Raw genomic sequence first — 72,089 nt, forward strand, 5'->3', positions numbered from 1 at the left:
ACGTCTTTTTTTCCATTTAGCCAGTGGGAACTTGATTTATACACCAAAGCCCAACATTGGGAAAGGTGAGTTAGGTAAAATAATAGGAAACCAATATGGGATGTGACTTAGGAATAAACGCATAAAACATGGTCCTAGGCATAGGCCATCTGACCCATAATTCAAATGAGTTGGTAGATATTCTCTATGATTGTAATCACACATAGGAATATGATTCTAGGTTACCCTAGCCTCTGCATCAACCAAAAGCGATAGTGAAATAGTAGAACTCAAATCCCAAGAAAAGTCAGGAATTGGGCCTGGTGCATTTTCCCAACATAGTGTGTTTTCAATGTTTTGCATCAAAACTAAGGTAGGAGACAAGGAGGTTGAGTTTCATTAAATTGCTTGTTAGTTAAAACCCCAAACGACAACATTTCATCACATTTTTCTTCCTGAATCACAATTGCATCTTTGAACCGTTCACTTCTTAAAAATTGTTTTAAAAAGCAACAAGTCCCTGAGGATTCGACCTTGGATTACTTCTGAGTATTACTTGTGATCGCGTGTGCTTGCACGAGTCTCTAATATTTTTAAAGGTAGAGAAAGTCCCAACAGGGTACGAGAAAGAGAGAGAGAGCTTGGTAATAAGAATGCACCTTGGTCCCCATTTGAGCTCAGCTTGGTGAAAAGTTAGACTGCATAATGCTTTGCTCAAATAAATCATGCTTTTTATTACTTTTTAGAAAGGAAGAATTACAAATACATTTCCTTTAGAGAAAGGGATTTTAAATTTAGTGGTAGTAAAATCTTAAGTGTTCTGTATTCCACGGTGGGGTAGTAGCTTGCCTTCTAAATCGGCCAACATGTACGTGCTTGGGCGTATGACGTCCTTTATTTGGTAGCGACCTACCTTAGGTTGGCTCGAGGGCACTGACATGTTGTAGAATCTTCCAAAGGACTAGGTCGTCTATCTTGAAACTACGTAATTTAACTTTGAAATTGTAGTATTGAGATACACTGTTTTGATATTCAACTAGCTGGAGTTGTGAAGCTTCTTTTCTTTCTTCCAGTAAGTCAAGGTTGAGCTGAAGAGCGTAATCATTTGCCTCTACATTGAATTCTTCAACTTGAGCAGTGGGCATGCTGACCTCAATTGGCACAACGACCTCCAAGCCAAGGATAACGAGAAAGACGTCTAGTCAGTTGAGTCTCAAGCTGTGGTTCGATAAGACCAAAGAACCTTAGGTAGATCTTCAGTCCATCGGCCTTTGCGATCTTCAATCTTAAACTTTAGCCCTTGTTTAATCATCTTGTTGACGACTTTAACCTAACCATTATCTTGTAGATGTGTAGGAAACTGAGTTGAAATGCTTGATATCGAGCTTGGCAAAAAATTCGTTGAACTTTGCATTATTTAACTGCTTTCTATTGTCTGTGATGATCATTGTTGGTCCAGAGAAAGTTGGTGACCTTGGCTTTTGTCACCATGGCTATTGGCTCGGCTTCTGCCCACTGAGTGAAGTAGTTAGTTGCAACCACGACAAACTTGGTTTAACCTCGACCTTGGGGCAATGGACCGATCAGTGTTGAATCCCCAATGAGCAAAAGGCCAAAGGCTGGAAATATGTGTCAGCAGCTCGGGCGGCATTTGCTCTCAGGAACTCGATGAGGTCGTTCTTGTTAGTGGCCTTCAACTTGGTGCCAATGCTCACTTGTCGCTTAGGGTTGAGCATTAAAACCAGTTTGAGTTCTTCAGCCACGTGCCTCTTTTGACTATAAAGTCATCTACTTCTAGCTTAGACAGCTCAGGGATGGCCGCACATGTTGATGATCATTTGAGGGCAGTAGCATAACATTTCCTAAGATCTCTACTCTTCTAGAACTGTTCCAACCCCTTTCGAGGTCGGATACTTCAGGACTTGGTGGCCAGTTCAGGGGATGACTTGCAGATAATGAAGAATTTGTTGGCCAAAATGGCATTGTAGGTCGACCTGCCGTCAATGACCTCGAACTCCACAACTTGGGTAATCTGAGTATCACCTTCGTTGAGCATGATAGAGAGCTCGATGAAACCTTCAAGAATGGTGCTATCTCCTACAAAGCCGCCAAAAGGTATTAGGCTATTTTTTATCTAAGTTTTGCCCCATCCAAGAGTTGTGTAGGTGGATATAGAAAGACATTTGGCAGAGGCCCCACCGTCGACTAGAACACTCCGAACAATGGCGTGGTCGATCTAAGGAGCTATGACCAGGGCGTCATTATGAGGGTGATGAATGTTCTGGAGGTAAGCATCTGATAAGGTAACTGGGTTAGCTTTCTAGCTTGGTTTGTAGGACACAGATCTCCTCCGAGCTTCGCGAGTCACCTTATTTTGCTTGTGGTCAGATTGGCCCCCACTCGGTCCTCCGTGGATCGTGTTTCACTGTGAGGTCTGTCTTCACGTTTGGGAGGGTCCTCGACCTCTCACTTTTCTCTTCTCTTTTGCTTCCTGAACCCTTCGAGCTACTACCTTAGTCTTTCTTACCCACATACTTCTTGAAGTAGCCTTATTGGATAAAGCCATCAATCTTTCAGGTTGTAACAGTTGGAGGTATGGTGACCTAGTCTTGGTGGAAGCGGCAATATTTCGACCTATCACGTTTGTTTGGATCCTTGCATAGGGGGTTTGGATCCTTCCTCGAGCTTGGAGTCTTAGATGTTTGCCAAGATCTTGGCAATTGAGACATTGAGAGGTGTGAACTTGTTGTACCTCTCAAGTCGCTCTAATCTCTGCTCGTTATATTGATCATTGTCTGGTCGGCGAAAAGAGCTGGACCTGTTGTCCTTTCTGTCTTTGTCTTTGGACTTTGGCAGCTAGCTATGCCTGTAGGACTTGTCGTCCTTTGGTTGGATAATGCCCACGACCTTGATAAACTTTCTAGTTTGTTCACTGTAGCCTTTTAGGGTGGGCTCGATCTTCTTTGCTAAGGACTAGCTTAGCTTCTCATGAGTTACCCCATTGACAAACGCTATTCGGGAGAAGATGTCGGTGCAATTCTCCATCTTAATATGCTTGGCAAGGAAACTTTTGATGTAGTTGCACAAGGATTCCTTTGGTTTTTTACTTGATGGAGAGCAGATAAGTGTCGGAGTGCTTGGTGTCCTGGTGAGCTGCAAATTGGGCTATGAAATCTTATCGCAACTTCTTTCAGGTCGAGATGGAATTAAAGCGTGAACAACCTATATCATTTTCTTGCAGGGTGATGGAGAATGCCCTACACTTCATTGCATCAAATTATGTGTGGAAGCCCATGATGGACTCGAAGGTCTCCGTGTGATCCCTAGATCGGTTGAGCCGTCATACTCGTCGAAAGTCGGCAAACAACACATCGACGGGATCGACAGGTCGAGGATGGCCTGAACGAATGGTGGTTCTTCAGGCTTGTCTAGTCAGAAGTAAGCTTGTATTTGGCCTTCTCAGGTCGCCTTTGATCTCGTTGACCAGCTCTCTCTTCAGTTGGTCAAATTGCATTTATAGGCTTAGATTATCTACAGATTCCTCCGGATGTTTCTTCTCGAGCTCATCTTGTCTTTGAGCTCGATTCTAGATGATCTTGTCTCATAAATCTTCATCTTCTCTCTGGGAAGGTTAGGTAGAGAGAATCGATCAGAGATCTTTTTCTGGTCGAGGTGTGTCATTGCCCCTGAGAACCAGCTTCTCGACAGGTCGGTGAGTTCCCTTTTTGGTGGGATGGTCGTCCATCTTCTGCTTGCCTTTCATTAGATTACGAGGGATCTCAGGCTTGGGAAGCTCGGGGAGTGGCACCCCGACATTCAGTAAGGTTTGTGTCATGGATCTATCTGCACGTGCATCTGGGCTATGTGAGTCATTTTTGTTTCTGCTCGGGCTATTAGCTTAGTAGGCTTTGGAGTTCCGGGAGCTTCCTTCTCTAGTCTATCGTTGTTGGCATATTCTTCGGGTGTCCTGGATTATGGTTGCTTGAACCTTGAGGAATCTTCAGCTATCACAAAGAACAAGAGCTTTATTTATGTCACTTCTCACAGACGGTGCCAAACATTAATGCTAAATCTTGTCGAGTTGGGTAGATCAACATGCATCGAACTGGAGCGAGCTAAGAAGGAGTGGCTGCATGAGGAGTGACTTGCACAGAGGAAACAAACACTCCAAAGCTCAAGTCAGTAATGGTTCGCAAACTACTGTAGGTCGTAGTTAGATAGAATTGCATACCTGAGTGAGCGGACTAGTGTTCCTTTTTCAAGTGACGGAGGGAGGGGGACAAGGCCATTGGAACCGCCCTAATCGGTGATTTTGGGCTATCAGGCCCCAAGTCGACTATCAGGTCTGAGGTAGGCTTCCTCAGTTCGGTTGGAGAGAACTTTGGCAATTCTCTAGTTGGTTTGGCCTTCAACTTGACCTATATGGTAGGTCGGTCTTCTCCCTTTGGCTGGTTGAGCGAATTTAACCTTACCGAGATGAGTTGATTGGTTCACGTGTCATATTGTATTTTTCCCCCAACAATACTAATTACAAAATTTGATCACCAAAGCGTGACAAAATTAAAATGTAATGATAGACAGAAAAAAGCAACCAAAATTTATAAGTGCGAAAAATTGATTAGAATCAAGTTACTTGGTAAATAGATAAAGAGTTACACCCCATGTAGCTCACATAAAAAGTAACAATAAATATCTTGTTATTCATCATAACAGCTCAGTTAGGTAAGAAATCATATCTCGTCCTTAAGATCAGATGATCAAATCCCACCCGACACTATTGAACTAAAAAAAGGTAAACAGGAATAAAAATGTAAAAGCATTTATAGCCTTGCATGAGTTAGTTGAGTTCTTGAAGACATATTTACAATACCTTGAACTAAATAACATTTTTCAAAAAGGACTTTTTATTTTAACTAATGCACCAATTTTAGGTCCAATATTTTAGCCTTTTGCGAAAACCATAAAAGGAAAAAAAAAAGTCAAATTTTAAGATTGCAAAATGATAAAGCCTAAACAAAACGTTGTACTGAAAAAGGCAACACAAAAAGAATAATTACCTAGCTTTTCTATATTGGTAATCCAATAAAAATAAGAAAAGAAAGAAAGAAAAAGAATGGTCGGCACAACTGAACGAATCAAGGTATCATAAACCTTATTTTATAACTTGGAAAGTTTGAACCATCGTACAATATTTTTAATGTTATAAACTGAGAGAGAATGAAAAGAAAAAATATATATATAATTCCGACGTTTGCCCTGTTGGATTAAAGCAAGATTTTAAATATATTTGGATGAAAATGCCAAATCTCAATTTCATAGAAACATCGATAAAAATATCAATAAAATCCATAAATAATATTGAAATTCACACATAAACATTCAACCTTTCCAAATAAATTTGAAAATAAAAATTGTTAATACTAATATTATGTCTAAATTATTGATATTTTATTCATATTTTTCATATCTTGTCGATCTTTTTGTAAAACTATAGAAATGTCAATTTCCTCCTTTTTGATGTCGAACTCATGGATGGATAGAAATGTCCGTGAAAATATAGATATTTTGAAAAATATTTAATACCCTAGATTACAATGAGATGGGGGAATGGTGAATTTTTATTCAATAATTTAATGTGCAACATGTCCCGTGGCCTTGTCGATAAAAACAATTTTCCAGCTAAGATTTGACAAACCAACCACACGATCAAAAAAATATCTACAGAATAGATACATGAATTATTGAACAAATTTATGCAGATGGTAGTGAAAAAGCTGACACTGATAAGATGTTGAGGCCAAAATTTGCCTAAGTCATGAAGTGACAGTGTGCGACCTGTGTGAGGTTGGTGTGAGTCACTTGCAGCGAGCTTCATTAGAGGACTTGTAAAAATAGGTAGGTCACTCCGACGCTAAAGTTAGTTTGAAATTTGAGTTTAGACGGATTAGCTTCAGACGGATTTCTATACCTGGATTGGTGAATGAGTGGTGTATTTATAATGGTCAAAGACGTAGATACCTATGCCATCAGGATACTTCCTTACTCACGTTGGGATCATCACAAAGGACTATCGGTTTATGCGCTCATCAGATTCTCCCTTGCATCGAGATGGATATTTTGGACATTTTCATCTGCGTCTAAGTACTGACTCCAACCTGCCAGGTTGGGTTTTCGACGCTACTTGAACAGGTTGGCCTTCCATCCTCCCAACATCAGACATATAGTAGCGCCCAGGTTTAAAATGCTACACTATCTATTACTACTTTAATTGTTACTAATTTAATTAAAGGTTTCAAATGTGGTTTAGAAGAAGACATCGAAGTTTTGATTTTATAAAAATTTCGTTGTCGATTTAATTTTTTAAAAAATGGTAGAAATTGTGAAAATTAATAGAATTGGTTTTAACTCCCACATGGAGTTAGATGTGGGAAAAAAGGTACATTTTCTTTGCATCCGTCTGACTCTTAATACACTAGTTTAATTAAGGTTAAATTATTAAAAATTTTATGAAATATGGAGATAGTTTCAATTATACATCTTATGGTTTAAAATTAAGAATTTTCATTTCTATTCTTAACTTTAAAATTCATTCCAATATTTTCCTTATAAACAATTTTATTGTTAAAACAGTTTATGAAAATTCACGTGGCTATAATCACTCATGTGGGGTGTGTTCAAAAATGAAAATTAATGTTGCTTGGAGAGTGATTGTCTATTGGTTATCAATATTCGCTATTAATAAGACACTACATAAACTATATTTCATAAGATTTATAATTAAATTCTCGGTTAATTTTTATGCTATTCATGATAGGTTGACGCGTATAATGAATATTTGTAGGAGTGAATTATTGGAAGGAATTGAACACAATTGAAATTTTTAGATACCCATAAATTATTAAATTTATCCTAACCCATCAGCTTAAATTATTTATTTACTTATTTTGGTGATTTAACATGATATTATAACACAATGCCTTTGTATTTTAACTAGGGGTGAAGGAAACCAAACCGACCCGATATTATTAAGTTCGGTTTGGTTTCAAGTGATATTAGGGTTTCATACCCAATTATAAGCGCAGTCGCCTCCCTCCTTTCACACCTACGCACCCCCCTCCCCCTCCTCTTCCTCTTCGTAACTCAACCCAGGTGTCCCTCTCCTCTCTCTCCATGCACAACTAACCGGCGGAATAAAGTGGTTCCTGACAAGGAAGACGAAGTCGTGGCCGGGAATGGAGGCGAAGGCGATGTCCGACGGAGAGGAGGAGGCGGAGGAGGCGGAGGAGAAGCGAAGGCGGCAGAGAGTGGCGCCGGAAGGATGTTTCACTGTGTACGTCGGGACGGAGAGGGAGAGATTTGTGGTGAAAACAGATGGGGTTTTTAGATTTCTTGGACTTGGCCAACATTGAAGATCTTTAGCTGCTTCTTATAATTTTTCTTCCTCCAATTTCTTGATCTTCGAATTTGATGAGGTTTTTGGGTTTCTTTTTCTTTTTGGAAGCCGATTGGTTGAAGAGGGAATTGAGGAAATTGGCTAATCAATCGGAATTGTTGCGACAGTAGAATGATTTTTTGAAGATCTTATCTGGGTGGTCGGAGAGGTGGCTCGCGATGGACTTGGGCGAAGAATTTGTAAGGGAAAAAAGGAAGGGAATCTTATCTAGGTTGTCGAAGAATTTATGGGTTTAGATTTGAGTTTCATGTAAAAGAAGGAAAAAAACCCTAAGATCAAAGGTGAAGGGGGGAAGAAGGGAGAGATGCAACGGATTAAAAAAAAGAAATCGAAATCATTTCGGGTCGGTTTTGAACCAAACTTATTCGGTTCGGGTCGATTGTTCTCGAAAACCGACCCGACCTGAACCGATTACAGCCCTAATTTTAACAATGTATGATCATTTCCTAACTTTTGGGTGGCGCACCCTCAAGTCATTCTTTGGTAAGACAAAGCTATGACACTAGAGACTTTGTGAATGGATATAGATATTTAAATGTCTATTCTAATATTGGGTTGAGAAGAATCTAGGAAGCAAAAGTTCATACTTTTTTAGTGGAAACATAGGAATGAGATCGAACTCACAATTTAACTGGAGATAGGTATCTTAAACAATTGATCTATATATTTAGTGCATAAGTTCATAGTTGAATCTCCTATTATTATCCGTCAAATAGAGAAATCTTAGAAGCTTTTCAAGTGTGTTTGGTGGAATCATATATCTCTCACCCAAACAAAGTTGCTTCTCCTCCTGCAAGGTAACATCGCTCTATGGATTCAGGTTAGATTGCTCTCTCTATTCTTCATCAAATTATATCAACTCAATAGTCACAATTTTGAAGTGATGTACATGAGTTTCTAAGATTTTACTCTTCTTAAAGTTGAAAAGTTGTCTGTTTGTTTACCTAATAGTGAAGCGAAGCAGTTTCCCCAAAGGCTTCGTTTTTGGCACAGCATCTTCTGCTTACCAGGTTAAGTATAGTTTTTTTTTTCTTTTTTTTCTTTTTCAAGTGTCAAATTCAAATAAATTTAAGGGATGAATGAGAGTTTGCGACTTTTTTAGTTGGATTGTGTTTTGTTTAGTATGAAGGTGGTGCTTTTAAGGATGGAAAAGGGCCAAGTATTTGGGATACCTACGCCCATCGACACCCAGGTCAAAATAAAAAAGTTATATATCTTGATATTATCATCGATATAATGAATTAATTATAAATGAGAATAACGAAAAAGTAATTTCTTAGTGTTGTTTTGTGAACTAATTGCAGAGAGAATTGTTGATCACAACACTGGAGATGTAGCCGTTGATTCATACCATCGCTACAAGGTCTGTAAAACATAAGTGAATATGAAATGAGGGGTTATTTCGTTTATAGATTATATTTAAAAAATAAGTCTTAACTATACAAACAAACTCATTAGTTGTACGAGTAACCTACAGTTTACTTTGCTTTATAATGCTCACTTAATATATTAGGTGAACAACGATGGATCGGTGTTGGTCAATTTTTGGTTAACATGGGAGGGAGAGAGTGGCTTTAAAGGATTGAGATAAGAGAGGTAGAAGAGGCGAAAGGAAGAGAGAAATGGAGGGAGAATGAGAAAATCGCGTCGAGTCAAAAGGATTGAGAAGAGGGAAAAGAAAGAGAGAAATGGAGGAAGAAACGAGGGAGAGGGAGGGAGACAATGGGAATAATATTGTCTGAAAAATTAGAGAGGGCAAAAGGGGAGGGAAAGAAGAGAGACAAAGAAGAAAGAATGAAAATACTTCACTCTTCACCGGTGACACCTACTTTTATTTTGAATATCATTATTGAAAAATTGATCATTTATTATTTTAAAAAAATTTCCGTTTTTGTATTTGTCTCTCAGTTGTCAAACAGTCAATGGTGAGATATGGAGCAGATAGATTCCGATGGTTAAGAAGCCAAATATCCAAAAATAGATTGGTATTCATGTAATCTTTAAACAAATAACTTAGGGAGAATTTAGTTGAACATATGTAGATGTTGGCATATGTGGAGAGAACAAAACTAGATTTGATTCATTTTGGTTTTTGTAAACTTTCAAAATCTCTATTTTAAGTATACTCTCCACTTTTGTTTATCTTAATCCATATACTTTAAAATCGTCGGTTCGGGTTCTTTTCTTTTAAAAATTGATCATTTGCAAAATTTTAATACAAATTTTGTACCCAATCTAAATTGGCCCTCAATACAAAGTGTTGTGTCAAGTTTGTGATAAAAAGGGAAAATAAAATGACCAAACAGTTACTTTTCGAAGGTACAAAGATCAAAACAATGTAAAAGCTAAAATTAAAGACACAGAAAATGTTATTTCGCTCAAGGATACAGTGCAGGAAGATAAATTATTATTCTATTTTTTCTTTTTTTTTTTTAATGATAAAATATTTTGCAAACTTTTGATTAATTCTTCATAACATAGGAAGATGTTGCCATTATGAAGCAAATGGGGTTTGATGCTTACAGATTCTCAATCGCTTGGTCCAGACTTTTACCAAGTAAGGAATTAGAGAGTGAAATTACATATTTAGAGACTAAATTTAAAAGAAAAGAAAAATTTAATCTTTAATGTTTGAAAAATTTTAAAATCTTGTTTCCTATTATTTATAAAGTTTCAATCTTTATATTTTAATATTTTCCAATTTAGTTCTTTCACGTGGGAGAATGTTAAAATTGCTTGATGATAAATTTATAAGACATATACTACTCAGTAAATTGGTGAAAGTTTTAAGGAAAAAAAATGCCATAAAAGAAGAAAACTCAAAAGTTTTATTAATTTCTTACCATTTTAGAGAGTAATTAAAATCTTTTCTTTTTTAACTACATTTTCCTCCTTTAAATATTATAAATTTACTAAATATTATAAATTTACTAAATATTATGTCATATAATTAAATTTATCATCGATTAATAGACTCAATTAAAAATGTTAAAGTCAAAACGAGCTTAGCTCGGTAATTGAAATATATCTAAAAAAAAATTAAAAAATTGAAAATGTTAAAATAGAAGGATTAATTAGATTGAAAATTTTTAAATAATAAACACTAAATTTAAGCTCACTTTTAAATCATTAATGCAGAGGGAAAGCTTAGTGGGGGTGTGAATTGGAAGGGAATTGAGTACTACAACAACCTTATCAATGAGTTGCTTGCAAATGGTGGGGTATTATTTCAATATTTAATTGCTGTCATTAATTATATTGGTATTTTGAAACCATTTTAATTATGTAACAAATTAAATCATGTGGCTGTGATTTGATCAACAGAAATCCAACCCTATATTACACTTTTCCATTGGGATCTTCCCCAAGCTTTACAAGATGAATATCAAGGCTTCATGGGCCATCAAATTGTGTAAGGCTAGCAAAGTTTCATGAGATTTTCATATAAAAATAATATCAACTATTTATTTGCTATCTAACAGAAAAATGATGTGACAAGGGGACGTGTTAACTAATTTTAAAATTAATAATCATAATAGTTAATAACATGCTTACTCTTTATTTATCTCTAGATTTATTTTGGTCTTTAGACTTTTTTGATTTATTTTAAATAATTGTGATTAATTGCAGAAATGATTTTCGAGACTATGTAGAACTTTGCTTTAAGGAATTTGGTGATAGATTCAAGCATTGGATAACCTTGAATGAACCATACATTTTTATCATCAAAGGTTACGTGATGAGAGAATATGCACCATGTACATGTTCTTCTTCGTCGCAATCATATAATTGCCTTGGTGGAGACTGTGGCATCGAACCGTACATTGTTGGTCACAATCAAATTCTTGCACACGCTGCTGCTGTCAAAATCTACAAGGCCGGATATCAGGTTCTTTTTCCCAATAGCAACAACGTATTATCTTTGCTTGGTTGTCGACCTATAAAATTTTAAGAAGCAATTAAAAAACGACAAAATAAAATAGGGTTAGTAAAGATATAGCAACACATTTACAATGGTAAAACCTAAAGTTTCAAAGAATCTAACATAAGTGCCTCCACACTCTTATGTTGAAGGTTTCCCCTTCACCCATTTAAATATGTGTAGATCGAACATCATCTTTGTGTTAGTATAGCCTTCGACCAATATAAGATTCGTCTTTATCACTCGTCTTTGTTCTCCGATTGATGAACCTAACTAGCAAAACTAAAATTGAACAAAATTGAACCCTTTTGTACTTTGATTACAAAATACAGTTAATACTTTATAACATTTGCTAGCAAAATCAATTTATGTACGAGAAATAGATATTTATTTAAAGTCATGTATAAAAAATTAATATGTATATAATCCATATAAATATTATACAACAAGCATTAAAAAAAAGCTTTTTTATTACTATACTTATTAATATATGCTTTATTTATATAATATATTTATAAATTATTATTATTATTATTATTATTTTTTTTTTTTTTTTTTTTTGACATTGGTGCATGCTGAAATTGTCTATTCAAACTAGTATGTACAGAGAATCTATTATGTATATAACTCACTGTATATACATGTAAAAAAAACAAACAATATGTACCAAAAATATATATAAATGTTTCCTTTGCAGTTTTCAATTGCATTAATTATCACTATATATAATATGCTTTATTTGTATTGTATATATGTAAGAGAGTTGAGAATATTTATTTAAAAATATTTTTGAGACGTTTATAAAAATTAATCATGTATATAATTTATTTCCTGTTATATATATAATAAACTTATTACTTCCCAACATTTGAATTATAACTTTTGTTAAAACAAAAAAAAAGTTATCACTGTAAACGGAATTCAATTTTTGGTTTATGGATAAAACACAATCATTTCCATTATTAGTTTACTATTTTAAATTTTAAATTTTTATTATTTAACCGTTTTTTCTCCGTAAAATCTTCCTAATTTAGTGAAAACTAGACTATTTATGTAAAAAAAAAAAAAAAAAAAAAAATTATTTCCCATACCATTTTTTAAACATTTTCAACCAAATTTTTTAGTCCAGCATTTGAATGTGGAAATTCAAATTTACGACCTATTGATTGAAAGTATAAATGTCTTTTTCAGTTGAACTAGACAAACTTTATAACAAAACGACAAAATTGGTAAATTTTGAGAAACATATGCTACAATTGTGAAAGATAAATTTTGACACATTTGTATTATTTCATTTTTTAAGACAATTTACTAACCTCAAATTTTAATATTTTTATTATTAAGCCAAATTTATTTATTTCATAATATATATTTTTCAACGACAATTGTGGTATGGGATTTTCAGGAACACCAAAAAGGTGTTATTGGCATCGCACTAGCGTCGGATTGGTATGTTCCATATTCAGATAGTGAAGCCGATAAAAAAGCTACAAGTCGAGCTATTGATTTTTCTCTTGGTTGGTATGTAAATTAATACATGTCCAACTTTATGAGTTCAAATATTCATTTTTTTGGTTTAGTTATTGTCCCATGAATTATATTAAAAAGTTCAAGCTTATAAGTTACGGTAAATTTAATCCATTATAAGATATTTCACATATTGTTTGAATATGGTAGGTTCTTGCATCCACTTGTACATGGAGATTATCCGCCCAGTATGAGAACTCTCGTGAGGGAGAGATTGCCTAAATTTACAAACGAAGACGCTATTTTAATCACAAAATCCTTTGATTTTCTCGGAATGAACTACTACACAGCAAGTTATGCAAAAGACAATCCTAATGCAGTCATTCAAAAGCCAAGCTATTTGACTGATTTTCATACAACTCTTACAGGTTTGTATTTTATCAAAACCTTCAATTTATGACGCTTTGTTTAGGGCCTATTTGATAACACGAATCGTTTATAATTTTATTAAGAAATCTAAGACCTATCTGAACAATCAAAACACGTTTCTTGTTTCTTGTTTCTTGTTCCTTTTCAATTTGTTCCGATATAAATTAAAATATTATTTTATGATTCTTAAATCCACGGGTGTCGGGACCATGAAATTCTAATAAGGAAACAGAAATGAGGAACGAAAATGTTACCAAAAGCGTGATTAATATTCTCACATGGATGAAATATTTAAATATTCTCTAATTTGACTATTATATAATATCTTTGGGATGTGCAGTTGAACGTAATGGAGTTTCAATTGGTCCAAAGGTAATCGATAGTTAATATTATGAGATTTTTCCCTTTGATTAAAAATTTTTAATTATATGTTAACAATCATTTAGGTGGACGCATCATCTTGGCTTGCAGTTTATCCACAAGGATTGAAAGAACTGTTGATATACACGAAGAACAATTATAGAAATCCAATTATCTACATCACAGAAAATGGTATTCATTTTTTATATATAAATCAAACCACAAACAAATGAAAAGAAAAAATATTTAATTCTTCACGTTCTTATTCATTAATTAAATTTTACATCGTAGGATACGTGGACTATGATAGGGCTCAAATCCATGAATTACTCGAGGACAAGGATAGAATCAAATACTTTCATGATCATCTCTACAGTATTCAGGAATCAATCAAGTAAGTAAGGGCTTGTTGATCGAGAATCTAAATTCTGTTTTTTGTTTTCAGATTCACTAAATCAATTAAATTCAATGAATATCTATGTTCAGATTATTCAATTAGTGGAAATTCTGAAAACAACTTTCATATGTTTTCACTGTTTTCAGATTTTGAATTCAAAACTTTAAAAGGTAGAGTTATATTTAAAAAGACAATAACTTTGATAAATACAATATTTCATGTTATTAACACCGTTATAAACTCATTTCATTTTTGTTAATAACATGTAAAATATAATATATTGTAAATTATATAATATTGTAAAATACAAATTTTAACAAAATTTATAACATTTATGTTAAAAAATTAATTAATGATATTTTAGATTAAACTAAATATTTAGTTGGTAACCAAACACTTACCAATATATTACAAAACATCTTGAATTTGTTTTAAATTGAGATTCAATTTTCAAATATTCCACCAAAACACAGTTTTGAAAACAAGGAACACAACCTTATTTTAGTTGAATCCCTTGTTTTCAAATTTGTGTTTTCAGTCACTAACGAAACGCACCCCAACCAAACCAAATAATAAATCTCTCTTTTATATTGCATCCGTTTATTTTAAGGTATTGTCTTCAATAAACTATGTTTTATTTGAAATATTCTAGAAAATATTATATTTACCCTAACCTACCAACTTAATTTTTTTAGTTCATTCGTAATTTAGCATGTTTAATATATTACTAGAGGAGGGAGTCCTATATTCGAAACCCTTGTATTGTCATCTTAAACTGTTGGGTTTAGCGGTGATTTTATGTTTAATAATAGTTTTGTTGCGAGTTCCAGCTCTTTTCAATCAGATTTTTCTTCATGATATTTTAGGATTTCTTTTTAGCCTTTTTTGCTTTTAATTTTTATTTTTATTTTACTATTTGAGCAAAATTTAGTAACCCTTATTGTTAATGGTATTTTGGGAAATGAATATTGTAGGGCTGGTGTAAGAGTAAATGGATTTTTCGCATGGTCATTGTTGGACAACTTTGAATGGTCGAGTGGATATAGCAAGCGTTTTGGTCTCACCTATGTTGACTACAACAACAATTTGGAAAGAATCCCAAAAGACTCAGCAAAATGGTTCCATAATTTCCTTAGAACTTGAAGATCATATTCATTACCCTCCATACCTTCTAAAATATTCCTATACTTCCTAGTACCGATATAAATTGATCTAAGATGAATAGAAAAAAGATCAAGCAAGTTACTAAATGAACTAATTGGTTCTATACTATAAATAAAAATTTGTACATTCCGGGAGGAGTCGGTAGTTGGGCACTGGATCCCTTCGGACCTGGAGAACGTGGGACCCTCTTTCGGGGTTACCTACTTGAGGGCTTATAAATAAAAGAAGTTGCATAAATTTGTGTAATGGTTTGTGATATCACAGCGGAGTCAGCAGTTCCTACTGACTTGGTGGCACTCTGTTGTTTGCTTTTGAGCCGATGTGGAAGCTGAATAGGCTGTAATCTCCAGCTCATCTCCAATTGAATTCTTTCTGGATTCTTCTTTGAGTGGGAGCTTGTGAATATCACATGACTTCTGTGTGATACTCTGTGGTAGATTACTTTGTGTAAGAGTGCTTTGAGTGTGATAGAGATATACTCCTTGTACTGATTCAGATGCGATAAGTTAGTGAAATGATCTCAAAGTTGATGTAGATCAAAGTTTCATGATCGAACGATTAAGGTGTGTTTGGAAGTGATGGTAGGATGAGTGATTTTGAAAAAGAGAGTTAAGTATAATTGAGTTTTGAAAATCACCATCTAAGTGATACCTTAAAAATTAATTTAATGTGACTTTAAACTTTCTTAAAATTAATTTTTTTATTTGTCAAATATGATCAATGGAAAGCCGAATGATTTTTATTAATATTCATGGGTTCCACCTCAAAACCAATTAACAAAATAGTTCATGTCTATTATAAACGTATGTAAGGTTCCTTCTTTAATCAATGTAAGATCCTTAACATTCCCTCTCAAGATCGTGGTTCTTTTGGCTCTGGCTGGATCTCATTTTTGGACCGGATACTCGTTTAAGTTTTTTTCTTTTTGGGCTCTAATACCATATTAATATTCATGGGTTCCATCTCAAAACCAATTGAAAATTAGAGGATTAGCTCATGTCTATTGTTATAGGGAACAAAAGCAAGGATTAGACCAGGGAAAAAGCGCACGGGCCAAGTGAGCGTCGGAAAACGTCGACCCTGGCCAACCCAGGTCGACCTCAGCCGACCAGGCACCTTGGCGAGTCTCGATGCCGAGCAGTTCTCCGCCCCCGGCCGAGAACTGTAACGGCTCATCCGACCGTTTCGCGATACCTCCCAATTAGCAATTACACCCGTAACGGGTTTGAAATTGACGAGGATTCACATGGGACTGCTGTAAGATGGACGGAACCCTAGAGGTAAGGGATCCGACTCTTGAGACTCAAATTCTATATCCTTCCACTCTCCTTGCCAACTTAGGCATTGAAGCCCGTGTGACCGGAGTCACACCGGTTTAGGTTTGATTAATTTTGTAGGTTCTTTGACCCCTTCTTATAAGGTTTGGTGCGAACATCGAAAGGAACCAGAAAAGCATAATTCACACATCAACAATTGGCGCCGTCTGTGGGAAACGACACAGTCCAAGCAAATTTAATCCAGATCTTCCGAGGCGAAACCCAGATTTGCTGAGGTGAAACCTAGATCTACTAAGGTGAAACCCAGATCTGTCGAGCCGAAATCCAGATCTGTCGAGACGAAAATCAGATCTGCCGATGTGAAACTCAGATCTGCCGAGCCAAGACCTAGATCTGCCGAGACAAACCCAAGATCAGAGAAGCGCATAATGGAGTAGGTCAACGCGAGCCTAAATGAAGGCTGGCAATATTCTGAAAAAAAGATCCAGACCAGAGCTACCGACCACTCGGGTGAGGCAAGTCCGAGCCCTAGTCATCGACTCAATCCGACCACCCCCAACAGGGGAGAACCGGTTGAGGAGGTAGAATCTGTTCCTCTGATAGCCGATAATCGACGAGTCAATTTTGGAACCAGATTGGATGATGATGAAAGGGAAAGTCTTATAAACTTACTCAGAAGCAACGCCGACGTGTTCGCATGGTCACATGAGGACATGCCAGGAATTGATCGAGAAGTCATGGTACACCGACTCAACGTCGACGAGAGCTGTAAGCCAGTGAAACAGAAGCGACGTGCGTTCAACCAAGAAATGAATGAGATTGTAGCTGAACAGGTGGAAGAGCTACTGAAAGTAGGTTTTACTCGTTAAGTACATTATCCCCAGTGGATATCCAACATAGTGCTAGTAAAAAAGTCAAATGGTAAATGGAAAATGTGTATCGACTTCACAGACCTAAATAAGGCCTGTCCAAAGGATTCCTTCCCCTTACCGCGAATAGACCAACTGGTCGATGCCACTGCGAGACATGAAAGATTGAGTTTCATGGACGCCTACTCCGGGTATAATCAAATCAAGATGCATTTACCGGATAGGAGAAAACCTCATTTGTCACAAGTTGAGGTTTGTACAGCTACATAGTGATGTCGTTTGGATTGAAGAATGCAGGTGCGACCTATCAACGCATGGTAACTCGGATGTTTGCAGCATTAATGGGCAAAAAGATGGAAGTCTACGTGGACGATATGCTGTTAAAGAGTCGAAAAAACAAGCGACATGACGAGGATTTGGCAGAGGCATTTGACATCTTGAAAAAGTACCAGATGAAGCTTACATCTACTAAGTGCACATTCAGGGTAACCTCTGGCAAGTTCCTAGGATTTTTAGTGCACCAAGGAGGAATCGAAGCCAATCCGGATAAGATTAAAGTCGTTTTGCAGATGGATCCACCCAGGAATCTAAAGCAGCTATAGGGACTCAACGGAAGGATAGCGGTACTCAACAGATTTGTTAGCCGCTCAACTGACAATTGCTTGCCGTTCTTCAAAATCCTAAGGAAGAAAGAGCAATTTGAATGGACAGAAGAGTGTGAAGCTGCATTTAAAGAGCTAAAGCAATATTTAGGGGCAGTCCCACTTCCCGCAAAGTCGGTCGCGGGTGATGAACTCTACCTATACATAGCCATATCCGACACTGCAGTGAGTTTCGCGTTGATAAAAGAAGAAGATGGACGACAACCTCCAATTTACTACACAAGTAAAACAATTGTAGATGCGAAGCTTAGATACTCACAAATTGAGAAGTTGGCATTAGCCTTAGTTACTTCAGCTCGGAGACTACATTCGTAATTCCAAGCCCACAGGATAACTGTCCTCACCAATTTTCCCTTATGACAAATTTTGTAGAGGCTAGACACTTCAAGGCGACTGATGAAATGGGCCCTGGAGCTCAGTGAGTACGACATTCACTATAAGCGAAGAACTGCAATTAAATGACAGGCTGTGGCAGACTTCATAGTAGAATTGACACCAGTGGAACCTCAGATATGCAACATCGACCCACAGTTAGTTGAGGGAGAGCAACCTTGGACACTTTACGTAGATGGATCATCAAATTTTCGGGGACGCGGAGCAAGACTTCTATTAGTCTCCCGAGATAAGGAGAGATTCGAGTACGCACTGCAATTCAGTTTCATGCATCCAACAACAAAGCCGAAGCTTTGCTAGCAGGATTAAAGGTGGCCAAGCACATTGGGGTCAAGAACATACTGATATTCAGTGATTCGTAGCTAATTGTGAGTCAGGTAAACGAGGAATTCCAGGCTAGAGAACCACGAATGACAAAATACCTTTCTCGGGTAAAAGACCAGCTCGGCCATTTCTCAAAATATGAGATTCGACAAATTCCTCGTATCAGAACGTCAACGCGGATGCATTAGCTCAACTAGCTGCAGCTTATGAAACCAACCTACGAAGAACTGTGCCGGTCGAAATTTTGCCCGAGCCGAGCATAGAAGCTCAGGAAGTAATGGATATCAACGAACAAAGGCAACCAAAGGAAAACTGGATGAGCCCCTTAATCAAGTACTTGAAAGACGGGATCCTACCTAATGAGAAGACAGAGGCCCAACAATAACAACGACGAGCGGCCAGATATGCGCTTAAAGACAAAAGTCTGTATAAGAGAGGCTACTCACTAGCGCTCCTAAAATGTTTAACGCCTGACGAAGCTGACTATGTCATGAGAGAAATACATGAGGGCATTTGTGGGAACCATTCCGGAGCACGATCCCTAAGTCACAAAATAGTACGACAAGGGTATTATTGGCCGACCATGCTAAACAACACAAGGCAATTCACCAAAAAATGCGACAAATGCGAGCGGTTCGCAACGATACCTAGACAATCGCCAGAACCCTTAACAAACATAATGAGTCTTTGACCCTTTGCTCAATGGGGAATAGACCTTATAGGTTCTCTCCCATTAGGAAAGGGCCAGACCAAGTTTGTAGTAGTGGCAGTCGACTATTTCACCAAATGAGCTTAAACAAAAGCTCTAGCTACTATTACGGAGAAAAAGGTCACCGACTTTATCTGGAAAAATAACATTCGTCGTTTTGGAATACCGTAGACCATTATCAGTGAAAACGAGAAGCAGTTCGACAATGCTGCGTTTCGAGAGTTTTGTAGGGAGTGGGGCATTAAACATATTTGTTCTTCACCAGCGCACCCACAAGCTAATGAGTAGGTTGAAGCAATCAACAAAATCATCAAAAGGACTCTAAAAACCAAATTAGAGAAACTCAAAGGATTCATGGGCAGAAGAACTTCCCAACGCGTTATGGGCCTACAAAACCACACCTTGTACATCGACGGGAGAAACGCCGTTTTCACTATCATTTGGTTCTAAGGCAGTAGTGCCAGTAGAGATTGAGCTTCCTTCCTTGAGGGTAGAACAGTTCAGTCTACCAAGTAACAATGAGTCCATACAGCTCAACCTCGACCTATTAGAAAAACATCGAGAAACAGCGCGACTACGAATAGCTGAATACAAGAATCGAATAGCCCGATATTACAACTTGAAGGTTAAGAAGCGCGACTTTAAATAAGGTGATCTAGTCTTGAGAAATATCATGCCTAATACCAAGGAATCAACTAGTGGAGCATTCGGGCCAATGTGGGAGGGCACATACTGAAGGGATGTGATTCCCGGAGCGGAAGCGGATCTTCGTTGCTGATTTTCGGGATACAAAATTGAATTTCAAAGAAGGAAAATACAGGGGAAACCAAATACCTTTGAAGAACTTTTCTTCTACGGTTTCCCACGAACACCACCACTACGTCTTCCTCGCTATCCTCTTGGGTCTCGGGATCGTGCTTATGGTAGCACCTTGATCGAAGAGAGGGAGAGATTGAGAGAATTTTGAGAGAATCGGATGGGAGTTTTTTTTTTTTTCTGTTCTGTAACCCCTGCACTTCCCATTCTCCAACAGTTGAACAAGAAGAAGGGTGACGTGGGGTAACTCCCCACGTCACAAAACATCCCATTCCCCTGCAATATTGCAGGGGAGTTAATATTATTATTGTTATTATTATTATTATTATTATTATTAATAAATAATAATATATAATATATATATCAATATATATATAATTAATTAATCAAATTAATTAATAAATATAATTAATTATTAATCCAATTAATAATTAATAAATATATATATACATAAATAATTAACACTTAATTATTTATTATAAAATTAGAATCATATTCTAAAACATTTCTCTCGTATAACCTATAGTTTTAATGTACATCTTATGCACATTATTTTTAACCTATAGTTTTAATATGAATTTTATTCATATTAATTTTATTTGAATCTCATTCAAATAATATCTCTCATAATATATAGTTTTAATTTACAATTAACTATATATATTATAATGTATCAATATACATATAATCCCTTAAGTAATTTGAATAATTCAAATTCTTCCAAAAACTTGATCCTCGTTTTACCCGTTATGAGCTAGCAAGGGGACCTAATAGACCTACAGATCCGAAGCTCCAACGATGCAAGATTAATCGGTCAAACTCATTGACCGAGTTAATCTAGATTCGTTAACTACGGGTCATTCCACTAAAGACCCGCAGTTGCACTCTTCTCACTGCAGAATGTTTTCGTGTCCATGGATATACGACCATTAATGACGAGTCAATCCTTCACGAGTGTTCGTAACTCAAGTTGGGTCAAATTACCGTTTTACCCCTGAGTTACATCTTACTCCTTAAACACCACTGCTCCTCTAATGAACAACCCGGTTATAGTCCAACCAATAACCGGAAGTCCCTCTCGGCCAATGAGAAGGTGGGGCCCCTTGTTTAAGTCCCGGAGTCAGCATTTAAGGGAACACCCATCTACTCCTCTAAAGTCGGGGAGGAGTGAATTCCATCTTGTGAAGTTATGTTCCCAGCTCCCCACTCGGTCTCGTCCCCAAAATCGTAGGAATGTTGAGTCGGCGACTCGGGCCACTCTCACCCATACAGATCAAAGGACGAGCCCTCACGGGCAGGAGTCCATAACTCACTCAAGATTGAGAATGAGTTGTCTGGTCATCCGAAAAAATAGCAACCTATTAGTTAACGGTGTTACATCTAAACATTGCCTATTTCGTGGTCCGGTCTTATACAAACTCATTGTATAGGATACCCCCACTCGCATGTCTCCACACGAACGACCTGGATCGAGTCGTATGTAACCTTTACAGAGTGGGTCGTATCCATAGTGTTGCCAGGATAAGGTACCCAGCCTTATCCATATACTATAGACCCTTTAGGTTATTCACGGGACAGTATCCATTCATAAATCAGGTGTATATCAAATATATCCCCCGTATATCAACTATATACCCAGTATATATACTGTCCCGATTACATCATAAATAACCTTGGATGTTTAGTTTATTGGATTTTGGACAATACAAAGCTATGATTCAACAACAAATTTATTGAATAAAACTTTATTAAATAGACATTTGTTTTTACAAAATACAAACTACGGTTTTAGGGCAACACACCCAACACATACAAAGTCACTAAGGTGGTTCGAACAGGCACTTATGCCTTGGATGACCAACAAGGAAAGGCCTTACTACACCTATGGCACGCCCAGTACCTCAAAAAATACTACCACTAGCTCAACACATGTATTTTAGGCATTAACCGTCTTCGACATTTGACATAATACTTGAGTTTTTATAATTCGTTCTGAAATAAATTTCTCAACCAGGGGCACTGACTATGTGTGAGTATCTACGACCAGTCAAGAAAATCAAAATTGGGACATACCTAGAAGCAAGCCAAAAAAGGCTCAGCATGGTCAAAACTAAAGCGGGCAAATAGAAATTTTAGAAACAACCAAAACTAGTTTTTACTTTCTTGTTTCCATTTCCAATTTGTTCCAAAACATAAATAAAAAGATTGTTTTATCATACTTGAAACAAAAAACATGAACATTACCAAACGAGCCCTAATCTTTCTGGTTTATTCTATTTTGGTACTAAACTTTCAGATATTTTATTTTTGTCTTTGAGCATAATATATAATTGTAGCTTTTATTTAACGAGACATATTTTCATTCCTTCCTTTTTTTTAGTACAACATATGTGGTAGGAATTCGAACTCACGACTTTTTAGTTGGAGGTATATACCTTAATCAGCTAAGTTAAGCTTAATTAGCTGCTATTTTTCATTCATTTATGCGGTTAGGATATACGTGGTAGATAAGTGTTTTGAAGCCTGAATGGAGTAGATGATTATGTATAAGATTTAATCCTCTAAAGTACTGTATTACTTTACACCAATCTTGAACAAAGTTAGAAACTCATACTTGATTTGTTCTAATTTAATTCAATGGTAACCTTATCAAAGATCATGTTCCCATTTTTTTTCCTTTGACATTAGATTGTTTTTCTATTCATTATTATAACTCTAACTCTTTGTTAGGTATGTTGTAGCTTTATTATATATAATAGCTAACTTTGAATGCGCAACTAAGAATTATTCTTGGAATTTTACCAACTTTGTGTATAAAGACATGTATGCTTACTTTCTCTCTTTCTTCTTTGGTTTGAAAAAATTAGTGGGAGAAAAGTTCTTTCACACATCTCTTCTCTTTTTTTTTTAACTAGAATAATTTATATAGACCCTATTTCATTTTTTATTTTCTGTTTTTAAAATTTTTTTCATAAATAATACCTCTATACATGTGTTTCTTTACTTTATTATCAACTTTTTAAAAACATTTTTCAAATCTAATTAAATTTAAAAAAAAGTTCTTTAAAACTTGTTTAATTTTGTTCATAAAATTTGGCTAAAAATCCAAACATACTAAAAAAAATTGAGAGGGAGTAGGAGATATTTTTAAAAACAAAAAACTAAAAAAATTAGTTAGCAAACAAAACTTTAAAAGAATGAGTTTTTCTTTAATTTAATTACCAAGATTGGCTCTGACTGACTTCAAGACAAATATATATTAATTTCTTTAATTTAATTACCAATATTGGCTCTGACTTCAAGACAATAATATATATATATATTGTTTTGTTTTGTTCATAAAATTTGAATTCGATCAAACGTTTGGTAAAAAGGTTCAGTTATATTTTTAGTTGATTTGTTTTAATTACTATTTTAGTCAATGTTTTAGAAGTTTTCATATCTCTTATCTCTTTATTTAATTTGACCAAATGGTCCCTAACATGTTAATATTAGTGAAAAATAAAATAAATTTAAGGTGATAAGTAATTTGTAGCATGCCAGAATCCAACCAACATTATTAGTAGTACTTTTTTGTACTTTCTAATTATAATAATATTTTAAAATTAATTTAACAAGATTTATGCTTTTCAGCCAATATGATTAATCAAGCTTTAATTATGGTGGAATGTGACAGTTTATTTAATTACAATATCAACACATAAACTTCTTGTGTCGAATTTTCACTACCGCACCAACTACCGAAACATTCACATAAGCTAATAAGGTTAACTACCGAAACATTCACATAAGCTAATAAGGTTAAAGTATAGACGCTAAAATTTTACTTTAAAAAATTTTAAAAAATTAAAAATCAATTTCAATACACTTAAGTTTTAGCTGAATAATTTTATAAATAATGAGTAAGAACACAATGAAATTAGTAATAAATAAGCTTAATTTTAAAATCAAAATCCTCATGAGACAAAACACCAATTATATTTTCTATACATAATGCAGTTTTCCCAAATCATAACCTTTTTTTTTCTCTTTTTCATAATGACAATATAGAAGTATTGATTAAAAAGGAAATCCACCATTAATATATTACAAAAAAATATATGCATATATTATATTAGATATAGAGATTAAGCAGCACTTACACTAACACTAAGTTGATATTTCAATTATTTTATGCAAAAATAAAATTAAAAAAAAAGGCTTAAAAAGGAAGTCCATGATCATTCTCAATTGGTAGTGTTTGCCTCCTCAGACACACATAAACCTTCTTCAATAATATTACATATAATACTAATTACTCCCACCCACACCCACTCCCTCATTCTTGCCAAACATCTGTCCATCTCCATGCTTTTTTTAATTATTGCTATTTGTTTCTTTCTTTTTTTTAGCATTAAGTTGAGGGGTATACAAATAAATCGATATATACCACATTCGAAGGAAAGTGATCGATCCTGAGATCATGTCTAACAAATAAATTGATAACTACTTATACTAACAAAGTGGACACACCTTAAGTGGACACACCTTCCTTTTCGGTGGCTCAATTATAATAACTCCAAAATTAAGCATGCTGGAGCAGTATTAAGTTGCACGACCTCCTATAAAATTTTCGTTAGAAATTTGTGTTGATCTATAGGGACAGTCTTCACTTCTTCCAAGTAACTGAAGTCAAGTAAATGGCGCAACCAGATAGGGGTGTTCACAGGTCAGGTTGGGTCGGGTTAGGGGTATTTTCGGGATCAACTCAAATTTTCGGGTTGGCCATAGGTGGAAACCAGTAGGTTGAAAATTGATGGCTAACCCAACCCGATCCGGTTGGTTTGGGAATTTTCCGACCCAACTCAATCCGATTGGATTGGGTTGGTCAAGTTGTCGGGTTTTGTAACCAAGTCATGATGAATGCAGGGAAAAATGTCAGAGGCCAGTAAATATTGAATCTAATCCTAAATTGGGTGTTACATATCTTTCCTCATTTTCTTAAGAGAAAGATACGATGCCTGAAATTCAAACGTGTCCATTCATGCAAAATATATATATATGTATACATATATATATGTATACATATATATATGTGTATACATATATATCTGTATACATATATATATGTATACATATATATGTATACATATATATATGTATACATATATATATGTATACATATATATGTATATATATATATATATATACTCCTAAGAAAAGATGCCTGAAATTCAAACTGTCCATTCATGCATATATATATTCTATGAAATTAACATGGTATTAAAAAGAAACAAGAATATTATGGGTTATGTCAGAAAAGTAGTGACAACGCACCACAAACAAAAGCGAGTAAGGATAAAAACTATCTCAAATGACAGAGAAACGATCATTACACTTGGCCAATAAAACAAATTGCATGTTCAAAGAACTAGTAATATGAACAAATGTTAGCCCACTAAACACTTTCTCCAAAGTTACAACATTTTCATAACCTCATTTAATGATTTCGGGGGAGATTCATCAATTAATTGAGGAATCTTATCATTTATGGCACCCATATTTAGGATTTGAAGGGAAATAATTGTCTCCAAAGTTGTCATATTTCCCACCATGACAGGTAAGGAAAGATTAGGCAAATTCTCCAAATCATGCTGGTCACGAATCTCAATATAATTAATACTGATAGCCTCTACAGATTCCAAAATGGTGTTTGAGCCGACTCTGCCGCACCTTCATCGTCGCCCACCTTATGCTCCGTTATCTTTACCTCTAAACCATGGAAGTTCTCTAAACTAGAATGTAACGAAAATGAAGAGTCATCCCAAGAGATCGCAGGCAGAGGAGCCCTCTCCAATTTTGTGCCTGATAACTCTTCAAAACGTCCCAGCGACGAAACCATGGACTATACATAACAATGTTGGCTTTGATTTTATCAGCCACAACAGCATTATCATCATCCGACGGGGAGATCCCCAACACCCTGCCACCGCCCACCATCATAGAAACTAGCGGGAAAGAAGTATCCTCTTCGAAAGTCGCCTCTACAACAGCAAGAGAGGTCTCTATAATATTTCGATCCATGCTACTTACTACTTGAAAAAATCTAAAGGAAGAACTGTAACAAAAGGAACACCCTATGAAAAAAGCTTCACCATATGATTGAGAGAAAACACACACCTTTCACGGAGAGGAGAAGGAGAGGAGGGGAGTCAGTCACTAACCACCCCCTCCCCACTTTTTTCGCTCTCATTTGAAAAAACTCGGTCATCGAGAGGAGAGAAAACCTAACTCCATTCATGCGTTCTATATTTAAATTTAGAATAAGTTTGAATTTTATTTATAAAAGTCAATAGATATATAACATAAAAAAGCAAGTTGAATATGAAGTAATTATGTAAAACATTGGTAAATTATTAGAGCATATCGCCAATGGTGTTGCTAAAAAGATATTTTCCCTCCTTTTACTTCTAAAAGTAATAGTGGCAAAATTCAAATAGAACTCTCTTTCCAAATTCCAATGTCTCACTTTGAGAAAATAAGCCATATTGTGTTACAACTGGTCCCATCCTTGATTACTCAAACCTCAACAACTGTTTGTTTATTCCATTATGTGAATTATGGATCACTCACAAAAATTGAAAATCTTAGCCATTGTGATCCTAAAGATTTCATGTTCCCCACAATCTTGATAATTTTGCATAGTCCATTTGTACTTTTTGCTTCCTCTTGGCTAATTTAAGAGGAATGTGTAATGCCAAAAGTGAAAAGAAAAGTTCTATGAGATTATCTCAATCCATCTTTGAGAATATCCAAAGATCAACATGCTACCTCTTATGTAAATCCATCCTTCAAAGATATAGTATAGTATTTTTATTTTTTTTGGGAAATTAAGACCGGTATAATTTTAATGAGATTTTGATGTTTTGATATACCAATTTTGTGGATGTGATAAATTGGCTAAGTGAGACTTGGATATATATCGATAAAATTAAGTTGATGGGATGTGAACAAAGTCACACGTTGGATCATGGGTATATATTTAGATTTCCATTGGTTTCAGCCAAAAGCAAGGGCAGGATGAGGACTATCTTAAAAAATTGATCAAAACTTTATTTCATTTACTAAATAGTAATAAAGTTGATAAAAAAAAAATGAATGCTTAATATTTGTCCACATTAACCTTTGATGTTCATGATGGAACATAGTACACCATGATTATTATTCTAGAATAAAGGCTACATAATTCAAGAACAATCTAGATCAAGATCTAAGCAGGGAAGAAAACTAAAATCAACCAAAATCTATTCAAACAGATTAGACTTGTCTGAAACATTGAGTATAACCTGCGAGAGAAGTCGTATTTACGGTCTTTATCAACTATCTTAACATGTACCTAATATAAGCAATTCTTACGAAACAAGAGACTCAAGTAATATAGTATATTGGACACTGTAGCTATAATAAATATATATATATATATAAAATCTTAAGATTGGCGGACGACTCAATATGCCTAATTAAATAGTCTAGACATAATTGCTATTAATTTATTATCCACACTAAAATTAATTATTAAATTAATTTCAACACTACAACCTAAAGGAATAATGGCATATAAAAGATATCATTTTCACTATCTTGAAAGGTGCCTAATCTTTCCATGACTTATCCTAAAGTATTCAATACATATCAAAACATGGCAATCATGTTTCAAAACTCTATTTTAAGTTTTTATGTACTTAGTTCTTATTTTAATCTTTATAACTATATATACAATTTTTAACAATGTGGTTCCTAGTACCTTTTAGACATGTAATTAATGAATAAGATTTTTTTGACACTTAAAATTTCATTATAAATAGACTATACAAATGCTTACATGATTAAATCATGTTTAAATTTCATTTGAAGTATACCCGTTTCGTTCACTCATTCGATCCCATAAAATGGGTAGGCTATTTAGTTACAATTTTTTTTTTAATGAAAAAAATTTGACACAAAAGATATAACTATTATATTTATGAAAACATATCAATACTAAACCATGATGATAAATGAGATGATCCAAAATATTTTAAGAGATAAAGATAAATATGTTTGAATTATCTATTATTGTTATGAAGAAATAGTATTTATGTTAGTTACTATTTTAAATAATTAAATTTGAAACAAAAAAATACACTAAATTTTTTGGTAAATTAAAAAGAAAAATTGAATAAATAAATCAATAAATAGTTGGAGAATATATATTGTATATCTCAAGTTTACAAGCATTTCTAAAATAACTTTGTTTTATCTCCATTTTATTGTTATAAAAAAATGAACTATTTTGAATCCTTGTTTTGTAAAACTATTTTTAGAAACACATGCACCAAATTACACTTTTTTTTTTTTGTGGGGGTTTATCTATATTTGAGTATACTGTCAAATTTCAAAGGGAAGCTTTATTAAGATGTGAAGAAAGGGAAATCAAAGACGTTTCTTTTGAAAGTCAAAGGTATTGGCTGCACTTTCCATGGCTGTAAATTGGCATTGATCTTCAAATTGACTTTCAATGCAAAATTAAAGGAAGTGGAAACACAAACTTTGATGACAATGAAATTTATATAGTGGGGTTGTGATCTTTGCATTTTCTAAGATTCTCCTTTTGTAATTATAACTTGCACTAATATTCTCATTTGTCAACTTCCGTAAATTGTATCTTATTTCTATTACTACAACCATATTCAACTCGTTTTAGAATTTCCATCTAGAAGGTACATCTTCCCATTATCCAAAAAAATTTGGAATGGATTTTTTACTAAAGTTTATAACATCACATTTGGAGTTGCGATTCGATATAACTCAGATTTAGATTTAAAAATAATTAGAGGGTGTGAGATCACTCTGACAACTTTTGCTTAGTTCCAAAGATTACGATAAATTTTATATTTTACAGATAATTTAACACATAAGAGGTGTTAAAGTTTCCATGTTGAATGGATAATGGACTTAACAAGTATTTATTATATATCTAAGCCATTCCTCTAGTTACTAATTAGTTTTGAGATGAAATCTCAGGAATCTTGTATGATATTAGAGTTCAACAAGTTCGAACGAACGTCTGGTCTAAAAATAACATCCGGTGAAGATTGGAGAATCCGAACCCTCCATCTAAAAATTGCGATCCCTCACCCTAACGTCAATCTTCTCCTCCATTAAATATAATTTATATCCATAATAGGGACCGAAATTGAAATAAGTGGAACAATACCCATTTTCGCACTAATTCATTTGTATTAAAAAAATGAAATAAAAGGAAATATGTAACGTGCAAGCCATGTTTTGAAATAATAGTTCTAGGTTAAAACTTTCTACCCTTTGTTTGAAAAGTAGTGTAAAAGAAAATAAGAAATAAAAACCATTTACTTCCTAAATTTAAAAATCTTTCAATTTAACCTCTAAAATTTCACAAATAGTTCAGCCTAGGTTCTTGAATTTCCAAATTTTACCATTTAACGCATAGGGCTAATGTAATATTTTAATACAAATTTTTTATTATTTTATGTTAATCTACAAATAGTTAGTGGGGTTTTTTTTAATATTATAAAAACTGAAATTAAGAAAAACTAATTATTTAAATACTATCTTTTTCAAATTTTACTTTTAAAATATTGGAAATATAATGCTTATGATGCAACTTTAAGACTTGAAGAGGAAGATAATTGTACCTCGCAGCGGCACAAAATTAAATTTATATTTAATACGTGGCAATATCATCACTATAAGTAATGATAATTTTTATTTTATTTATATAAATATTTCAATATTATTTTTAAAATGAATTTTAGTTTTAATTTATATAAAAAATTAAAAAAAATTATTACTATCGAAATATAAAAAAAATTGAAAAATTAATTAATCTATTCATCTCTTCGAGAGATAACTAAGAGATGGATCACCTTTGCAACCTTTTAATCAAAGGTCCCACATTTTTAAGCAAAGGCACCATATTTAAATAATTAGTTTACTTATTTACAATATTAAAATAAAGTCTCGTATTTGGAAACATCATATTTATTTATTTTTAATATAATACATAGGGTAGGAGATTGAATTCACAATCTCTGAAGATATAGGTCAATTGCTGTCAAATTATGTTTGCTATAGTTTTTGAAAAACCTTATAAAATATTAAAGACATGTTTGAGAATAATTTTTGGAACAACTCTTTTAGTATCTTTTTTTTTTTAAGGAAGGCAACTGAAATTTATTGAGAAATGATTTTGTGAAAATGATTATTATATAATTATTTTAATGTTTGGTTACATGATTCTTATATAATTAAAATTGATTTTGAATTATTAATATTTGAAGTTTAAAAGGTTTTCTCTCCCCTCTTCTCGTTTCAATCCCCTGTCTGTTTTGTAACATCTCTCTCTCTCCTTTCTCTCTCCTTTCCTCTCTTCATGCACAGCGTGAAAATGGAAATCAGATTTTTTTTCCCTATAAAAGCCTTCTTTTTAGGAGATAAATTATTAAATGACTTGAATTGATGGTATAATTAATTAATTAATTATCAAGTTTTTTTTTTGGAAATCAGATTTTTTTTCCCTATAAAAGCCTTCTTTTTAGGAGATAAATTATTAAATGACTTGAATTGATGGTATAATTGATTAATTAATTATCGAGTTTTTTTTAAGACTAATTATCGAGTATTATAGTTTATATTTATTGAAGATTTTGATTAAATTAAAATTTTAATAGTTGTATCAATTTTAATTCTTAAACTTCTAAAATTGTATATTGGATCTTTAGTTTACAATTTTATATAGTTCATATTAATAACATGGTTAATGAAATGATTAGTTTACAATTTTATATAGTTCATGTTAATAACATGGATAATGAAATGATGACTTGATAAAAGCCAATTAAAAAATATACTCACGAGCTTAACTCAGTTCCATGATATTTAACACTTGTTAGTATTTAATCAAGAAGTCATGAGTTTGAATCTTTCTCTTGTTGTACTAATTAATTATTGGTTGATAATTGTACACATCGTAGTAAGAAAGTGGAAAGCCAGACAAAATAGAATGATGTGATTCTTAAAATCATGTAACTTTATTTTGTCCAGTAACTTTATCATGTAACTTTTTTTATGATTCCTAAAACTACGTTACTTTATTTTGTAATGTTACCGTTTCTTGTTTTTATTTCTTCATTTTTTATAAAGAAAACTAGAATGGCATGGTTCCAACATGCATAAAGTCAAGAATGATAAAAAATATATTTATACTTATGTTTTGTAACAAATTGGTAATGCAAACAAGAAACTTGTTTTGACGGTTTCCCAAGTTTTTATAAAATTTTGAATGTTTCCAAAAGATGAGAAACAAGGAATCTAATTAGTTGTAAAATGGTTAGGTTTCTCAGAAACAAACAACAATAATAATGTGAATTGTACCAAACGGATCCTAAATTATTTTTTAATTAGAAAATTTAAACACATGAATATACCATTTAGATGATATCCAGGCATTTGAAATTCAACCCATCTATCCTCAAAATTCAATTTGCATTATGAACAAATTTTTTTTTTCAAGTAACACGGCCAAGAGACATGCGCCTTGACAAAACAATAATTTAATGAAACATAAGTTTTTTCACGATCAAATTAAAAGAAAAAAAAATCAGAGGGATGTAACCGAGAATTTTAGAAAATTTAAAATGATTTTGAAAATTACCTAAAGTGACTATGAATTAAATTCAAATGATTGAATAAAATATAATGCTAGTTTTTCTGAAATATCGGTTTGAAAAGTTGTCCCATTCTTCATCCTAACCAGTGTAGTTGGCCTATTGTTTGGCTTCCAATTTAATCATTTCATGACCTTCTCAAAGAGAATGGAATTGATTGACAATAACTATATATATTATAAAGTATACTTTAACAAACAAATTTGTTTTTTGTCATCTTGTTTTTGGAGAAATTGTAGTGAGTTTAAAATACAAGTGGAACTTAAAATATACCTCTTATCTTGGTCTAATCTAGCTTTTTATATTTATTTATGTACATACTTGTCATTCATGTAACCTGCACGTGTGAAAACTGGACTATCTATGAAGCCACTAAAATTTTAAATATCGTTGTCAATGAAAATATCGAAGTCTCAATTTCATGACATCCAAAATAATTATGGATATCGATAAATATTTGTTAAAAAATGTTATAAAAATAAAAAATCAGTAAAAATAAACCTATCATTTTTTCTAAATAAGTTACAAATTACTAAAATTAGTATTATATTTAGATTAATAATATTTTATTGATATTTTTCATCCATTTTCATAGAATATATATAGAAATGTTCATATTAATGTCGAATCTACCTACACACTGCACATGAAAATATCAATAAAAATATGACATTAATGTTGTGATGAGCACGAAGAGAGCGAGCATTAATGGATGTGAAGTCAACTTCTTATATTGGGAGTAACCAAAATGACAAGAAATGATTCTCTCTCTTCCACGTACCACAACTTCAAATATATGTGAAAATATATACACAAAAATATGCATAGATAGAAGTGTTCCCACTCCTACAATAAGAAATTTAGTTGATAAATTTAGTAAAAGGTTTTAATTAGTCTCTATTTTAATTCTAGTATGTTCCTTTTCTAATTTTTAGAATACACTATTAGACCCGGAGTTCAAACCTACCATCAATTAAAAAAAGAAGTAAAGATATGAACTTCGCTATGATAAGTTAAGTCTATATAAGTTAGTTCGAACTGATACAAATATAGGTAGGGAGTTTTGCAACTAACACTTCACGGCATGGATGGTGACAGTAATTAAAGTGATAACGATTACAGGTAAGGAAAGAAATAATCGACAGCAACGATGACATTCACTATAGATAGAAGAGAAGGAGAAGAAGAATGAGAGAGGTGTTAAGATATCTATATATAAATTAAATTTACCCAACTCATCAGTCTAAACTTTTAGATTCATTGATAGTTCATTTATGTTTAATATGATATTAGAGCAAAAGGTCATATGTAAAAGAAGTGATGAGAGTGTTGAGATATTTATATATGAATTAATATCACTAATATATTATTAAATTAATATATTTTGTCAAATTAACAAATATAATTAGTAATTTAATAGTTACGTGGTTTTAAAGTAATCGTGAGAGCAGTTCAAATAACATTTTTAAATTTGAAAGACTAATAAACACCTATATCAAGATTATATTTGGAACTTTTCTTAGTGATATTTGGACAATATTTTACTATATAATAAAAATATCACGTTAAGCTATAAATGAGCTTGTTCTTTGATGGTATTCTCATGGAATTTGATGGCCATAAATGTCTGCATTCAAACCAAAACTTAACCAGTATCTGGTGGACACCTGTTTGGCTGATCTGACAGTTTTTATTATTATTCTTATTTTCTTTTTTATTGTTTTTTCCTTCCTTCTTTTTTACAATGGGAAACCTAAACCCTATATTCCTTTTCGCCTACCATATTTATGAAATCTTAAACAGGTGAGACTATTCCTATATTTTAAAAATGTTTATTTTAGTTTATAAATTAAAAATATCATTATCAATCTACTCTAGTCAACTTTATAACTTCAATACATTTTTAGGGTAACTATTCAGATGCCTCACTTAGTAGTAGAGTAGTTGGATTGGGTATGGTAATTCGTGATTTTAATGGATAATCATGGTAATAACTACTAAGAGATCTCTTCAAATGATAAATTTTGTAGAGTTTATTGAAGCACTACCTTAAAAGAAATAATCGATACGGGACTTCGTCCAATTTTGACAGAAATTAATTCATTTATTGTTTTCAATCTAGTTTGGGGAAGGGATAAGTATGACAATGAGGGTGATTTTATCCATTACACAACTCTATGAAATTGTAGCCAATGATTGATTCTATTATATATCTTCTTATGCTATTAAATTTTATATTTAGTATTATATCTATTTCTTTTCTATGACCCCTTCATTTTTATATATAATATCCTTATCATCACCTTTGTTATATGAATTAAATAAGGTGTATTATATTTAAGAATCATAATTTTTTAAAAAAATTAATACAAGTTGAATGACTCAAATAAAACTTAAAATTTGTGAAGATGAAAAATTATAAAAAAGAGACAAAAGGAGAAAAACTCACACGAAACTCGGATGGTTTGATCAAATTTACTCTATAAATATTGTAATTTTTACTTTTGATTTTTAAAACTATTTAAAAAAATTCACATGCGTTCTATAATTACAAACATAAACCTAGTGTAAAATTGATAAGAATTAAAAAAAAATTAAGTTGAATTTTTATTGAAATTGGTGAGACTTCAAAAGTATTGATTGATCTTTGCAATTTTTTCTAGAGTTTTATTTTGTGCACTATGTTGATGTTGTTGGCATTGAATTCTGTTGAGGTTCTAAAGTTGACTTCTTATAAATTAAGATGAGCTATTGATGAGTGAGTTGCGCGATAAGAAAACTGCATAGGACGAATAAACACTCTGAAACTCAAGTCAATGGAGGTAAGAATTGAGTTATTTGGCCTCAAACAAAACTGCGTACCTGAATTGTAGAATGTTGTCTCTCTTATAGGTAGAGTGAGGGGTGACAGGTTTCCTATGTTCCGAGAAGAGGTTGGGCAATTACAGATGGTTGGATGATAAGTTGAAATCCCTCCAACTCAATAGTCCGACTTACCTTGTAATTTAAAATTAAGAAACAAAAAACAAAAAGGTTTAGATGGGCGTAAAAGTTAGATTTTTCTTTTTATTCTGTCAAGGAATTAAATAAAAATTTGAGAAATAGCATGACACATTAATCAGATAGACTTTGTGGGATGAGTGGGGGAAGGGAACTGGGAGGAAAACTCAAAAGAGACCAAAGAAAAAAATTATATAAAATTAGGAAGTTGACTTATTGAAAAGGCAGAGGTGGTTTTAATCATATATTTTCAAATGTCCAAAAACTAGACACTGGTTTCTTTTTTTTTCTTTTTTTTTTTCTGAGCTTTAATTTTGTTTATATAAATCATATCTCTCACATGGGTTTCTCTTGCCAAGCCAAACCACTTTAATTTCCTTCCCTTTCTGCAGATCTATTCTGTTTGTTTCCCGAGAAAATATGGCTCAGAAAACTCCCCTCACTTTCCTCCTCATCTTTCTGGCTTTCTCCAGCTTTCTCATTTCTTCTGCTGCTGCTGTTCCCACCACAAGTAATTTTCTTTTTCTCTCTCCTCTTTTTTTCTTCTTTCAATTTCTAATCAATCTCTGAATTTTTTCTTCCCTCCACCAGGAATCCTCAAATCCACTCATTTTGAATCTGCCCAAGATTTTGTTTCTCAGGTTTCTCTCTCTCTCTCTCTCTCTCTCTCTCTCTATTTTCTGGGTGAAATTTTCTCAGCAACCAAACAGCAGCTAGCTATGAGTGGGAAATTGAAGTGTTTTTTTTGTTTTTGTAGGATGCTAGAGATTTTGATCAGATCAAGGGTGGAGATTCATTTGAAGGGGTTGAGGAAAGATTACTGTTTGAAGGAAGAATGGTTTTGGAGAACACAGACTATCCAGGCACAGGGGCAAACAACCACCATGATCCAAGATCTCCTGCAAAGCCATAGTTCATTTTATGCACAGTGAAGTGCTTCAAAATTTATTTATATATGCCTTTTGAATCTTAACCAAAATTTTAGAAATAAAAGAAAAGAACAGTTTGGTTTTTGAAAATCTATTGTTTTATTTTTAAGGTTTTGGTTAAGATTTTCAAATGTGTTTCTAAAATGAAAATCTACCATAGTTTCTAAAAACGAAAAAATCGTCATGGATTGGCGGTGATTTGTAGAGGAAAAGAAAAATAGGTTTGCAAAAAAAAAAAAAAAAAGAAAAGAAAAAAAGAAAAGGGCAATTATGTCTTTTAATTCAGTTTGTTGTGGTCTCCTAATAAATGAGTGGAAACATGGAATGGTTCACTTTTATGAAGAAAAATTAGTATTTGTTTGGACTTTTTTCCTTCGCAATATATACAAGTTTATTGGCTTAATTATTTGTATATCCTATTGGTCTCACTAGCTTCTTTTGCAACTTTATTTAGTAATATAGTTTTTCCAAATCCCTATGCTTTTATTTTATTTTTAGTTCCAATTTGATTTATTTGGATGTCGTTCATAGTTATGGCGCAAAACAAATCTTCTCTATGGATCGGAGTTTTGAATTCTAGAAAAACAAAGAGATTTATCTACTTTTAGAAGTTTTCTTGCTATTCTTATGTTTTGGCTAAAACTTGTCCGAGATTACCATTTGATGAGAATTAATTTTTAGTTACTATTACTATTATTAGTGAGGTAAGATTTGACAAAATGACATTTGTTGAATCATATGAGTGTGTGTGTATAAATATATATATATATATATATATATATATATATATATATGAATTTGAATAAAAATTTATAATATTATTTTGATTGAAAAATAGAATAGGGATGGAGCCAAATCTTGTTTGGAAGTACAACTAATAATGACTTATGGATTGTTTTTTCTTTTAAATTCGCAACCACAAATAATTTTTTTTTTCGCGAAAACGCAACTATAATTAATATATTAAATTTGTACTATTTCTCATTTATTGACGTAGTTGGTTGGGATGTTCAAAAGATTTGATAACCAAAAAGACTGATCAACCTAACAAAATACATACCGTTTGGGTTATGCTGTAAGTTTTTTTTTGAATTGGATTGAGTTCAAATGCATGAAAATTCTGGTTTGCTTAAAATAAGTTTGGTTGAACTGAACCAATGGAACTTATTACTAATTTTATAACTATTTATTTTATTGATAAATAAAATTTTACTCACCATAAAGATTATATATAGCTATATTTATTTTAAGTTTATTCTATTTAATAACACCTTTAAAACAAAAATTTTAAAGCTTTATTTTAGAGTATTATTTTTTCACCATATAAATGAACATAGACTTAAAAATCTTGATTCAATGTAAAACAAAATATAAATAAATATTTAACATATTATCAATTTTTTTTTGTTATACTATACTTGACCCGAATAATCCAACCCAAATATTTGGGTTCGGTTGAATTTATTATTTGATAAGAGTTGTTTGAATTAGGATTTAAACAATTGATTTTAGATAACAATGGAATTGTATCTTAAAAGTACCAGAACCTATGAACACCCTAGAGTTGGTAATGAAACTTTTTAAAAAGCATTTGAAAATAAATTGAAATTTAGATCAGAGTTGAGAACTAAAAATGACTTTAATTTAAAAAGTCATTTAACTAAAACTGCAAAAACTATAAAATTAAATGTAACCTTTTGTTATAATAATTATTATTACTTTTAGAGTTTCACTAGGAATAGGATACTATTCGGAAACTATACTTAAAAAATAAAAATAAAAAACATTTTTTAATTTAAAGGATAAGTTTGGTAACTTTGGTTGGTAAATTCTCAAAATAATTAGTAGAATGTGAAAATGACTTTGTGCTGTTTTCCAAAATAAGTGTTTATATACAATTATGAGTAATACAAGTTGACTTAAATTAATTATATTTCAAAGTTAATATTACACAAACAAGTGGGCAAAAAAATCACTGAAGAAGTTTTTAAAAATTCATCAACAACAGGGTTTAAAAATGAGTCTCAAAGTTAAGTGCTTGTTCCAGCTGTTTTCAAATAGTTTTCTATTTTTCAAAACTAAAATTTCGGAAGACATTTGTCGAGATAAATTTTGGCCAATCATCAATGATACATCATTATTTTAAATACATGATAAAAATGTGGATAAATTTAAGACCAATCACAAATTTACACGTGTGTTCAAATTAATTTTGGAATTAGAATGCTACATGTCTTTCTTACCACCGTACAATGCACATTGACTAACCATATCTGCCCGATGCAAATCACTCTCCATAAATACAGAGGTTACCTCTCATCCATAGAGAGGGAGAAAGAGTTATAACTCACAGATCTAGAAGATTAATTCAAATACATCTACAATTAGAGTCATCCATTATTTAGAGCTATCTATAAGAATTAGAGACATCCAAAAGTTATTCAGAATTAAGAAAAAAAAAGATCAATTTCCTGAAGATCAAAAACTTTCTTAAGCATTTAAACTTTCTAAAGACCGAAGACTCGAAGATCAAAAGACTTTTAATAGATGAATTCATTCAACAAGTTATGGAAGAACTTCCACAAGCTAAAGATTCTATTACAAACTACAAATCTAAGAAATTCATTTAGCTATAAGCCAAATAACTCAAACATCTTCAACAAGCTCGAAGTTAAAGATCTCAAAGATCTTCAATAAGCTCAAAGCCAAAACGAAAGCACTAACTTCCTGTTGGGGGAAAAAACGATGCAGCAACTAATATTTATCTCAATCACAAATGCATACAATATTTGTTAGCTAATGCCATATTAGGTTATGGTTCTAATAAATGCGAAATTTAAATTTCAAATTGGAACATACAACTTAAAAGAATAGATCATAAACCGATCTCAAACTTCTAAGTAACACAAACGATAAATAAAGATTAGAGAGAAGAAAAATTAGATGCCAAATTTATACTGGTTCGCCAAATATGGGCTACGTCTAGTTCTTTGATATCAATACACGTTCTACTAAAAATATATCACAGAGAATCTCCCAAGAGTTTACAAGTCCTTTATAATGATTTTTTTAGTTGTTCCTCACACAGAAAATGCTCACAGATCACTCTACAAGTTTTTTGAACTCTCTAATAGATAAACAAGTATTAAGCTTTCGAACTCTCTCTCTCCTTAAAGAATTTCTCACGACTCTTCATTTGTGCTCATCTATCAAAGGACCCATCTATATCTATTTATAGTAGATGATATGACAAAAACTAAATGGGAAAAGGGAAATAAAAAAGAAAAAGACCCAAAATAAATTGGAGAAGGATAATAAAAAAGCCAAACCTAAATAAGACAAGAAACATTCGAAAAGACCTTTTCCCTATACGAAAAGGAATAAAAGATGTTTTCTTTGGTTTGTATCCATTTTCTCAACAATATAATCTTCCACTTGGAGACAAAGCAAGCAATATGTTTCCTCTACAACAGTAGCAGCTCCATTCTATTCGTGGAGAAGTCCAAACTGAACTTGCACACAACTTCCGTTTATCAACAGGGACGACCTTAGTAGACATATCTGGTAGATTCTGACAATCTGGATTATTTTCAAGCAGCATTCCATCTTTTAAAGCCGATCTGATAAAATAGTATCTTACCTGTATGTGTTTTGTTCTTGAGTGAAACATTGGATTCATTGCGAATAACGCTATGCATGTCACAATGAAAGGTCTCTTTTCCAAATCTCAAGCCAAGTTCTTCTATGAAAGGTTGAAGTCATATTATCTCTTTGCTCGCTTCATTAACTGCAATGTACTAAGCTTCTGTAGTAGAAACTGCTACTATCTTCTGCACTTTTGAGACCCAACTAATTGCAGTATTGTCCAAAGTAAAAACATACCCAGTAGTACTCTTTATGTCATCTGTATCCCTTGCCATATCTGCATCTACATATTCTTGCAGTCTAAAATATGACTTTTAAAGTACAAAGCATAATCAGTCGTCTTCCTCAAGTATATGAAGATCCAATACACAGCCTTCTAGTGTTGTTTTCTTGAGTTACTCATATACCTGTCGATAACTTCCACTATGTGTCTGGCCTTGTGCAAACCATGACATTCATCAGGCTGTCTATAACTAAAGAGTATGACACTCTAGCCATATAATCTCGTTCCTGCTCAGTAGTGGGTGAATGCTCTTTAGATAATTTAAAATGACTAGCTAAAAGATTACTCATAGGTTTTCAATTTTCCACATTAAATCTATTTAGCACTTTATTCACATACTATTTTCATGACAATATCAAATTACCATGTTTTCTCTTGACCATCATCTCTAGGATTTGTTTAGCAGCTCCCAAATCATTCATGTCGAATGTTTTAGATAATTCGGCCTTTGTCTTCAACATTTCCTCTTTGTTTGGTCCTACTATCAATATGTCATCAACATATAGCAATAAAATGATAAATGAGTTACCTTGAGTTCTTATGTAGTAACAATGATCTGCCTGACACCTCTAGAATCCACTCATGCACATAAAGCACTCAAACTTCTTATATCATTCTTTGTATGTCTGTTTGAGACCATACATGCTTCTCTAAAGTTTGCATATCCACTACAACAAATCTTAGTTTTAATGTCGGACAAAAAAAATGCGGAGGAAATGATGTCGCATAAGAAAAACACGGAGGCAACCATGACGGACACACTAAAAAACACGCCCAATTTTAATTTCAAATTTTTTTAAGTATCCATGTCTAGCCTAGCCCGACATTGTAATTTTAATTTTAATGGTGGGCCTGGCCCGCCCTGAAAAGTGCCCAATTTTAACCCTAAATTAAAATTTTCACCCAAAATTTTTACACCCGAAAATTTTTGCCTCCCCAGCTCCCTTTGTCGTGCGAACCCTCTCTACCCTCTCGTGAAACCGGCGCAAACCTTGTTCCATTGCTGTGGGAAGGAGAGCAAATGACTACTTACGGGAGGCGCGAGCGAGACTCAATGGTGAGGAGCGATTTTCGACGGCAAAGAGCAACAATCTGCAGCGGTGACCTTCGATTTGGTGGCAGGGAGCGAATATACGGCAGCGGCGACAATATTGAAGGTTTTTTTCATCTTCCCTTATATTCGCTCGTTTTCATCTTCTTCTAATTTGATCAGTAATTTTCTTATGGTTTGACTTTGGATTATTTATCGATTTGGCTCTTTTTCATCACGAATGAGTTTGAGTTTCTACTTTAAGTTTGAGTTTGTGTGGTGGGTAAATGAAATGTGCTCCACATCTGAGTTTGTGTATTATATATATATGTAGAACAATTTCTCTTGTCTTTACCTTTTGAGTTCTACAGATTTTGTTGCTCCTCGGTTCTTGAAAAGTAGAAGAAGAAGAAAAAAAAAAAATGCAGAGCCTCAAAATTTGGATTTGAACAGGTAGTCCAATCATGACTGAACTACCCTAATTTTTCAATCTGGTTTCATTTTCCCCCAAAATATAAAAGACAAAATCTCAAGTTTGGTCTTTCAATGTGGTGGGAGGGGTTTGTGTAGCCCAGATATTAGAAAGTCGTGAAACTCTTGTTTTCTGCCGAAAAATATTACTGGGAAACTGACATTTACGGGCTCTCATGTGGGAAACATGTAATATAGCAATATGCTTTTGAGTTTTGTTTTATTGCACGTCTTACTTAAAATGCTCTGGCACCCCGATATACTTGCCTTTTGTTTCCAACTTTCTGATCAGCTGTCTATTTTTCTGATCTCTGTGTGTTTGTGTAACTATTTTGGTTAATTTTTTTTTCTTGGAAGAATCAATCTGAATTCTTAGGTGATTTATGCAAAGAATGAATTGAACCATCTATAACTGTGGAATGTTTCTCTTATATAGAACAGGTTGAGAGCCCTAGCATAGACTGGTCATGTGGTCTAACAATTCAATTCAATACAGTACAACTCAATGTCCAAAATTAATGAATACACACTTTGTCTTGACCTCTGCGTGTGGAAGAGTCTTAATTAATGGTCAAAGGTATTGAATTTCCTTTAATTAATTGTTATGTGCATAATTTGAGATAATTCTATATACTCTCGTGATAAATAAATAATAATAATTGATTTCTCAAGGATTTCTTAGAAGAAGATCCAACTCTGTATTTTTTTATATGGAAAGAGCATAAATTTTTTAAGAAAATAATTATGATGTTTGAATGCGAAAATTATTTTTGCATATTGAAGTTGTAAAGGAGAATCATAAACACGTAAGTGCCTTGAACTCTTATAATTGAAATTTTTATAATTATGTTATTCTAATGTTTCAAATTATTTAGATCATTGAAAATGTGGCAAGCAAAACATTCTACTCAACAATCTCGCAGTAGTACAATTTGGAAACCTGTGAAGGTAAATTTGCATAACTCATATCAATGTCGTAGTAAGTCCTTTGTATAACTCATAATTATGTTATTTTTCAAATTTTCTATATGTAGTGTCCTCGACAATCAGATTTTATCGAGTGTGGAAACTATCTGCAAAAGTATATACGAGAAATAATGTGGAACCCTGATACTCTTATAACTGAACTTGTACGTATTATCATATACATGTATGTGTTTATATATGATTTGTCCTTATATTAGTATTTTTTTTGTAGTTTAATACAAAAAGTGTCTATCAACAAGAAGAAATCGACGAAGTTCGAATATAATTGACATCTTTTGCTGGGCAATTTGTGTAGTACCTATGGATTCATTAGTTTTGTTTATTTGATGTAAGTATTTGGTTCAGACTACTTTCTGTCTAGTACTTGGTAGATTAGAAATGCTTTTGTCTTGTTCATAATAGGTAGAAGTTTGAATTTTGTATATATGGTACTGCATAACAGATTAGTTTTGGATTATTATAGAAGTATTTGACTGATGTTGAATATGTTGGATTGTTTTGTTTATAATATATAGAATTCTGAATTCTTATGCTGAATGTAGTTTTGTTGGAGGGACGGGCGGTCTCATTTGCTCCGGTGTGGAATGGTGTTAATATAGAAGTGTTTGATTGTTGCTGAATATAGTATATTATTGCTTTCCAAGTTAGTGTTGAGTTATTCTAAAGTAGAGAAGCCATGTTGGAATTTGTACTTGTTTGATATACTCTTAAATAATTGTGTTGTGAGTTTAAGGTTAGTTCTTAAGTTAAGTTTTAGAAGATCATGATGTTGAAATTAGTTTTACTTGCATATTAGTTTTTGAGTTTCAATAATATTGAGAATTATTTTGTGTGAATAGGTTGGAAGGAGATATATTGATTGATTAGTTTTGAGTTATATTCTAAAGTGGAGAGGGTCATGATGAAATTTGTACTTACTTTTGATTATTTGTGTTTTTTGTTAAGTTTTTATAGAATAGGTTGGAAGGGAGAACCCTCCCTACCTTCTCGTGAAACCGGCGCAAACCTTGCTCCATTGCCGGGGGAAGGGGAGCAAACGACCACGTACGGGAGGCGCGAGCGAGACCCAACGGTGAGGAGCAATTTTCGGCGGTATAGAGCGACAATCGACGGCGGAGGCGGCGAATATACAACGAATATACAGCGGCGGCGACAAATATCGAAGGTTCCTTTTATCTCCCTCATATTCGTTCGTTTTCATCTTCTTCTAGTTTGATAAATAATTTTCTTGTGGTTTGAGTTTGGGTTATTCATCGATTTGGCTCTTTTTCATCTATATTGCATGAATGAGTTTGAGTTTCTATTTAAGTTTGAGTTTGTGTAGTGGGTAATTGAAATTTGTTCCACATCTGAGCTTGTGTAGTATATATATATGTAGAGCAATTTCTCTTCTCTTTGCCTTTTGAGTTCTACAAATTTTGTTGCTGCTCGATTCTTGAAAAGTAGAAGAAGAAGGAAAAAAAAAAAGATTCTTGCGGAATTTTGAGAAACCAGGGCTTTGTTTTGCCTTCCATGACTGCTGTTTTGAAGCTCTCATTTCTTCTTTGAATCTTGTCTCATCAGATTTTATACTTTTTTTTAAATTTCTTTCACATCTCTTATCCTTTTCTTTTGCTCTCAGTTCTCAACACTCATATTTGTTCTCAACACTCATATTATCATATACCTTTATGTGTTTATATATGATTTGTCATTATATTAGTATTATCTTTCTTTTTCTTTTTTTGTAGTTTAATACAAAAAGTGCCTATCAACAAGAAGAAATCGACGAAGTTCGAATAGAATGGGCATCTTTTGTTGGACGATTTGTGTAGTACCTATGGATTCATTAGTTGTGTTTATTTGATGTAAGTATTTGGTTCAGACTACTTTCTGTGTAGTAATTGGTAGATTAGAAATACTTTGTCTTGTTTATAATATGTAGAAGTTTGAAGTTTGAAGTTTGAAATGTACTGCATAACATATTAGTTTTGGATTATTATAGAAGTATTTGACTGGATGATGCTGAAGTCTGGATTTTTATGCTGAATGTAGTTTTGTTGGAGGGACGGGCGGTCCCATTTGTTTTTGTGTGGAAGAGTGTTTATATAGAAGTGTTTGTTTTGTTTATAACCATGATAGTTTTGAGTTATTCTAAAAGTGGAGAGATTATGTTGAAATTTGTACTTTTGATTATTTGTGTTTTGAGTTTAAGGTTAGTTTTTGAGTTAAGTTGGAAGGAGATATATTGGTTGGTTAGTTTTGAGTTATACTCTAAAGTGGGGAGGTCATGATGAAATTTTTACTTACTCTTGATTGTTTGTGTTTTTGTTAAGTTTTTATAGAATAGGTTGGAATTGAGAGATATATTGTTGGCTAGTTTTGAGTTATTCTAAAAGTGGAGAGGTTATGTTGAAATTTGTACTTTTTGATTATTTGTGTTTTGAGTCTAAGGTTAGTTCTTGAGTTGTGTTTTAGAAGATCATGATGTTGAAATTAGTTTTACTTGCATATTAGTTTTTGAGTTTCAATAATATTGAGAATTATTTTGTGAGAATAGGTTGGAAAGAGATATATTGGTTGGTTAGTTTTGAGTTATATTCTAAAGTGGGGAGGTCATGATGAAATTTGTACTTACTCTTGATTGTTTGTGTTTTTGTTAAGATTTTATAGAATAGGTTGGAATTGAGAGATATATTGTTGGCTAGTTTTGAGTTATTCTAAAAGTGGAGAGATTATGTTGAAATTTGTACTTTTGATTATTTGCGTTTTGAGTCTAAGGTTAGTTTTTGAGTTAAGTTTTAGAATAGATATTGTTTTATCATGGATGAATGTGTTAAAAGTTTTAGTTGCATATTCAGATATTATCATAGGTGTGAAGGAAATATATATAGTTGGTTAGCCACGTCTAGGCAACCAACTATTTTTTTGATTTATTTATTCACGAAATAATGACGGTCAATATCTATCACGAAATATAGTCATTCCATGACGCACATATCGATGTAGATACAGTGACGTACAAACAATGTCACACAAAAGATGACGTACAAACAATGGCGTACAAACAATGTCGCACATACAATGACGGTCACAAAACAAGGACAATCATAAAGATGTCGGTTGTCACCCGTCATGGTTATTCTTTCATGACGACACGTCCGTCATGGAAAACGCTATACATGACAGGCAATGTCCGACCTTAAAAGGGTCGTTTCATGACGGTCATGTCCGGATGGAAAGAAAATATACATGACGGGCAATGCCGGACCTTAAAACTGTCCGACATGAAAGGGAAACAAGGACACTCGTATAGATGTCGGTCAGTGATTGACATGGTTAATGTTTAATGTCGGGCAATGCCCGTCATGAAATAGCAGATTTGTTGTAGTGATCATTTTCTCATGCCTCTGTATTGTAAATCCCTATGGCAGCTGTTGGAAGCAGAAATAGATTTGATTGCGCGAGGCTCAGGGGAAGCACGTACTAGAAATCAGTTTTAGCATATCCAAGGCACAGTTTAATTAAAATAGAAAAAAAATTTGAAAAACATAAATTGGGATCAAATCCCTTACCTTTTTCAGATGACAAAAGGTTCGAACTCCTGTGATCTTATTAGCTATCATTAATCTATAGGAACAGTGTGTGGGCACTCTTGAGAGAGAAAGACTATGGGAGGAAAAAAGTTGGGATTAGTACATTAATAGCTTATTTAGGAATCATAATTACATAAAAGGATTGAAATGTATAAAATTTACACTTTTATCATAAAACAACACTAATTAGGATGGTAGCCATCACCCAAATTACTAGTATATCATTTTATGTATCCACTCAATATTAAATAATTTTTTAAATCTAGAAATGATAAATTGGGAGGTTACAATTTAAATTTCTTAAAATGTGCTTAATTATACTTTGCAAAATAAAAAAATCTTAAAACCCAAAAAATCCCCAAAACCATCCATTTTCGAAACCCATTTCTTTTTCACCGTTCGTTTTTCTTCCTCCGATCGTCCGTCTCTATCTACCTTCCTCTCAGGCCGGCTCCGTTTTTCTCCATCGCCCATCTCCGTTTATCTCATTCTAAAGGAGATTTTCGTTCTTCCTTCTTCTTCGGTCGTTTCTGCCTGCTTTCGTCTCTGGCCGGCATCTACCTGCCTTCATCTCCAGCCGCCTCCATTTTTCTCCGTCGCTAGAGCAGGTCGTCTCCGTTTATCCCGATCAAAAGGTTTGCATTCCAACGGTTGTTTTCGATTTCTGATTTAATTTCGTGTGAACGATTGTATATATGAGGATATATATTATAGTGAGTTTGATTATGATATATCTTAGAACTCAACTTGTATATATGTGGATATATACTATAGTGATTTTGAATATATATATATGCGGATATATAAGTGGATACATCTTATAACTCAACTTGTATATATGCGGATATATACTATAGTGATTTTGAATCTATATATGTGGATATATAAGTGGATATATATTGTGATTTTGAATATATTTTTTGAATATACGGATTGAAGGGATGTGAATCCCGGAGCGGAAGCGGACCGTTGTTCGTGACATTTGGGTAACAAAATCAAAAGGTTAGAGATGAAAATATAGAGGAAAAATTAACCTTTGAAGAACTTTTCTTCAATGAATTTCCCTCGAACACCACCACTGAATCTTCCTTGCTATCCTCTTGGATTTCGAGATCACGCTTGTGGGAAGGTTTCCTTGGATCAAGAGGGAGAGTTTGAGAGAGATTTTTTTTTAGAGAGATTGGGTGTCCTGCTATTTCCTTGTTCTGTAACTCTTTCAGAACTGCAAAAGGAAGAATACCAAAAAACAGTGACGTGGGGAGTTACCCCACGTCACTTAACTGCCCACTCCCCTGCAATTTTGCAGGGGAGTTAATTATTAACTTATATATTAATATTATTAATTAATATATATATAATAATTAATATATATATATATATATAATTTATTAATTAATCATATTAATTAATAAATATAATTAATTATTAATCAAATTAATAATTAATTAATATATATATATATATATATATATATATATATATATCAAATAAATAATTAACCCTTAATTATTTATCACATGAATAGAATCATATTCTAAAACATTTCTCTCGTATAACTTATAGTTCTAATGTACATCTTATGCACATTATTTTTAACCTATAGTTTTAATATGAATCTTATTCATATTAATTTTATTTGAATCTCATTCAAATAATTTCTCTCATAATATATAGTTTTAATTTATAATTAACTATATATTATAATGTATCAATATACATATAATCCCTTAAGTAATTTGAACAATTCAAATTCTTCTAAAAACTTGATCCTCGTTTTACCCGTTATGAGCTAGCAAGGGGACCTAATGGACCTACAGATCAGAAGCTCCAACGATGCAAGATTAATCGGTCAAACTCATTGACCGAGTTAACCAAGATTCGTTAACTACGGGTCATTCCACTAAAGACCCGCAGTTGCACTCTTCTCACTGCAGAATGTTTTCGTGTCCATGGATATACGACCATTAATGACGAGTCAATCCTTCAAGAGTGCTCGTAACTCAAGTTGGGTCAAATTACCATTTTACCTCTTAGTTACATCTTACTCCTTAAATACCACTGCTCCTCTAATGAACATCCCGGTTATGGTCCGACCAATAACCGGAAGTCCCTCTCAGGCCAATGAGAGGGTGGGGCCCCTTGTTCAAATCCCGGAGTCAGCATTTAAGGGAATGGTAGGAATGTTGAGTCGGCAACTTGGGCCACTCTCACCCATACAGATCAAAGGACGAGCCCTCACGGGCAGGAGTCCATAACTCACTCAGGATTCAGAATGAGTTGCCTCGTCATCCTAAGAAACAGCAATCTATTAGTTAACGGTGTTACATCTAAAGATTGACTATTTCGTGGTCCGATCTTATACAAACTCATTGTATAGGATACCCCCACTCGCATGTCTCCACACGAACGACCTGGATCGAGTCATCTGTAACCTTTACAGAGTGGGCCGTATCCATAGTGTTGCCAGGATAAGGTACCCAGCATTATCCATATACTATAGACCCTTTAGGTTATTCACGGGACATTATCCACTTGTATATCAACCATATACCTCGTATATCAATTATATACCCAGTATATCAAATATATACCCAGTACATATATTGTCCCGGTTACACTAAAATAACCTCGGAGGTTTAGTTTATTGGATTTTGGACAATGCAATGCTATGAATTCAACAACAAATTTATTGAATAAAACTTTATTGAATATACATTTGTTTTTACACAACATACAAACTACGAGTTTAGGGCAGCACACCCAATACGGATATATGTTTATTGAGACTTCAAAAGATGTTTGTGTGATTTTGAATTATCCTTGAAGATTGAACACCAATGTGGGAGTGAATTAAGGGAAAATCAATCTTTTTGAAGGAGTAAATTAAGGTTTCGAATGAGTGAATTAACGGATTTGGGTTGAAAATTAGTATGAGACCCACAACAATTAAAGAATTATGATAATAATTTATGGAATTAAATCTTTTATATTAAAAAAACAAATACTGTAATAAATGTAAATGCAATAAATAAGGGTAAAATCAGAATTAAAATAAAATCCTACATGTAGAAATCTAAAAGTGTAAAATTAGAAAATTTTAAACATTTGTGTAAATAAGTTTCTAAAACAGTCCTCCCAAAACATTATCTCAAAAAAGTTTCACGAAAACTTTTCTACTAAGCTCATCTTAGGGTTTGGCTTATAAGTCTTCTTATATAAGACTTTTGGGCCAAAACCTAATGAGACAATCATTAATTATTGAAATTAAAATAATATTAATTTTCTTAATTAATGTTGGCCTACATCTTATAGTTAAGTCCAAAGACTTTTCCATGAGACCAACCAAAATGTATCAAATAATGTTTCCAAAAACTAATGGACAATTTCCGAACAAATTCGACAAAAGACAACCCAAGCTAATTTGTTATCCAAACAAGTGACAGTTGTCGTTTCTCTTTTTACCTCCAGAGGATATTTTTAACTAATGATGGACTTCTAAAGAGCCTTTCCCAACATCACAAGTACCCAACAACTAACATCGAGCCGGACGATGTGAGGACCTACAACGAACAACCTAACAGTTCCAACAAAAGGTGCACTTAACACCCAAAAGCGAGAAAATCAATAGATACATCACAAAGTCAAGGATACCCAGAGCCATGAAAATCCCAATAATATCCCGACCAAGAGAACAAAATAAACGAGAATAGGGTCAAAACAAGTACCTGTAGCAACAACATCTAAGTCTTTTATGAGATAGGGTTGTCTTCTTGGTTGTCCCTTGAGGTACTTGCTTCCGTTATTGGGCATTCTCTGACCTAATGGCCCACCTCCTTGAATTCAAAGCAGATCCTCTTCTTCCTCCAACATAGCCCAGTATCACGCTTATTGATATGAATCTCCAACATATTCAAATCAAATACAAGTCAACTCAAGCTTCATTCAAGATAAAAGCATCAATTATGGATATGAAGTTCATGCTACATTAAATGAGGCTTCATTTAATCCTTTAGGGTTACAAAACTCTTGGTTTGCTGATTTAACATTTATTTTCGGATTTATGGTGTATTTTTATGTATTTTAAGTTTTAAAACTTTCCATTTACTTTTTAGGTTACATTTAGTTAATTGTTGTTTATGGCATTGATGGAGTTAAGTGTTCCAACCCTTCACATGCCCATATGTTACTTTTAAGGACTATTTTGAAGGCTATGTATAGTCATGTATGTCAGCTTTGAAAGGACAGAATATAGAATTGAGATGTAATGAAATGAAATGAGCCTTTGAGCCTTTATTTTAGCCAAGAGCTAATGTATTTTGCAATCTAGTGATAGCTTGCATGTTTAGGATCATTCAAGTTAGACTTGATCTATCTTGCTTGTGGAGTGATTCAACTCTCAAACAAGGAGCGAGTTTTCTTGCCTTGAGATATTTGATCATCAAGGTAATCCAATTTTTACTTTCCTTGGGTTGATTACTTAATCGGTTTTGGGGTTTTGGAGATTGTGTTCTATGGGTCTTGTTCGTTAACAAGGTTCTTAGATCCTGTTCGTTAACAAGGTTCTTGTTCGTTAACAAGGTATCATGACTATATATAGCCTTCAAAATAGTCCTTAAGAGTAACATATGGGCATGTGACGGGTTGGAACACTTAACTCCATCAATGCCATAAACGACCATTAACTAAATGTAACCTAAAAAGTAAATGGAAAGTCTTAAAACTTAAAATACATAAAAATACACCATAAATCCGAAAATAAATGTTAAGAAACCCTTGAGAGTTGGATCTAAGAACCTTGTTAATGAACAAGACCCATAGAACACAATCCCAAAAACCCCAAAACCGATTAAGAAATCAACCTAAGGAAAGTAAAAACCAGATTACCTTGATGATCAAATATCTCAAGGCAAGAAAACTCGCTCCTTGTTTGAGATCCGAATCACTCCACAAGCAAGATAGATCAAGTCTCACTTGAATGATCCTAAACATGCAAGCTATCACTAGATTGAAAAATACATTAGCTCTTTGCTAAAAGAAAGGCTCAAAGGCTCATTTCATTTCATACAGCTCAATTCTATATTCTGTCCTTTCAAAGCTGACATACATGACTATATATAGCCTTCAAAATAGTCCTTAAAAGTAACATATGGGCATGTGAAGGGTTGGAACACTTAACTCCATCAATGCCATAAACAACCATTAACTAAATGTAACGTAAAAAGTAAATGGAAAGTCTTAAAACTTAAAATACATAAAAATACACCATAAATCCGAAAATAAATGTTAAATCAGCAAACCAAGAGTTTTGTAACCCCAAAGGATTAAATGAAGCCTCATTTAATGTAGCATGAACTTCATATCCATAATTGATGCTTTTATCTTGAATGAAGCTTGAGTTGACTTGTATTTGATTTGAATATGTTGAAGATTCATATCATTTTCCCCCTCTTGGAAAGGATTCGTCCTCGAATCTAAAGGATCTCCTTGTAAGGCAAATTTGAAGTCATGTGCATCCCATAGTCTTACTCTTCTTGAATCTCCCTTTACTTTGGAGTTTTGGTCATGGATGTATTTGGAAGTGACGTTGAAACGATGTTTCTTAGATAGCCTCCTTGTCTCGTACTTCACATGTGAACGGTATTGGCTCATTTGAGAAGCAACCCTTGGATCTTGCTTTTCAATAAGTATTTTAACTTCCTGCAAGAACTCAAAAGAAAAACTTGGCACACTTGGCCTAAGTGGACCCGTTAGAAAGCAAGTCCTTTCATTTACAAGTTCTTGTATGTGTCGTTTTGAAAACAAAACGATGCTATCCTCACAAACTCTTGTAACCGAACTCTTTTGAACATCAATCTCCATACAATCCTCTATCATGTTTGTCACATACTCCTCACTTTTGTTACTCCTTGACTCAAGTTGACATGAATCAATAGAGATTTCCACACTTTCTTTGTTGGTTTCAACAACTTGTGTAATGACCTCACAATTGGATACTTCAACATGGAGCGTAGGATGATCTTCCTCATGTTGAATTGGTTGGTCATCCTCATGAGGCATAGTACATTCTTCTTCTGTTTGAACGGATTGTGCGACATGCCTCTTCATGTCTTCATCCCTCTTCATGTCTTCATATATCACTTTTAACTCTTGGCACAATTCATTGAGGGAATTTATGCATTTGCGAATCTCGGCCAATTCATTCGTATATGGATCTTCACTATAGTGGTTCTCACGACGTCGTTGTCCACGATGAGAAATTGATTTGTATGGATGTTGTTTTTGGTGATACATTGCTCTCAAAATTTGAAATGGATAAGCCAAAATAGTTTGTAATCCAATGGATAGTAGCACACTTAGAACATAAACAAGCTAACTTGACTTATGGAAAGAAATTAAGAAATCAAACAAGATGACAAAATGAGATTAATTAAATATTGGAATAAATAACAAAAGTGTAACCTCCCAAGTTAATGTCCACCAACTAGCACAATTAATTCATCAAAGTGTAACCAATGATATTAAATGGCTATTGGCTAGTTTTAAACACCAAATCAGAGATTAATTTGCTGAAATAACATCTAACATAGGGAACAAAATAAGAACAGAAGATGAACACATGAAGAACATGCTCACGGATTTTTATGACAGATTATGAAAATGAACGTTTTCAGCATGAAGAAATTTGAATTGGTAAGAGTCCAAGAATACAAAGTTTTATAGCAGAAAGAGATCTATAAAAACGTAGAAGGCAAAGAAATCCAAAGATGAACGAAAATATGACTTTTTTATGCTTTTTGGCAGAATATGAAAAGTTGACGAAATTGAGAAAAAAAATAAATTCAAAGATAGATTGAACAGAAACGCAATGGAAACATATATCCGATCTTGAGCCCAAAGCTCTGATACCAAAATGTTAAGAAACCCTTGAGAGTTGGATCTAAGAACCTTGTTAACGAACAAGACCTATAGAACACAATCCCAAAAACCCCAAAACCGATTAAGGAATCAACCCAAGGAAAGTAAAAACCGGATTACCTTGATGATCAAATATCTCAAGGCAAGAAAACTCGCTCCTTGTTTGAGATCCGAATCATTCCAAAAGCAAGATAGATCAAGTCTCACTTGAATGATCCTAAACATGCAAGCTATCACTAGATTGCAAAATACATTAGCTCTTGGCTAAAAGAAAGGCTCAAAGGCTCATTTCATTTCATTACATCTCAATTCTATATTCTGTCCTTTCAAAGCTGACATACATGACTATATATAACCTTCAAAATAGTCCTTAAAAGTAACATATGGGCATGTGAAGGGTTGGAACACTTAACTCCATCAATGCCATAAACAACCATTAACTAAATGTAACCTAAAAAGTAAATGGAAAGTCTTAAAACTTAAAATACATAAAAATACACCATAAATCCGAAAATAAATGTTAAATAAGCAAACCAAGAGTTTTGTAACCCTAAAGGATTAAATGAAGCCTCATTTAATGTAGCATGAACTTCAAATCCATAATTGATGCTTTTATCTTGAATGAAGCTTGAGTTGACTTGTATTTGATTTGAATATGTTGGAGATTCATATCACTTATGACAGAAGGAACACAATGAGGGAGTGTCCTGTGCCTGTGTCTGCGGTTGAGGGGCCATAATAGTTTGGCTTGATGAAGATGATGGGAACTTCCTTTTAACTTCATGTGAGGTGCCTAACTTTTGGTCAACTTGGTTATCCCTTGGACTACTCTCATCCAGGACTAAGGCACTCCCAAAAGCTGCAGTGTAACTAGTTGGTCCCATAATTGCAACTATTCCTCTTATCTCCCCACGAAAACCTTTGATGAAACGTTTTATCCTTTTAGCTTCGGTATCAACCAAGTCCGGAACGAAGTTTGACAATCCTACAAATTTCCTCTCATACTCGACCACTGACCTCCTTCCTTGTGTGAGTTGCATGAACTCTGTCTCTTTGTTAAAACGTTCATCGAAGTGAAAGATGAGAGCTTGACTAACGTCTCGAGCCTAGGTATCTCCTGGACGAGTCCTAGCGATCGATGCCAGCAAACCTTCTACTGAGGTCGACCCTCGAGGTATGCTCGAATGAACAGAAAGCTCCCTCCGGTGCTCTGCATCATCTTCAAGAATAACATGCGTGCTTGACTGACCCTTAAACCTATGAGGTGCCATCGACTGAAAGAAGTAAACTAAGATTATCTAACTAAGCTACAAACCCAATAGGACTAAGACTACTGGCCCTTAATCAAAGGCGGCCACCTAAGTATTAACATAAAACAAATATGTCAACGTAAGCAATTAGATTCAATTAAGAGGATACGAAGTTCGTAAGGTAAACAACTATAAGGTAACGGTCAACGTACCTGGTGATGAAGAGGAGACCAAGAAAGACCATGACCCTAAACGACCTAGGTTCTAAGTCAGTCTATAGGACCAACTCTGCTCTGATACCAACTGTAACACCCCAGGATTTTCAACATCCCAACGGGAACTATTACTAAAAGCCACCTAAAAGTCACACTCGTACTAGAGGATTTAACCCACTAGACATATAAACTATGACAAACTCTCACCACGCTTTCACTGCGCTACTTTGAATAATAACACTTACAAACACTTACACTAAACAAACAAACAATGTTAAAGTTCTAGCGCAACTCAAATCCTTCACAGTTAATAATTTAATATCAATCTAACCTTATAAAACTTCTCAATGAAACCTTCACTAATCATAAACCATCCACTACGCAAATCCAACTTTCACAAATAGCAGCAAAGCATAAGATAACTCAAGTTCAACTTGAACAAATGTATTATACTGATAAATATCCTCAACATATTACATCACCACAGTCCAGGTAGCTAAACAAAATTAAGGTTCTCAAGAAAACGAGCTGTCAAACCTAGGACATTCCCTAAATAAGTGACTTAACAAAAAAATTTATTAATCTAATAACAGAATCAAGCTACAAATAAACAACTATAGCTATCCTATTCAACTTGAAACTTAACAACGCAGTGTTAAATGGTCTCTCCAGTCAAGTCTCCTCCTCGCCATCACCATTCCAAGAGTTAGCTAGGTACCTGCAAAACTGGAGGGGAAAGAAGGAGGGATGAGTACAACCATGGTACTCAGTAAGCAACCCTTATCTGAAGGGTCACGGACAAACAACATTCTTATTAAGGAAAACATCGTGTCATGCTTATCAAACAATCAACACATCATACTTATCATAAATCTCGAACCTTAAATGAAAGAAACATGTTACAAGAAACAGTTTATGCATAAGTTTAACTAAACATGTACCATGCATGTCGAACTCGTCCTCACATCTTAACTGTGCATTGACCTTGATATTTATCCCCAAGGTATTGACGACTGCTCAACGTATTGGTCCTTGCCTCCAAAAAACTTCTAACCAATCACATTATGTTAGTCTCCAAGTCTAACTCCTCGAATCGTAACGACCCTTGCCATTTATCCCCAAGGCCCGACACTCATCTACAGAAGCTTGGCGTTCGGCCTTGCCATTTATCCCCAAGGCTTTGAACTGTGCATCGACCTTGACATTTATCCCCAAGGTATCGACGACTACTCAACGTATTGGTCCTTGCCTCTAAACAACTTCTAACCAATCACATTATGTTAGTCTCAAAGTCTAACTCCTCTAATCGTAATGGCCCTTGCCATTTATCCCCAAGGCCCGACACTCATCTACAGAAGCTTTCGGCCTTGCCATTTATCCCCAAGGCTTTGAACTGTGCATCGACTTTGACATTTATCCCCAAGGTATCGACGACTACTCAACGCATTGGTCGTTGACCGCCACCACATCAAGACCCAATACTAATTCAACAAAATAGAATCACCATGCCGACCTCCGACCCTTTGTATCCGGAGCCTCGACACTCATCTCTACCAAGTTGGGGTATCGATCCTCGACCTTTGCATCTGGAGCCTCGATACCCAACTAGTGACGTGCCAGCCTTTTTGGCCCTTTTAGTTCTCCATTTACTTTATTACATCCCGGAACTCTCACCAGAGTCCTACTACATACTTTCTAGGCCATGACCCATGCAGCACTCAACTCACAATAAAACCAGCATGCTTCCAGAACCAAAAACAGTAAGCTAAAAATGAAATGACAGGTCCACATGCATGCGCAACACAACAGATTTCTCCTACATTATTTCAGTATGCTTTTATGAACACAACCATACAACGATAAAACCATTCATAATCCATAATGCTTTCAGAAATACCACTAAGCGTTAAATCCAACAAAAAAAAAAACAAATCAATTATAAACAACCAGAACCAACATGATTTCATTCAAACCACTTATAATCATTAACCAATATTCACAAAGACACAATCAACTTACACATTAATAAATAATAAACACACTAAAAGCACCAAACAATTTATACATATTCATACAACAAACATCCCCCAAGTAAGAACTACTTACAAACAAAGTCCCAAAGCGCTACTAAGCTCGTCGAAGGGTTCCTAAATCTAGAAGCAAACCAAACTTGATTAGAGTTCATGTTAGAATCACTTAATTTGCATCGAAACTAAGTTTAGGTGATCCATTACCTATTATCTCACCCTAAAACCCCGTGGGTTAGGAGTGGGTCGACGCCGAAGATGTCCGGACTCCAAACTTTGACTTCGAATAGTCTTAGGCTTGCTGATCCGATGTCAAACAGCTATGGGTAATGCTAATTTGGGTCCAGTTAGAGGTGGGTTAACGCCGAACCAATGCCGAATAGGGTGGGTATCATGAATCAAGCTTCGAATAGGAGTGGGTAAGCGTCAAAACTTGCCGAAATCCTATTGAAGTGCTGCTGGCTGTGGGTTTCTGTAAAACTCGCCCAAGAACACATTGAAGTCGGGGTTTGCTACGCGCCGCTGCTGCTATTCAACACACCATCGCCGCTGTTCGTGGCTGCAGTAGCTACGCGGAGTGTCGGAGATGACGACAAATCTGTAGATCTCACCGAAATCGAGTGGACAACCGTCGAAAACGCTACAGCTGCGCGCTTGTCACCCCGAGATCGCCAGAACTGCCACAAGCTGTGTAGAAACACCACTGGAGGAATGTGCCACCAATAAAACACCGTGGGAGTGTCGGGTCTGCTCGATTCTCGCCGCTGCAGGCCTGGGCCGGAGAAGGGAAAACCAGGGGAGGCTGGCAGCTGGGGTGGGGGTGAAGAAGAAGAAGAAGAAGAAGATAGGGAGACCTATGGTTTGTTTTGTTTTAATTTCTTTTTCTGTTGTTTGTTTTCACTAAAATCCCAAATCCCTAATTTTTAAAAGGAAGCCCAACAAAAACCACAACGACCCAAACAAGAAGCCCCGAAATTACACTTAATTTCAACAAATAAAACCCACCACAACCCAAAATTAAATAGTTAACTTAAACTCTAAAACCCAAGAATTTAAATCCAAAAAGTGAAAATCGAATTTCCCAAAAACCTTTGATTTAAGATTTAATTAAAAATCTCCTTCAAAACTCGATAACTTAATTTATCTTAATCCAACGAAATTAAACTTAAATTATAGTTTACCCAAAATTAGAATTCTAATGTAGAAGTCCAAAAATTTAATTACCAGCTTAGGGAAAAATCCAAAGGCACTATTTATCCCAAAAAAATAAACGAGCCAGAGAACGCGGGGCATTACAAATACTTTGTTATCCAAGCCTCGAACCTTTAAGGAAATCACTTATATACACTGTCAATAAGGAAAAGTGGACACTTTGCACTTTCCACCATTGAGAGGCTGTGAATTCCATCTTGTGTAGGAATGTCCCCAGCTCCCCACTTGAATATGTTCCCAAAACAAAAGGCTTATTGGGTGAACATGTTGGGATTTATGCCCTAAGGCCACGTAATTAATAAATATTTTATTATTTATTTGAAAAATAGTTATTTAATTATTTTGATTTTATGCAATATTTATTATCCATTTTTATGAAAATCCAATGTTATAAATGTAATCTTGAACAATATGTAATTGACATACAAGAAGATCGTGTCAAAGTTATAACCTAAATGTTACAGACTTGTCCTACAGAAGATATTGTTCAAGATTACATTTATAACATTGGATGGGAGTGGAGACTATTAGGTTATAACTTGGACACGATCTTTGTTTATAGATATTATTCATTTTGAAGTAATTAATAAACTTGCATGCAATGATTATATCCATTGACATAACTTGTCCTACAGTGCATAAGAATGCAACTGCTTGTTTATAGTAAAGATTGGTTAATGAATGAAAATTAATTAATTAATTTTGTATCATTCCAGCTTATAAATTGTAGGTCCATAAGGTCTCCTTACTATCTCACTAGAACACTAAAGATCAATTGCGTAGAAAGAAAATTGAATTTGAAATGTTCAAATTCATATTTAATTATTTAATGTATTTGGATACATTAAATAACAAAGTGATATGAATTAATGTATTTGATACATTAAATAGAAAATTATAGTTTATTAATATATAACATATACTAATCAAATATTTATTTGAATAAGATTCAAATAATATAAATTTTTATTTGATATTAAAAGATTTTATTGGGCTAAAAATCATGTTGTCTTTGATACATTAAAGAAAAATAAATATTTTATTAATATATGTGTCAGGTTTTTTTTGTCCTAATACTCGTAGTTTGTAAACAATGAACATTAATACATGTGAGGTTATTCAGACAAGTGTTGAAAGTGAATTTTTTAAACTCTAAATCAAATAAACTATGAATCCTTGGCTATTATAATGAGTACTTGGACTTTATGTGGAGACATAAACTGGATAAAGTTCAAGTAAATAACCTAAACAGTCTATAATACATGGATCAAGCTGAGTACTTTTTCCTGGAGATACTATTGAATACGACCTATTTTATGATTGTTACAACTATTGTAAGGTATCATAAATGAAGTGATCCTGATTCGTTCATGTAGGAACATATGAGCGGGGGTGTTCTACACAATGAGATTGTGTAAGACTAACCCTAAAATAATCACTATTATGTATTAAAACCGTTTATGGATAACACTAATTAATTTAGTTTATCGATGACCTAGATAACTTGATCTAAATCCTGAGCCGTCTATGAACTCCTATTTTTTCAGGATTTTCCCTTGATCAGCATAGGTGAGAGTAAACTCATCAGCACTGCTCAATATGCGTTCCATTTCACGGATAAGACTGGGTAGATAGCTGGGGACATAGAATTAGCTAGATAGAATTCACTTCTACCCGATTTAGGGATTGTAGAGAGGTTGTTCCCTTAAGGACTGATCCCGAGTCTTGAACAAGGGTCCCCATCCTCTCACTCGCCCGAGAAGAATTAGATTTAGTGATTTGATCCTAAGTCAATTGTTCATTAGAGGGATAGTGGTACTTAAGGAGAAAAGATGTAACTCAAGGGTAAAACAATTTTTGACCTAGCTGAGGTTACGGACGACCTGTGAAGGATCAACTTACTTATGACGGTTATATCGAATGGACACAAATATATCTACAGTGAGGGGAGTGCATCTACAGGCTATAGTGGACAGTCATGTTAGTTAATGAATGTTGATTAACTAAGTTAAAGAGTTTGACTGGTTAGTCTTGAATCGTTGGAGCATATGATCTGTAGGTCCATCGGGTCTCCATGCTAGCTCATAAAGGATAAAATTGATGAACTAGGTGAAGCAAGAATTTAAAGTGTTCAAATTCGGTTATTTAGGGAATATTCTATCATATATGAGATATAAAAGTATAATTTAATAATTAATTGAGAATTAATTATTATGGAGAGTATGACTTATTTAAATTAGTTTTAAATAAGTTTAAAGCATGAAAAAGAGTTGTAATTTGATTAATGTGATTAATCAAGCTTAGGTGTCAAAGACGAATTAATATGAGATATTAATTTGGTTTGTTTTTGTTTTAATAGAAAATTGATATTTAAATTTTTGTCTTTATAAAAAATTAGTTTTATAAAAGTTTTATTTAAAAATCAAGATTAGTGGTTTTGAAGTGTTTCTTTAAGGCAATGACACCGATCTTTTACATGGTAGTGGGGTTTGAAGTGGAAGACATGCAAGGTTTGTCTTTGTATGCATTTGGTCTTTATATAGGTGATGAAGATCACTTGGATAAGGCTAATGCTTCATTGCATAAGTGCAGAATTTTTCGACTCAAATTTCTATTGTTTTCTCGTAGCCATTAATGCTTTCCCTTTGCTTTCACTCAAAATTTGATCCCACAACCGTGTTCATCATCCTAAGGATAGCACGGATTTGCCGTTGGTGGTCTCATTGAGTTAGGAAAAGAAGTTATAGTGAAGGTCTTTAAAGGTGTAAAGTTAATCATTTCCTCTTTATTTTTTTTCCATCATTTTTCCCGACATGCTTATTTTAGTTGAATTGCTTCATTAAGTGTATTATGATCCTTAGCTTCTGCTGTGCATATCAAAAAGTTCTTACATGTGGTATCAGAACATACATTTTAAACTTATTTAGCTTAGTGGGGTTTAATTCATAAGATGAATTGTTGCATGTACTAAAATGGTTTTTGATTTTGGCATCCCTTCTTTTAGATTGCTTTTGGTTATTTAATTATTGTAATTAAGCCCTCGTTTTCGGCCTCGTTGTGCTTGATCGAGTCTGTAATTCGCTTAAGTCAATTAGAGTTGAATTTAGGTTGTAAAGAAGTCAGTTCAAGCTCAAAAGCATGTTTTCTTTTCCGTTACTGCTGCTGGTTTTTTTTTTTTAAATTTCCAGCATATTTTTTACCTTTCAAAGGCCGGTTCGAGCACCTTGGAAGGCAGTTCGGGTGCGGTTCGAGGCTACTTCGAGCTTATTAATGTAATAGCTTAGTTTGTGTGTGCTTGGGATGCCAAAACCAACCATTTTTAGTAGTTGTTCATTTTTTTTATGCATGTTTGATGTAACTTTTTGATATGCATAGTGGAAGCTAAGGATCATAATACAATATGAGATATAGTAATAAGATCTTTATTTGAATAAGATTCAAATAATATTAAAAGATTACTTTATTCAAGGATTCTATTCCAATTAATATATTTGATATATTAAAAGAAAAAATAAATATTTTATTAATATATGAGATATAGTAATAAGATATTGTTGGAAGAGATTCAAATAATATAAACTTTTAATATATAAGATATTTAAATATATTATGTTATTTAAAGATTATATCTCAATTAATTTATTTTACATCATAAGAATGTATGAGATATACTAGATATACTAATAAGATATTTATTCGAATGAGAACAAATAATATCAAATTTTTAATATATGCGATATTAAAAGATTCACTCTTAGCTCTTATAAACAGGACTATTAAAGTAAGCCAAACATACACTTTTACTATGAGAAAATTCTCTCTATAATTTTTCATAAAGCTTGGAGGAAAAGTTTCACTCTCAATTTTTTCAAGGAGGTTCCCTCCAACCTTGGTCCGTTGTTTGAGTCATAGCAAGAAAGATTTTGTGGAGCATTAACTTGAGGATTTTACAAAGGTAATTTTACTAATTTCTAATCGTAATTTAGTTCTAAATAGAAATTCAATGCTGATCCAAGATTTTTAAACTGTTTAGGAAATAAAAATTCTGTTGCAGAATGAATTGTTAGTTCAAGCATAACGTTCATATCACCCCCACCCATGTGGATCAAAGAACACACCTTCATCGGCAGAAGTTCATAACACTCAAGATTAAGATCAAATAAGTCTATGATCATCCTAGTGATGTGTTTGCATTTTCTCTAATGACCTTATTAGAAATTGGAAACACATCATGGTTCAGTCTTATGCAATCCCATTACTTATGATACCTCCACTAACATGTCACTACCTGAACGATCCGAATAGGACCATTTGTAACAATTACAAAGTGGACCGTATCAACAGTGTCTCTAGGATAGGGTTGACCCTATCCATTATACTGTAGACCATTTAAGCCACTACTTTTAAACTAGATCCTCTCTCATATGTCTCGTACATACCTAGTTCAAGAATACATCCGGTGGCTTATGAGCAATTAAACAATAAATGCTAGATACAAAGGATAAGATGCACATTAAGTTTATTTTATTTCACGAGCTTAGGGCATACGTCAAAACAATCTCCCACTTGCACTAAAGCGAGTGAGATATGAACCTAAGGCATACCATACCCTTACATACTCCTACTTGCCCTAGAAGGTAAATATCTTGTATGTCTGGAATTTCTAACTCTTTAGTAAAAAAAAACCCCAATGAGCTTATCAACACTTTCATGAACAATGCATTTTTGGTCACTACGAAAATGTTTTTATTCTTCTTTGCTTCTAAAATTAAGTGATTCACGTAACACATATATGTCATAAAGTGTTGTATTCGGAATATACTTTCCAAAATTTTTAAGGACTTTGAGAAGCAAATAGCTATTCTTTTGATGGAGAAAGTAAATTATGTATTTACTTTGACTCTATTGTCATTATAAGTTCATTTTACCAGAGATATAAAATATCTTCACCATCGTCATTAGTTGATGAAGATTTGAGGGTTCAACTTAACCCAACAATGGTTCTTTTCCTACCACTACATTGAGGTACTCGTAAAATATTTCTTAATGCAAGAGTTTGGTTATAAATAATTCTTATTGAAATAATATTAATACTAAACATGTCATGTGTCAAAGTTTCTTATAAGGAAAAATAATATTTGTCATTACAAATGGTTTAATTTCCTCGAAATATTTAACTTGTCTAGCCAAGAATTACAAATTCATAAAGCATCTGTTTTTCTCAGAAGATTGGATGTAGTCCCAAGATAAGGGCGAACCAGTATAATTTTTTATTTTTGGGATAATAGAGCCAAAACAGATGACTCGTACCCTACGAGGAAAAAGATTTTCAACACTACTACCAATTCCTATAAGGAGTAAGATATTATTGTCTTATAAAGATTACAATATTATTTTCTTATAAGGATTGAGATATTTGACGTCTTATAAATAGAACCCTTTTGTTAAGGTTTCATTTGTACAGAATCCAAATAAGAGAGACTTAAGTGGTTGTGGACAGTGTGTGAAAAAATGAGTTTGTATCTCGTGGGTCTAGTGAGTGTATTTCTAATTGTATAATCATAGGTAGCCATTGTTAGGGTACTTAGAAACAAGATAGTAATATCTTGAGTGAGATCTCCATTGTAATATTCCCAATTGTAGTTGAACCTGCTTTTTCGCAAAAGACTGGACGTAGTCCCAAGATACGGGTGAACCAGTATAATCCCTGTGGTGTTAAGCTTTTCTATCCCTATCTCTTATTCCTTTGTTATTGTTACTGATCTGTTCAGTAGTGTCCAATTAGTTAGGAGACAAATCTTTGAAATTTTCAAAAATTTATGATGCGGCAATTGCTGAAGAAATTCGCAGAAAGGGGAGTGGAAAAGTATCTACTTCCGAATAAGACTCAGCATTGGCTGTCGAAAAAGGTAAAGAGAAGGTTGTGTCTGATGACAAGCAGCAGAAGCATAGTAGGAGGGATTGGAATAGAGATGTGAAATGTTTTCACTGCCACAAAAAAGGCCACATCAAGAAAAATTGTAGAATATTAAAAGAGGATCTGAAAAGGTATATGGCTGAGTCAAATGCAGTTGTAGATGATGGTCTCGTCTGTGTTAAAAGCAACACAGAAACAGGAAACCAATCATCAGAGTGGGTAATAGACAGCATAGCTTCCGTACACATATCTTCAAATAGAATATTATTCAGATCATTCAGAAGAGGCAATCGCGACCACGTGAAGATGGGGAATGGAAGACTTTCCAAGACTAAAGGGATTGGAAATATATGATTGAAGATCGATAATGGGACTGAGTTATTACTGCGAGATATCAGATATGTACCCAGTATCATAATGAACCTTATCTCTACAAGTAAGTTGGACGATGATAGTTATTAGAGTGAGTTTGGTGAGAACCAGTGGAAGCGCACCAAAGAATCCAAGTTAGTGGCAGTTGGCTATAGAAAATCTATAGTTTACACGTCACAGTTGAGTGTTGTCAGAGGATCATTGAAACAACGGATGCAAGTTGCAGATGGTGACCAAAGAGGTAGAACTGAGCCAGCAACCAAGACAACCAGAACAGATCAGGAGGATCTGCCATCAATTCAGGAACAACAATGGGGAAGTCAAAAAACAAGAACAAGTTCTTTAGGTTGTCAGTGATTATCCCAGTTGTCAGACGAATGAGTGAATTGATGAAGTCACGTCAGTGAACAGTTGCATCAGAGAAGATGAACCCAGTAGGTGCTGAGGTAAAGAATGAAGTTTCAATTCTGGCAGAAGGCTTGAATACAATTGTCAAGTCATCATTAGGAAGTTATTTCTTCAAGAATCAGTGTTTGAGATCGAAGAAGGAAGCTTTAGATATCACCACTTAGTTTGAGTGGGAGCACGTGGTTGTGTCTCTTGCGTCTGGGAGACAAGACAACGTAGATTGTCCGACTTGAGGGCAAAAACAGATGAGACCAATAGTGTTTTATGATATTTTGTTTTACAAGTTTTTAAACTTGCAGGAGAAGCCTTGAAGATTTTTTCAAGAAGATCAGAAGTTGTTGCAGAAAAAGCTTTGGAGTTTCCAAGATTATTAGAGACTGTTGTTGCAGTGGGAGGCAAGATCGATGTTTTGTCTCGAAGTGAGAGAGTGTTGGGATAATGGAGCCAAAGCAAATGACCCGTGTCCTATGAGGAAAAGGATTTTCAACACTACTACCAATTCTTACAAGGGGTAGGATATTATTGTCTTATAAGGATTACAATATTGTTTTCCTATAAGGATTGAGATATTTGACCTTTTATAAATAGAACCCTTTTGTTAAGGTTTCATTTGTACAGTGGTTATGGGCAGTGTGTGAAAAAAGAAGTTTGTATCTCGTGGGTTTAGTGAGGGTATTTCTAATTGTGTAATCCTAGGTAGCCATCATTAGGTACTTAGAAGCAAGATAGTAATATCTTGAGTGAGATCTCCATTGTAATATTCTCAACTATAGTTGAACCTGTTTTTTCGCAGAAGACTGGACGTAGTCCCAAGATAGGAGCGAACCAGTATAATCCCTGTGGTATTAAGCTTTTCCATCCCTATCTCTTATTCCTTTGTTATTGTTACTTACTTATCTGCTTTTAGCCTGTGAAAGGGGAAAATCAACTAGTTCCTATCTGAAGAACTTTCAGGAGGATCGATTGGTCTATATTCTTTTCCCAACATTTCAATCTCACATTTGTCTAAGCATTGGTTTTATAGAGAACTCTTATCACTGAATGAGACACTCACATTTAATTACTGGAACCGGTCGAATTCTAAATTCTATTGTCGTGCTACAATCTAATTGTAATAGTATTTTAGAAGAAACAGTGAATAACATTTATTCAAAATAGAAAGTCTTTAAACAACATTTTTTCAAAAAAGAAATTTGAACCATGAATAACATTTTATGCAGTAACAAAAAAACTCCTAAGCAATAGTTATTGGCTAAAACAAATCCCAGCAACTTGAGTGTATGGGTATTCACCGAAGGTTTGACCAACTCTTGAAATTAAAGATTCTTCCACCACTAATTGAATAAAAAATTTCGTACCAATAACTCCAAGAGGATCCATGCTCGTTACTTCATTAATTTGGAAATCAGATCTCATCGTCGTAAGTTCATTGATGTGTGATGACCGCGTCGTCCACAATTGAACCATGAACCCACACTGCTCTAAGTCGAGCTATAGTACCTTTGAACTTCCGACCGACTGATCTCTCTTTTATTTCGAAATTAAAATAATTTGGAAATAAAAATTACAGAAAATCCTAACCCTTACGAGTTGCGCAATTTGATCTAATTAAAATTAAATATAATGCCAAAACAATCCAATTGCAAACCCAATCATCACATATAATATACATGAGCAAGAAAATGCATAAAAGAAAATTTCAAAACAATTCCCACCATACTTTTCAATCATAAGGGCCAAAAACCGCTCAGATACCAATTATTGGAAGCCAAAACGGATCTTTCCGCCAAGCACAGTGAAACATGTGTTAGAAATTGATTTTAGCAAATCCGATGGCACAATTTAATTACAACGACATGATACCTCGAGTTGCTGGGAGTTGAAGCGCCAAATTGAAGACTTAATTCAAGATGGCTAGTTCAAAAAATACGTTGGCAAATCGAGCTCGAGCTTGGTAAAAAAGAAAGAAGAGAGGAAGCGTTCAAGGACGCCACCTCATAGGGATGACTGACCTGCGGTCATCAACACCATCTTCGGAGGCCCAAGCGGGGGCCAGTCCGACAATAAGAGGAAGGAGTTGGCCAGGGAACCTCGGCGTGAAGTCTACGTCATTTAGGAGCCGAAGCCGACCTGCCCCATCTCCTTCTCCGATTCTGACCTGGAGGGGGTACACTTGCCCCACAACGATGCCCTGGTAATCTCACCGTTGATTGACCACTTCCAAGTCATAAGGGTGCTTGTGGACGGGGGTGCTTCAGCTAACATCCTATCTCTCACCACGTACTTGGTGCTAGGATAGACCAGGGCACAATTGAAAAAGAGTCCAACCCCCTTACTTGATTTGCGGGAGAGTGTATCACTCCCGAAGGTTGCATTGATCTTTCTATTACCATCGGCCAAGGTGACACCCAAGTCACTCAAATGGTCGAGTTCGTGGAAATAAATGGCAGATCGACCTACAATATCATCTTCGGACGACCCATTATCCACTCACTTTGGGCTATTTCGTCAACTCTGCACCAGGTCTGAAGTACTCTACAATCAATGGGGTCGGTATGATTCGAGGAGAGCAGAAAACATCTCGCCAGTGCTATACCTCTACACTCAAAGGATCAATAATTTGCGCCCTGGAAGAACTGACAAATCTTCTGAGTCCAATAGCTCAAGCTTCCAAGGACGAGCTGCCCAAAACTAACCAGCGAGAAGTAGCTGCGCCTACGGAGGATTTGGAGCTTGTCCCTTTGCTCAGTCCAGAAAGACAAGTGAGCATAGGCACTAAGTTGGGGGTCGCGGACAGAGAAGAGCTCATCTCCTTACTCAGGGCGAACTCAAACGTGTTTGCATGGTCTCCTGAGGATATGCCGGGCATAGATCCGAAGATTATGGTTCATCGCCTCAACATCGACCCATCATTCCGACCTGTCAAGCAAAAAAGAAAACCTGTAAATAGAGAGAGGAGTGATGTAATTGTTGAGGAAGTAAAAAAACTTCTAAAAGCAGAATACATTAAAGAAATTCTGTATCCCAAGTGGCTCTCTAACGTGGTCTTAGTTAAAAAAATCCAACTGAAAGTGGAGAATGTGCGTAGATTTCACCAACCTCAACAAGGCTTGCCCAAAAGATTGTTTCCCACTATCGAGGATCGACCCAGCTTGTGGACGCTACGACCGGGCACGAGCTGCTCACCTTCATGGATGCCTACTCTGGATACAACTAGATAAAAATGCATGAGCCAGATCAAGTCCACACCTCTTTCATAACCGATAAAGGTCTGTATTGTTATAAAGTCATGCCCTTCAGTCTAGAGAACGAGGGGGCAACTTATCAAGGGATGGTGAACAAAATGTTCGCCAACCAGATCGGATGTAATATGGATGTTTACGTGGATGACATGCTTGTCAAGAGCAAGCAATCCAGGTCGCACCTGGCCGACCTGACCGAAACTTTCGAGGTCCTCCAAAAGTACTAGATGAAATTGATTCTTGCCAAGTGCACCTTTGGAGTTTCATCTGGCAAATTTCTTGGGTTTATGGTGAATAACCGAGGAATAGAGGCCAACCCGGAGAAGATAAGGGCTGTGCTCGAGATGCAAGTCCAAAAAACTCTCAAGCAGTTGCAATTCTTAACGGCAGAATTGCTGCCCTTAACAGGTTTGTCTCTAGGTCCACCGACAAGTGCATCCCATTCTTCAAAGTGTTAACGAAGGGGCCATTAGGGTGGACAGCTGAGTGTGAGACGGCCTCTAAAGAACTCAAGAGCTATCTCTGCTCGGCATCGTTGCTTGCAAAGCCCATGCCTGGAGACAAGCTGCATTTGTACTTGGCCGTATCCGACAACGCAGTCAGCTTGGCCCTAATCAAACAAGACAGAGTGCGACAAAGTCCTGTTTATTACATAAGTAAGGCCATGACCGAGGCCGAGTCTAGGTATCCCCAAATGGAGAAACTGGCCCTCGCCTTAGTCACCTCGGCACGAAGACTAAGGCCGTACTTCCAAGCTCACACTGTGACCGTGCTCACAAATTTGCCCTTGAAGCATGTTTTAAGCCACATACATCTGATCGCTTAATGAAATGGGTTGTGGAGCTGAACGAGTATGATATCCAATTCGAACCTCGAAAAACTGCGAATGGGCAAGTTGTTGCAGACTTCATAGCTGAACTCACTCCCCCTCTATCTTCAACCTCCGAGTGCGACCAGCCGTGGACGATGTACGTTGATGGATCCTCAAACGAAAGAGGATGCGGCACGTACGTACTTCTCCTAGTCCCGGATGACATGCGTTTCGAGTATGTCCTTTGCTTCAACTTTTATATCTCAAACAATGAGGCCGAGTACAAAGCCCTGTTGGCCGGATTGCGCATGACAAGAGGACTTTGAGCCAGCCACCTTCAAATTTTCAGTGATTGACAGCTAATAGTGAATCAGATTAAAGAAGAGTATCAGACAAAAGACCCTCGGATGGAGAAATACCTGGGAAAGGTAAGGTCGCACCTTGCCCATTTTCAAGCTTACGAAATCAGCCAGATTCTGAGGTCATAAAACTCCAATGCTGATGCCTTGGCCAAATTAGCATATGCCTACGAAACCGACCTGGCGTGGTCTGTCCCGATGGAGATCTTGGATAATCCTTCCATTCTAGAACCAGATATGATGGAGGTTGACTCCCAGCCTCCGTCATGGATGGATCCGATCAGGGACTTCCTAGAGGGCAAAATCCCAACAGACCTGAAGGAAGCCAGAAAGATGGCAGGAGAGCAGCTCAGTACTTATTCCGAGATGGAATAATGTACCGGCGCAGGTTCTCCTTATCCCTCCTTCAGTGCATTTCCAAAGAAGACGAGAATTATGTTGTCAGGGAAGTACATGAAGGGGTCTGTGGCAGCCACTCTGGAGCCAGGTCCTTATCGGCCAAGATCATTCGTCAGGGTTACTATTGGCCTACGATCGACCAGGATGCAAAATAGTTCATGAAAGCCTGCGACAACTGCCAGCGCTTTGTGAACTTCATCCATCAACCTCCTGAGCTACTGACTCCGATTTCAGCTCCGTGGCCCTTGCGCCGTGGGGGGTGGACCTAATTGGACCGTTCCCATTAGGTAAGGGGCAGACTAAGTACGTAGTCGTACCCATGGACTACTTCATCAAGTGGGCAGAGGTCAAGACGCTCTCAACGATCACGGAGGTCAGAGTCACGACCATCATTTAGACAAACATTGTCTGCTGCTTCGACATACCCAACGCCATTGTGATTGACAATGGCAAGTAGTTCGATAATGCGAAATTCAAAGACTTTTGCCGTAAGCTCGGAATCAGTCACCTCTGCTCGTCCCCAGCTCATCCAAAAGCAAATGAACAGGTAGAGGCAATCAACAAATCATTAAGCACGGACTAAAGCTACGGTTGGACGCAAGGAAAAGATGGTGGGCCGAAGAGCTATGGCCTTTGGCTCTAAGGCCGTGGTGCCTGTCGAAATCGGGATGCCAATTGAAAGGGTAGATTACTACGAGCAGACAAGGAACGAGGAAGAGCTACTCCTCAACCTTGACCTCCTCGACCAAAAAAGGGAAGCGGCCCAACTACGTTTGACAGAATACCAAAATCGAATGGCTAGACACTACAATTCGAAAGTCCAACCTCGGAGCTTCTAGGTCGGACACCTAGTCCTTTGTAGAATACAGAAACATGTTGATGCATTGGAACTAAGTTGGGACGGGCCATTCGAAGTCAAGGGCATAGTCCGACATGGGACGTATATGCTTGCCGATCTCGAAGGAAAGTTACTCTTGCACACGTGGAACGACCTTAAACCTCATGTCGATATCTGAAGTGCCGCCCATCTTGGCCTCAGGGTCATCGACCAAGTCTCCGAATGGACTTACCCGCTGCTCAATGCGTACCTCCCTCACCTCGTCCTCGGAGTGGTGAGCCTTACGCTTCTTCTTCCTGGACTTCTTGGGGGAGGCCTTCCTCCAAATCTCCTTAAGAGGATAGACCTCAATGATCTCTTGATCCTGAGAGGCTCCAGCCGTAATCGCCCCCTACGTTGAAGCTACTTCATGTTCGTGACGGGATGTGAATCATTGAGCGGAAGCGGATCATCGTTCATGAATTTTTTAGAATCAAAATCAAACAAGTGCAAAAATGAAAACACAGAGGAAAAATGTTATTGCCTTTGAAGAACTCTTCTTCAAGTTAATTTCCACCCGGACACCACCACCAAATCTTCCGTGCTATCCTCTTGAGGTCTCGAGAACACGCTTCTGGGAGCGTTTGTTTGAAACGAGAGGGAGAATTGAGAGAGATTGAGAGGTAATGTTTGAGAAATGCCTTTGTGTAACGCCCCAGGAATTTCACCATTTCCAAACAAGGACCGTTACTAAGCCTACCTAAAATTTTCGCATAAACAAGAGAATTTTCCTCACAACAACACTAAGCAATAAAACTACCATGCTTCTGTTGCGCTACTCTGATTTCCCACACTCACGAGAGCTTGAACAATTAGAACAACAACACTAAAGTTTTAAGAGAAACTCAATTCTATATAGATAAACCATTTAATACCGACTTCACATTAACCAAACCCTTCAAGGAAACCTTACTAACTATAAACCATCCACTAAATGAAAATTAACATCTCGAATGGCAATGAAGCAAAAGCTAACTCAAGTACAATCAACTTAAACAAATGTATTCATAAATATCCTAAATAGATTACAATCTCGTAGTTCAAGAGGCTAACAAAATTAATGCTCTAAAAGAATAATGAATCGGCAACCTTACAACATCCTTTAGACAATAAAACTAAACAAAACCAGCCACTACCAACTCAACTACAACATTAAATGGCCACAACTATCCTAACTAAAAGAAATTAATTATACACAGCATAGCTAATGGTCCTTCCGATCAAGCCTCCTCCTCGCCATCACCGTCCCAAGAGCTAGCTCGATACCTGCAAACTGGAGGGGAAAAGAGGGATGAGTACAACCACAGTACTCAGTAAGCAGTCCTTATCTGCAGGGTCACACACAAACAGCATGCTTATCAAGGAACAACGTGTCATGCTTATTAAAGGATCAACACACACACATTATGCTCAACCAAATCATGAAACATTCACAGTCATGCTTTTCATCACATCATGCATTCAAACATAGACACATTCTATAAAATTCAGTGACAACCACAACAAGGAACACATTAACTTCCAGTACTAACCTCTAGTCTCCCTAACATTCAAGTACCTCTATGCTTATCACAGCTACTCTAGCCTTTCACAGTTAACTCCTTCGAGTAGAGTCGGCCCCTGACCATTTATACCCAGAGCCCCGACACTGTTCCATCGGCCCTCGACCATTTATACCCGAGGCCCCGATGACTTCACCATCTATTGGCCCTTGACCATTTATACTCAAGGCCTTGAACTCTGCATCGACCCTCGACCATTTATACCTGAGGCCTCGATGTCTTATAATCTATTGGCCCTTGACCATTTATACCCAAGGCCCCAATAGTTCTCCTTTCGAAAGACTCCTCGCATCGACCCCCGACCATTTATACCCGAGGCCTCGACGCTCATCTTTATCCAATATTGGCGTATCGACCCCCGACCATTTATACCCGAGGCCTCGATACCCAATTAGTGACGTATCAGCCCTCGACCATTTATACCCGAGGCTCTGACACTCACCCATTCACTTCATAACTTTCATAACTCCACATAACATTTCTAGCCTCCAACCAAGATTTCAGTACTACTTCCCTAATAACAGCAACCACCACAACGCCCATCATGACACAACCACTAGTATGATTTCAATGCATCACAGATCTCAAAAACACAAAGTTTGACAGCAACCAACCTAATCACAACACAGAGCACACAAAAGCTTCAACAAATAACCCTA

The 72,089-nt window shown here is 34.8% G+C and overlaps 2 protein-coding genes and 1 long non-coding RNA gene across 3 annotated transcripts; 2 read left to right on the forward strand and 1 right to left on the reverse strand.

The window, feature by feature from the left end:
* Window positions 1–6,602: 6,602 nt before the first annotated feature.
* LOC111016655 (beta-glucosidase 12) lies at window positions 6,603–15,775 on the forward strand. Its single transcript, XM_022292116.2, has 14 exons — window positions 6,603–8,252; window positions 8,384–8,442; window positions 8,555–8,624; window positions 8,737–8,795; window positions 9,914–9,989; window positions 10,571–10,648; window positions 10,757–10,844; window positions 11,063–11,321; window positions 12,760–12,875; window positions 13,032–13,249; window positions 13,591–13,622; window positions 13,697–13,802; window positions 13,902–14,004; window positions 14,982–15,775. The coding sequence occupies exons 1-14, from the start codon at window positions 8,243–8,245 to the stop codon at window positions 15,148–15,150; spliced, it is 1,443 nt and encodes a 480-aa protein (XP_022147808.1). The 5' UTR covers window positions 6,603–8,242; the 3' UTR covers window positions 15,151–15,775.
* A 9,817-nt stretch (window positions 15,776–25,592) lies between these two features.
* Window positions 25,593–26,522, reverse strand: LOC111016643 (uncharacterized). The gene is made up of 2 exons (XR_002602201.2): window positions 26,381–26,522; window positions 25,593–26,244 (listed from the first exon to the last, which is right to left on the reverse strand). It is a non-coding gene; the product is annotated as an uncharacterized LOC111016643 (long non-coding RNA).
* An 8,721-nt stretch (window positions 26,523–35,243) lies between these two features.
* LOC148211480 (uncharacterized) lies at window positions 35,244–36,285 on the forward strand. Its single transcript, XM_088123673.1, has 3 exons — window positions 35,244–35,455; window positions 35,536–35,585; window positions 35,702–36,285. Exons 1-3 carry the CDS (start codon window positions 35,365–35,367, stop codon window positions 35,855–35,857), a joined length of 297 nt encoding a protein of 98 aa, XP_087979799.1. The 5' UTR covers window positions 35,244–35,364; the 3' UTR covers window positions 35,858–36,285.
* Window positions 36,286–72,089: the final 35,804 nt, after the last annotated feature.

The sequence above is a fragment of the Momordica charantia genome (genome assembly GCF_013281855.1).
Source record: "Momordica charantia cultivar OHB3-1 chromosome 5 unlocalized genomic scaffold, Mcharantia_2.0 BLBB01000005.1, whole genome shotgun sequence".
NCBI classification, from domain to species: Eukaryota; Viridiplantae; Streptophyta; class Magnoliopsida; order Cucurbitales; family Cucurbitaceae; genus Momordica; species Momordica charantia.

Bases quoted from the DNA above. Each gene is read 5' to 3' on its own strand.
- LOC111016655 (XM_022292116.2), top strand. The intron at 10,845-11,062 runs GTAAGGCTAGCA...GATTAATTGCAG, and splicing joins TTCATGGGCCATCAAATTGT to AAATGATTTTCGAGACTATG. The intron at 12,876-13,031 runs GTATGTAAATTA...TGAATATGGTAG, and splicing joins ATTGATTTTTCTCTTGGTTG to GTTCTTGCATCCACTTGTAC.
- LOC148211480 (XM_088123673.1), top strand. From the start codon at position 35,365: ATGGCTCAGAAAACTCCCCTCACTTTCCTCCTCATCTTTCTGGCTTTC. The intron at 35,456-35,535 runs GTAATTTTCTTT...TCCCTCCACCAG, and splicing joins TGCTGCTGTTCCCACCACAA to GAATCCTCAAATCCACTCAT. The intron at 35,586-35,701 runs GTTTCTCTCTCT...TTGTTTTTGTAG, and splicing joins CCCAAGATTTTGTTTCTCAG to GATGCTAGAGATTTTGATCA.